We start from the raw sequence: 69,993 nt of genomic DNA on the forward strand, positions 1-69,993 counted from the left end.
AATCAAGGTGGTTTGAGTTTGATTCCGTAAAAACTGGTCACTGGGGTGTTGCCAAATCAGAAGCAGGGGTGGTTCTCATCTAGGAACCAACGTGCTTGGACCTGGCTTCGATTTCATCTGAACTGCCCTCCTACCTCCACCACACCCCCAAATTCAGTGGTGGGTTTTTGGGGTGGGGTTTTTTTTTTTTTTTGGTGTCTTGTCCCATCTCTACAATGGAGGCGTCTCCAACAACTGGTTGAAAATGTTTTGACTCAAGATTGTTGTTCTTGCTGTTCCGTGGGACCTGCTCGAGCCAGGGGCCGGGGCCCTGCCTCTGGTTGCGCGGGGGAGAGCGTGAGCGGCGGCTCGGTCGGGATAACAGGCCTGGCTGGCCGGTCACCCTACGAGGCAGCCCGGCTTGCTGCTATATCCGCCCTGCGGCTGCAAGGCGCCGCGTCAGCAGAACTGCCGCCCCCAGGCTGCGCTGCTGCAGGCGCGGGGCGGCCCGGCAGCTCCGGGGGAGGCGGAGGCCAGGCCCGGCCACCTTCCCCTTCCCCACGTGATGCCTCCGGGGCGGGTCCGGGACTGGCCCTAGTCCGCTCGCGCCGCCTGCCCCAGACCGTCCCGGCAGCGCGTTGTTGAGCGAGCCGGGCCGGGGGAGAGAGACGGGATCCTGCTGCCCCTGCTGGGTCTCCGCGCCGCCTGGTCCAGCGACCCTCTCGGCTCCCTCCCCCCGCCAGCATGGGGCGCCTGCCGTGGTGCCTTTTCCCCGTCCTCCTGCTCTCCCAGCTGCGGGAGTCGCTGGCCGACACCCCGGCCAACTGCACCTTTGAGGACCTGGAGGGCACCTGGGTCTTCCAGGTGGGGAAGGGGGGCCAGAACCGGCACATTAACTGCTCGGAGATGGGTAAGTGCTGGGGGTGGGGGGCATTGCTCCCTCCTGCCCTTTATTCCCCCCCCCCCACCGTTTATTGTCTTTCTCCATCTGGTTTTCTCTTTCTTATTCCTTTGCCCCCCGTCTGGCCGGCACGATAAAGTGAGACTCTTTCAGACAAACAAGCTTTGGTTAAAATCCTTTTTCCAACAAACAAAGAAAAGCCCTTTGGCCCCTGAAGAGTGTTGGTAAAATATGTTCTGTGCCACTGCCTTTTTTTTAAAATCCAGGGGTAGTCTGATCCACTCCTGTTTGAACAGCTTTCTTTCTCCTGTTCCCCCAACCACTTAGTGGGAAACTAGATACCCACGGGGTATTTGTGTAAGGGAGGTTGTCGGGAAACATGGCCCCTTGTCCCTATAAGAACTCAGTGGAAACGTGTACATTTTGTTTCTTCTCTTGAAATAACTTCGTTCTGGTTCATGTTCAGCTGTTCTTAGGAAATTCCCACTGTGATGTTACCCAACTCTAGAGATGTATCAGTTCAGAGATCAAAAGAGGAAGTAGAAGGAGAACTTTGTGTGAGCCTGGGCAGTTCTGTAGGGAACTGAATCTGAGCTCCAAAAACTGCTCCAGAACTTTTCTTTTATAAATATTGACATTTTCATTCTCTTACTAAGCAGCAATGTGTTATGACAAATTCAGGAGATTAGAATGGAAGATAGTGACCAACAGTGGAATTTCCCTCCAAGTCTCATCATGTGTGGCTAAAGGGCACATTCGTTGCAAATTAATCAAGTCTACAGATCTGAGTAATTTGTGTTTTTAAGGCTTGTAACTTTAAATAGGAAAGCTGCATCTGATTTCTTCATTTCCTTGTCTTTTTTGACCTTGCTCATGCCAGGAACAAAGACTCTTTGTTACTTTTGTGTTTAAAAAGTGGTTGTAGTTAGTCTTGGATGCCTTTTCTAATGGGGGCAAGCATCTGGATCCTCAAAGGTACTTGAACCCCTAACCCCCAGACTTAGGCATCTAAGCCCCATTTTTAGAAGTGTCTGTGGTCCTCCTCCTGACTGCCATGTAACCTGGAGGTGCCTAAACTCACTCAGCATCGACATTTTTTGCAGCAAAGTGTGCCTAACTTCTTGCCTCTGGGCATGCCCCCTGCTGCCTCACCTTAGGGGTATTTTACACTTTGAGCTGAAGGTGCAATTCCCAGCTCCAGGAAACACAGTCATGCTAGCTCTCATTAATCTAGTGCCTTAAAAATGGAGTGTAAGGAGCTAACCACCCCAGCTATGGGCAAGGGCCCATCACAGATCTAGTTACTTGGGCTGCTATCCCCTCCCACCTCTTGTGCTGCCACAGCTATGCTCTGTTGTTAGTATATCTCCTCAGGCAAGGAATCACCTCAGCTCAAAGTGTAAACATACCCTGTCTCCTACCTAAGCCCCAGAGTAATCCACAGACAAGGGAACTAACTGCCTTAGAATCATAAAAACATTGGGCTAGAAAGGATCGCAGGTCACCTCCTCTAACCCCCTGCCAAAATGCAGGATTTGTTGGGTCTAAATCCATCCAGGACAGAACGCTATCCAGCCTCCTTTTGAAAACCTCCAGTGAAGGAGCTTCCACAACCTCCCAAGGCAATCTGTTCCATTGTCCTACTGTCCTTACAGTGAGGAATTTTTTCCCGAGATTTAATCTAAATCAGCTATGCTGTAATTTGAACCCATTGCCTCTGGTCCTGCCCTCTGTGGCAGTAGAGAACAACTTTTATCCATCTTTTTTATGGCAGCCTTTCAAGTGTTTGAAGGCCAGTTATCATGTCCCCACTTAATCTCCTCTTTTCCAAACTAAACATAGCTGTTCTTTCAGTCTTTGCTCATATGGCTTGCATTCCATCCCTTTGGTTTTCTTTGTCGCTTGGCTCTGGATCCTTTCCAGTTTCTCTCCATCCTTTCTATATATTGATGACTAAAACTGGACGTAGTACTCTAGCTGAGGCCTAACCAGTGCTGAGTAGAGCAATACTATCACTTCCCATGACTTGCATGCTATGCCTCTAAAATTGCATTTGCTTTTTTTGCAACAGCATATCATGACTGACTCACACGGAGGTTGTGATCACAACTCCCAGATACTTCTCAACAGTGCTGCTGTCAAGCCAATTTCTCCCCATTCTGTGTTTGCACATTGGCTTTCCTTTCCTAAGAATATGTGAAGACACACTCCAATCCAGAAGTCGATCTAATAAAACCACCTCCAAAAAAACGTAGCGCTGCGTCGACGGGTACTCATTTCCTGTCAGCGCAACGTAGTGGAGATGGACATGCAAAACGGACGTTACAAAGTCGATGGGAGTTACGCAAGTTACTCTATGTAACTTGCGTAACTCCCGTTGACTGCCACCGAATTTGCCAATCAGTGTAGACCAGGCCTAAGTGTAGCATCTCTACATTTGTCTTTGCTGAATTTCATTTTCTTGTCTTTAGCCCAGTTCTCCAATTTATCAAGATCCCTCTGAATTTTCCAAAGGGTTGGCAATCCCTCCCATCTCCTCCATTCTTCAAAGGGTTGGCAATCCCTCCCATCTCCTCCATTCTTCAAAGGTTTGGCAACTCTCCCCCCCCCCCCAGCTTTGTGTCATCTGCAAATTTGATCAGTGTGCTCTCTATTCCTACATCCAGGTAATTAATAAAGATGTTAAACAACACCGGATCCAGAACAGATCCCTGTGGAACCCCACTTGAGACCTCCTTCCAATCTGACATCTTTCCATTGATGGTTGCTCTTTGTTTGTAGTTGTTTAACTTCTTATGTATCCACTTAAGGGTAGTTCTGCCAAGCCCATATTTTTCCAGTTTACTTTAGCAGAATGCCATGCTGATGTGTAGGACCCAATCTGATAGGTGTGCTCAGAGGCAGCCTAACTCCACGCAAAAGAGTGGGGGCAAGGGACGACAACAACTTCCCTCATAATATATAGCCCAGTGGTTAGGGTTCCCACCTGGATGTGGGAGATCCTGCCGTTACAAGTCCCCTCTTCACCTGATGAGAGAGGATTTGAACAGGGGTCTGCAACCTTGCAGGAGAGTGCCCTAACCACTGGGCTAGAGAGCGTAATTCTCACTCTAGCCCAATTGATCCTTTAATTTAATCATTAAATATTGAGCCAGAGAGTGAGATGTGATAGCCCAATGGTTAGAGCATTCACCTGCGGGGTAGCAGATCTCTGTTCTCACCTGGCAGACGAGTGAATACCTTAGCCACTGGCCTAAAAGTTATGAGGGAGCTTCTCCCCCTCTCATTTAGTCTGTTTCCCACTGTTTTGTGTGGAGTTATACTACCTCTGACCACACCTACTGGATTGGTCCTACACACACACAAATTAGACGGAAGAATAACCATCTTCCCCTGGTTCCAGCTACCAGAGATAGGCACCTCCTGCTCCTGCAGCTGGGACTTAGAAAGGGTGGGTCTTAGACACACTCCTCTCATTGCCATCTCCCTGCCTAGCTTGCTAAGGTTTGTGGGTAACGTTCTAAGGCACCTGTCTCTCCCCATTCCTAGGCGCGTAACTCAGACTTCGAGGATCAAAGGGTTTTTCTGTGGCTTGGAGGCATCTCAAAGTTAGTCGTTGCAGTGGATCTGGGCTGGCGACCTTTTCTTTTAAAAAAATTAAAGTGGTTTGGACCCGGCTACGTGCAAATCTGATTGCAGCCCCTTTTTTAACAGTTGTTTAAAAAACATTTAAAATGTTCTGCGTCGATGTAAATTTAATTGAGCGACGTTGGTGAAATAGCTGCTTTCTTCCCTAGCCCAGGGTGGGGATTGCACATAAATCATCTAAAATCTGGCCTTTTTCTCATATTCCGCCTTTGTTTTAATTTAGGATATCCCAGCCCTAAATTCCCTTCTCTGCTTCCAGTCACTCCACCTTCACACATCTGCCTGGATCTTATTACAGACTTCTCCAACACCTCCTCATCTCTTACTCCTGGGTGTGGCTGGATGGTGTTATTTAGGTCTATTGTTCCACTTGGCACTTCATAGCCAAAAAGACAGGTTCTTTGCCTGAAGAGCTTTACAATCACAATTAGGCTGATAGTATCAAGAGGAATTGAAACAAACCCTAACAGGAGGGGAGGTGGGAGAGAACTCTCTGGAGAGCTTGTTTTCTCTTTCATATTCTTCTGGGTTGGCTGTCTTTGATTTTCAGTCTGGCTGTGCTCTGCTGCTTCTCTTGCCGAGAGTTGAGATTTTAGTTGTGGGAAGTGAGCCTGGAGGGATTCTGAAGAGATGAAGGGTGCTTCTGCTGGAAGTGCCTTCCAGTGTTTGTTCTAGGCCACATGGCACTGAATGGCAGAGCACTTACAATACCTAGCAACAGGTGTGTGTTAAGAAACCACTTCTTGCTTTGCAGTGATAGGGCCAGTCATTTCACTGCTGATAATATCCAGAGTTAAGTAAGCTTGTATAATAGATTCCACTGAAGTAAAATAAATCTATGCCTGCAACAGATACTCAGTACTTCTCATGTGCCAAACCCAAATATATAAATCCTATAAAGCACTGAAAAAGTCTAGTGCACCAACAGAAAAAATATATCAAGCAAAAAATTGAGCCTGATAAACTTGTATCTGCCAATTTAGTGCTCTCTGTGTGTCCCATGAGACGTATTTTAAAGGTCTGATAGTGTAACTTTGTAAGCGCCACAGTCAACTTCAGCTTAACCGATCCATGTAAAAATTGTCTCATCTCTTCAGGAGCTGTGGAAAAAAAAGTAGTTGTGACTCTTCAGAAGTTGGATGTAGCTCAAGATGATCTGGGCAATTATGGCTTCTTCACCATAATTTACAATCAAGGCTTTGAAGTTGTAATAAATGATTACAAATGGTTTGCATTTTTTAAGGTAAGTTTAATTTTTATTCCATTTTTCATGTTTTTTTCCCCTCAAAATCTATCTGTACTCTTTCTCTTCATAGTGGTGTTGCCTAGTGGCTAGCATATGCCACTGGGACTCAAAGAGAACTGAGTTCCATTCTTGATTCTGCCACTGGACTGCTGGGTGATCTTGGGCAATATACTTCACCTAACTGTGCATCCTTTTCTCTATCTGTAAAAGGTGTAATAACGATAATGACCTTCGAGATCTGCTGCTGAAAAAGCAAGATATAAGGACTAAGTATTTTTATTTAAAAAAACAAAAACAAAAAACTATTCACCAGTGTAGGCTATGGATTGTTGATCCAGACATTCTTGCTTATCCAGCTATATTATTGATACTCTTTTTGTCCTGGCTTTGTTCTGATTAAAGAAGTTGACAGAAGTTGATAGGGAAAATACTTTCCTGATGGACTGGATTGATCTTTTCAGAATGATTAATTTGGGTGTGATTACTATCTTAACTGAATGGGGGAAACCGGCATCAACTGGGCTGATGTCATTGGATTGGTACTGATTAGCCCATTACTCCAAGACCCTGTAATGAAGTATTAGTATAGACAGTATTTGTTCATCTCCACCTTGATTTGCATAACCAAGAGGCCATTTTGTTGTATTTAGACCAACATACTATAAATCTGCTAAAAGTAAATGGGATACCAGAAGCAGACCTTTGTTTCTTTATAATGAATAAAAATATCCTTAAATCTTTTTTTTTTTTTTTTTAAATTAATCATAGTAGATTGAGGTTGGAAGGATCCTCAGGAGGTCATCCAGTTAAACCCCTTGTCAAAGCAGAACCAACCCCAACTAAATCATCCCAGCCAGGCCTTTGTCAAACTGCACTTTAAAAACCTCTAAGGATGGAGATTCCACCACCTCCCTAGGTAACCCATTCCAGTGCTTCACCACTCTCCTAGTGAAAAAGTTTTCCCTAATATCCAACCTAGACCTCCCCCACTGCAACTTGAGACCGTTGCTCCTAGTTCTGCCATTTACTACCATTGAGAACAGCCTAGCTCCATCCTCCTTGAAACCCCCTTTCAGGTAGTTAAAGGCTGCTATCAAAACCCCCTGCCCCCCATTCTTCTCTTCTGCAGAGTAAACAAGCCTAGTTCCCTCAGTCTCTCCTCATAAGTCATGTGCTCCAGCCCCCTAATCATTTTTGTTGCCTTCTGCTGGACTCCAGTTTGTTCACATCCTTTGTGTTGGGCAAGAGGGTCCAAAACTGGACAAAATACTCTAAATGTGGCCTCATTAGTGTCGAATAGAGGTGAATAATCACTTCCCTCGGTGTGCTGGCAATGCTCGTTTCTTGGCAATAAGGGCACACTGTTGACTCGTATCCAGCTTCTTGCCCACTGTAACCCCAGGTCCTTTTCTGCAGAACTGCTGCCTAGGCCGTCGGTTTCCCAGCCTGTGGGTGTGCATGGGATTCTTCTGTCCTAAGTGCAGGACTCTGCACTTGTCCTTGTTGAACCTCATCAGATTTCTTTTGGCCCAATCCTCCAATTTGTCTAGATCACTCTGTACCCTATCCCAACCTGCAGGGTATCTACCACTCTCCCCATCTTAGTGTCATCTGTAAACTTGCTGAGGGTGCAGTCCATTCCATCCTCCAAATCATTAATGAAGATGTTGAACAAAACCGGCCACAGCACCAACCCCTGGTGCACTCTGCTTGTTACCAGCTGCTAACTAGACATTGAGCCGTTGATCACTACCTGTTGAACCTAATGGTCTAGCCAGCTTTCTCTCCATCTTATAGTTCATTCATCCAACCCATACTAACTTGCTGATGATAGTACTATGGGAGACACAGTAGACAGCCTTTACACATTGAAAATAGCCCTCCTTTTGATAGAGAGCCTTGGTAGGAGCTTTAGGGCTTGTCTGCATGGGGAAATTATTCCAGAATAAAGGCAGGGTGTGAATTTAAACTGCAGTAGCTATTTTGGAATAGCCCCCCTCATTGATACTCTTATTCCAGAATAAAAGAGTGCCTTTTTCTGATTTCGCTTAATCCTCTTCCAAAGTGGGGTAAGCGAAATCAGAAAAAGAAATTCCAGAATAGCTATTCTGGTTAATTTCTTGATCTGGACAAGTCATTATTAGACGTGAATGAGGTCACATGAGGCAGTAAACTGAGCTGCAGCTTCTCCCACCCCAACCCCAGCAGGGTAGACGGGCCACAGTTGGGGTGAAGGGAGAAGGGCAGCATGGGTCACAGCCTCCTGCTGCTTCATGATGCAGCACTAGCAGTGAAGGAAATAAGACTCTAATGAGCTAATCTGGATTCTCCATCACTTGACCTCTTTAAATCAGGACTACATATCTTTTTTTAAATATGCTACAGTTTACCAGGAATTATTGGGTGAGGTTCCCTGGCCTGTAGTATGCAGGTTGTCAGGTTAGACTATCATAATGATCATGTCTGGCCTTTAAAATTTTAAAAGATTATATTATAAAGTAGTAAAGAATGAGATCTAGTTATTTTTTGCTTTGCTTTGCAGTTCACCTTGGACAACGTAATGGTAAATCCCTAAAAGAACTTTAATGACCCCTAGCAGGAGGCACTGCACATCCCACCATGAATTGTTGCCTTTACTAGGGCATATACTGGCTTGTTTTCTCTCACACATCTAGGACTGAACTATTAATTCCACCTGCCTGAGTTGAACATAATAGTGTTACTTCCCTTGACAGACACGCTTAGGGGAAATATTAGACTGACACAGACAGTGGGATCCTTAGGCTGACGTCTTTCACATTAAATGTGAAGAGTTGCTTCAAGAGCCAATACAGTGAGCAGTTGTGACAAATGTCAGTTATCAGGTTACATCTTGGTAAACTGTAGAAACAGCCCGTGGCTTCTGAAGAAATGTAAACAAGCTATGTTTCGACAGATGATGCAATAGTTGCCAGGGAACGATGTGGGCTCCAGTAGCATCCACAAGAGATTAAACTTGGCTCTTGTGAAATCAAAGTCCATTTGGAGAGCACTAACTGAGTCAAAGGACCATGGAGATCAGACTGGTAAACACATCGATCTGACCTATTCTTACATGTTTGCGAAAGCTGCTCAGTGACTGGAAATGTGGTAGTAACTGCTACCTAATGAGTGTGCTTGAATATGATATGCCTCAGATACTCAGGAATGAGTATTGAAGGCATGAACAAGGAAGAATAAAGCTGTTTCAGATCCAGAGGAAAAAATCTGAGACTCCTTGCCTACTGCATGGCAGTTTGATGCATTCCTGGTTTTGCAGATGCTATTAGTAGTTGGAGACATAAGATGTGCTTATTGAATTGCTGGGCTAGTCACTGTTGACTACCAATGTTTCAATCTCCTTCAGCAGGACACACCTGGGTTAAAGTCTTCATTCTTCCACACATTAGGTGGGATTATTTAAGTTGATATCATTAAGCAAATTGTAACTAACTTGCCGGACTGAATAAGTCCCATTCTCCTTTGGATGCTGTAAAGCAGGGGCAGTCAGTTGTCAAGGTCCAGATTTCTTGGTCAGCGTCTGGACCCCAGAGAAACATTTTTCACATTGCTAGTGCCCCTGTTCAACAAACACATGCAATGCTGTGTAATACACCCAGGACCTATTGTAAGGTAGTCAATAGGTGGACCGTGGGCCAAATCCAGGGGCTTTTGACCAGACCACAAAACTCTGGGGGGGGCCAGGCATCATTAGTGTGGTGGGGGAGGGGAGGGCTAGTGCTGGTGGGTTTGGGGGAGCAGGTGCCTGGGGCTGACAGTAACTCAAGTGGCAGGTGTCCCCCGCCCTCCTTAAATGGATTGACACGGGATTGGCAGCAGCAGATCTGGCAGGCACCTGGGGCCGACTCGTAACTTTGGGGTCCCCGTCCTCCCTAAATGGAGTCCTTCCAGGTGGGCTGTGGCTGAAGCCCCAAGCCTTGGCGGCAGCCCCAGTCCTGACACGCCCTGTGGTCCAGTGAAAAGCCTCTGGCAGTCCAGATATGGACCTCGGGCCACCTATTGAGTACCCCTGCTGTATAGGCAATTCCTGAGACAGATTATAAAAGGAAGGCAAAGATCATTTTGGAAACCATGAGTAAATAGAACAGAAGCTTAGTGTTCACAGTTCTCAGTGCAACTTTTTCTGAGGTTTAGACAAGAGTTTGCAGTTTCTGCAATGGCTGAACAAGGAAGGAGGCTGGTTGTTTCTATTTTATGGCTGCAAGTGGGAATGTTAAGATGCTGAGGGACATAGCTTGTGGCATGCTTCAGAGGAAGTCCAGTCTCTCCTGTAAATTTGCAGATCAGTGAATCATAGCTTTGGTCTGTGTCAGGTCGAAAACTACCTGGGCCAGATTCTCATCTGATGTAAATTGGTATAGCTTTCTTGAAATCAGTGGAGGTACGTTAGCTAGCACCAGCTGATCTGGTCCATTTATCTTCTACTGTAAAATCTTTAGGGAAAGGGCCATCTGACTCTTAACTTCGCAGTGCCAGGCATGCTATTTACCTAGAAATACCTATTATAAAATGTTCAGAACATTCAAAGCTGAAATGCAAAATATTATTTTAAGATTGATCTTTAGGAGTACTTAGACATAACTGAAAATAAAAGTTGATCCAGAAAGCAAAAACTGTTCGTGCCATTTTTAGCTTTATGATGTGTAAAGAAGGCCTAAAAGTTGAGCCCATTTTGTTTGTTGGTTTTTTTTTTTGTTTGTTTTTTTTTTTTTTTTTTTTTTTTTTTTTAACCCTGAAAATGCCAGGAGTCTCTTGTCTTCTCTGTCTTCCTGGGGGATTCAGAGATGTGTATTCAGCTCTTAATTGAACAGGGAATGAGTGCTGAGTGTTTAGCAAGAGCTTTCCTTCCCTCTGATAGTTGCATTAGCTCAATATTCATACAACCCACCAGTTAGTGTTACAGCTCCCCATCTCTTCCTCCTCCCAGAGAGGATGAATTGTTACAGCCCCTAACTGCAGAGAGTTGGCTATTTGGCTCAAAGTGTAGCAGATCATACTTTTAGTTCTGGAGGTGCCAAATTCAATCCTGGTGTGTTGTCCAAGAGGTGGCTGTCACATGACTAAAATAAACTCTTCTTAAATAGTGTGAATGAAAAAATCACTTCCTCTGTTGGCTGGCTTTAGTTGCTTGGTGTCAGTAGTGACAAGTAGAATGATATCCAGCAGTACACAGTTCTTCAGGCAAAACAGGTTAAACAAAACCTGAATTTCTAATGAAAAAGAAACACCGCTTTACTCATCATAAAGAAGCAAGAAGAGGCAGACAGGATTTTTTTTCTTTGGCAGATTACCTTTTAGCCTTCCTTGTTTAGAATGCAGGGCTATAACAAGGGCAATGAAAGTGTTGCTGGGATTATAACCAAGAGCACTCTCAGTGGAAGAAACCGATTTTCATGGCAAAAACTTATTTCTGAATATCTCTCCACTCCTTTGAAAACCTTTTACTTTGGTTAATACAGGTGAATGATTGGCAGATTAGGGTGGTACTAACAAAATGCACTTCACCCTAACTTTGGAACCTCGCAGCTCATTGGCAAGGAAGAAATTATTCCCTAATTTACAAGATCATTCTTCCTCCCAGTTCTTCCCTCTCATTTCTCTTGTTCTCTACAGGATTATTAGTGCTTTACATGTGGAAGGGCTGCGGAGGGAAACTTGAATAGAAGAGTTGACTAAACTAGAAGCAGAAGTTCAAATAAAACATGCATTGAGCCTTGTCTGCTAACGGCCCATGATAAAGGGCTGGGATTAGAAATTAAATGTCCTACAACGCTAGCTTTGAAACCAGAGTTTGTTTAATTGTCTCTTGTTCCTAGTCATGTTGTAAAATTTTCTATAGCCGCAGATACAATTATAGCTGTCCCATGATATTGCTAAAACAGTTTGATCTTGAAATTGTAGATGGTATGAAGCAGAATCTTAACTATCTTTTTACAATGCTACCATCATATCTATAAATAGGTATTTGGACACCCTTATTTTACAGTGTGTACAGGTTGTTAAATTTTGTTAGTTGACCCAAATAGAAAGTTTATTTTATTCTAAGCATTGATACACTCAGTACTAGGTGGCTAATTGGGCACAAACTTCTATATATTTTAAAAAGGTTACTATTTCATGTATCATGCCAGCAGAAACTACAGTTCTAAAGTGTGAAGTTGGTCACTTTTCTTCATCCCCGAAGTTAAGCTGACCGCTGTTCATCTTGAAGAAGTTGTGGAGTTGCATATTAGAAGTACACCCACATGAAAGCTGCCTTGCTTTCATGACCCTCTCTTTGTTAGCTGGCTTAAGACTTTGGCAACAAAGTCAGATGTTTGTTTTTAGTGTTTCTCTGGCCAGTTGAACTGTAACCTTGATAGAAATACATGATTGAGCCTAGTACTAGTCCCAGTACTAAGGCCTTTTCTACACTGCAGATTTACCCTGGTCTCAGCCATCATTGGCTAAGTTCTCTGGAAAGCTGCACTGGCACAAACATGTCAGACTGATGGGGGAGCAGATTATCACATATTTGCCTACGGCAGGGTTCTTAAACTGTCCTCTGAAGCGTCTAGTACTTGCCACCGTCAAGGACAGGATACTGGACTAGGTGGACCAGGATCTGATCTAGAATGACAATTGCTACATTCCCCGCAGTGTATACAGGGTAAACTGCTACTAACTTCAGTTTGTACTGGGGTAAGTTACTAAATCACTAGCTTTCTCTTTTTCTGTAAAAGGGGCATATAATTTGTATAACTGATTATTAATAGAGTGTTGTGGGCTTGTGTACAATGGTTATAACAGAGTATTATGCCTTAAGGATACAAATATGAGACGTTTGACCTTAATACATGTCTACTATTGGGTTTTTTTAATATATAATTTTCCTTTGTTCTTGCAACCTACTTACCAGTCATCCACTGTAAAATTTTTGTAGGATCTCACTGATTTTACAAGTCATTTGTTCTTACGCCTGGGCACTGTGGGGAAATGACTTGCCACACCAAAGGAATGGACTGGGTGAGCTTATCCATATATTTTTGTAGCTTTCAGTTGTTTGTATAAATATTGCCTAGCAAAGAAGAACTTGTTTGTCTGTAGCTTTTTGTGTAGGACTCCTACTTTTTTCTCTCTCTTTAGCCTTTCATCAATTAAAAATGTAGTTGTACTGCATTCCAGCATAGCTGCCATTTGTTACAAGTCATAGTTTTTATGTTGAATGTTTGATGCAGCACATGACAAGGGGAGAATCTTGTAGTAGTGGTCTCTTATGACATACAGTGAACTTGTAGTGTGCTATAGCAACTATAGTCCCTACTGTAGTCCCAAAGAAGGAGGAGCAGAGTAGCATTTAACTTTTGGCTTTCACACCTATTACATGATAGGAGTTAATCCTGCCCAGCAACCAGTGTACAGATAAGGCTGGTAGCTATGTTCTTTCTTTTAAAGGTGATAAATAAGATTAACCCCTTTAAAATTGAACAGCACACACTTCTAATGAATTTTCTAGGTACCCATTATTAAGAGGGTCATGTAGCTTTTTAAGAATGTACCTTGTTTCTTCTACAGGTCCTGAAATCTAGGCCCACATAAGATTGCTGTTTGCTGCATGTTGAAATCCAACATACACTGTATCAAACCTACCACAGATCCACTGGAACTGGCTTCTATAACATAGGGTTTCTTCTAAAGTTTATCCATTATCTTGTGTAATAAACAATTTTAAACTTTGCAATATTAAAACAGTAGGTTGAGATTTGGGGGATAAATAAGTGTTATTCTCCCAAGCTTCAGCTCTCTCATGATGCCAAAATAGGTGTCACTTGCAGATCTTAATATGATCGTGCATCTCCATTCTCAGCTGCTTTGACCACCAGTGAAATAGTTACATCAAAGTTGATGTTAAAATCATGACATCATTCAACACCCCATTGATATGAATGTGAGCAACTCACATTTCTTAGAGCTCTTTGTCAGTTTGTAGATTGACAGGTGTCAATATCACTGACGCTTTACATTTAGAAAGTTGATGTTTGCAGCCATAAAGAACAGGCTCTGAAAGGTGAGTTATGAAGGGAAACAATTGAGTTTGTGTCCCTCCCCCCCTTTTTTAAACTAAGACTTGAAAGGCTTTTACAAAGTGAATTTTCAGTGCCTGTTTTTCGCATTAGAAATTCATATCTTTAGAGCCTAGCACAGGATGCCTGGAGAATTAGTAAAACAGTGACATCACAAGAGTTTAGAGTGTGAAAGTTGAGCAAGAAGGGAAGAATTTAGTCACTGTTTAAAACTCTTTTTTATGTTAGTTTTTGGTAATTCCTATTTAATCTCAATAACTAATATACATTTTGGAGGCAGGAAGTCTTTGTTAAAGACTCAACATCTTTACCTCCTTAATTAAAGTGTGAGGAAATATACATCCTCTGAGACTCCACCACAACAAAACTAGGTGTGATGGGGTGTACCAGCCCTGCACTGGACAAGAAGAGGTTAATCCCATTCTTTGGGCAGAGGAGGCCATGCTCCCTGGCACTGCTGGGCATACTCCAACTGGAGCCTCGGTATACAAGGGAACAGCCCAGCTCAAACAGGGCTGACTGCTGAGGAGAGAAGATGCATGTTGCAGGCTCCTTCTCAGGAGCTGCTGGAGCCCCAGACCACAGAGGCCAGGCGTGCTGAGACCAAGGCAGATGCCCAGCTACATGTGGAAGCCCAAGAGGGGACAGAGTCGTTGGGAGCTTTGCCAGCTGATGATCCCAGAGACCCAGGGGACCTGTGGACTGCAGCACTGGAAGACAGGGTAGGAAGCAGCCCAGGGGTTCTAGACATTGATTCGGTTGTAGAACTGGGAGTTAAGTCAGCATGTTTCAGTCGGATCCCCACTGACCCAGTGGCAAATAGTCTTGCTGCTGATGGGGCCCTCAGCTGGGACCCGGTGGAGTAGGGAGGGCCTGGCTCCCCCTACCCTGGCCACCACCCACCCCTGGGTGGCAGCCCACCCCCCTCTGGCCATTAAGCCACACCACCCTACTGACAATGGTAGCGGTAATGACTCTGGCCCTTAGGCCATACAGCCCATCTGAGGAAGGCAGCCATATTGACTTTGGTCATTGGGCCGTACTGCCCTGGTGACGAGGGCAGCCACATTGACTCTGGGCCTTAGACTACAGGGCCCCGCTGGAGAGGGCAGCCATGTTAATTCAGGCCATTAGGTTACGCCACCCTGCTGAAAAAGGACAGCCACTCTGACTCTGGCCATTAGGCCATGCAACATCGTGGAAGGGGGGACAGCCATAGTGATTCTGGCCCTGAGGCCATCCAGCCTCACTAAAGAAGGTAGCCGTATTGACTCTGGTTCTGGGGCCACACAGCCCTGCTGACGAGAGCAGCCATATTGACTTTGGCCACTAGGCCATTCAGCTGTGCAGTCATTAGACGGCACTGCCCTGAGGCTAAGGGTGGTCATTTGAACTCAGTCGCAGGGCTATAACATCCTTCTCCCCTGCCCCTGACGTGATGGGGTGTACCATCCCTGCAACACCAGGGATGACTAAAGTTTGACACTCATGATATTTATGATTTTTTAATTTTAAAAGGACACCTGTATATATCTGAGGTGTTTTTAAAAAGCTTACAAGCCCAATTTGTTTGGTTTTTTTTTTTTTTAAATCCCAGTAACCTTTAACTTATTTAAAAGAGAGCTTAGATTCTGGAGCAAAAATGATAGCTAAAGTGCCTAGTTGCTAATGGCTGCAAACTGGCCTCACCTGACCCCAACAAAACAGGACCTTGCTGGAACCTGTGTAAGGATAAAGCAGGGGTCAGTGGTGTACGACATTACGAACATGCTGTGTATTTGCAGTAACTAATAGCTAGTTGTGGGCCTAGACTTTAGGATCTCCCGAAGAAATAAAGTATTTCTTTGTAGGTTTGAGATTTGAATGCATTTTATCCCTAAATTTGGGCCATTAGATTTGTGGATTACCTTTTAATCCTGCTAGTCAATTGAAATTAATAATTTGTCATGATTTGACTTGAGTGTGATTTAATAATATGCACTTGCTGTTTGCTTAGCCTTATTGTATGAAATAGAAATATATTAAGGCGTAAACTACCTTCTATTGTGGAAGAGTTGTCTGATCTATTCAAGTACTCCCCTGATGCCAGTACAAAAATGCATTTCCTGTCCAGTGATTTACATTTATTTAGATAGTGAATCTAATATTAGGCAGCAAGACACAATGGTATGCTTCTCTGGGTGACATTTTGTTCTGTCAGCATTTAGGTGTGCATTGTCCATTAGCATACCCTGGAGTCCTATTGCAATTATAAAATAGGTCTTTCTTAGTAAAACTCATTAGCATCTCACTATATATTTCACAGGAGAAAAGGAATAAATAGGGAATAAATTGTTTCAAGTATTTTTTAAAGACATTTGGCTTTACATAACTATTCCATGCTGTTTAAGTGATTGAGGCAAAAGAACTAACACGGTCCTTGGATATTTAAATAAGGGTATATGGAAGACAGTATTACCTTCTATAGTACTGGTGTACTCACTGCTGGAATACTGTGTCCAGTTCTGGGTTCTGCACTTTAAAAAGGATATTGAAAACTTAGGGAAGATTTCAGAGAAGATTTATAAGAATGAAAAACATGTTCATAATGGGAAATATAAGAAGCTCAACAAGATAAACTACAATTATAAAATATAGAACAGAGTTTTCAACAACCAGTCCATGGACCGGCACTGGTCCTTGAGATCTCCATGACATCGTATAGGAAGCCTGAGATCTCCCTGTGTAGCCGGGAGGTGTGGCCTCCCTCAGAGATTGACGGTGAGGAAAAGCCAAACCCCCTCCAGGGGGGCGGAGCCCGGGAGCGCAGCACCACCTGACCAGAAGCAGGTAGGCGGGACAGGAAGTATAAAAGGCAGGCCTTCCTGCTCAGTCAGGGGAAGACGGCCGAGGGAGAAAGACGCCTCTCCTTTGGTGCCGGGGCCTGAACCTGCACCCGACTGTTACCCGGAGGAGAGGCTGCCCACTGCCTGTGACCCTGAGGACCTGGAGGAGCTACTTGAGCCTGGTGGGCCGGAGGAGACCCCTAGGCCTTGCTACCTGGAGGAGCTACCCAGGCTGCCAGCCCCTTGCGAGCCCGAAGAGACCCCAGGACCTGTGACCTAGAGGAGCTGTCCTCCGCAGATGATTCCGAAGAGTTCCCGGACCTGCTGTAAAGCGAGGAGGCTGTGGGATTCTGGAACTTCCCCTGGGCAGAGTACCCCGAGGAGATGGGGAGCAACTCAAGGGACCAGGTACGCTAGGGAGAGGAAGTAGGAGGAAGTACCCCAGGGACAACTGACTACAGTCCAGCTGAGCTTGCGTTTGCATCAAGTCAGCGCGTTTCGACTGGAGCCCCGCTGACCCAGTGACAGGACACCCCATCACTGACAGGTCCCTGGGCTGGAATGCAGTGGAGACGCACTTCCTACCCTGACCTAGGGGTGATCGCCCGCTAAGGGCTTTGGGACTGTTTGATCGCCTTTCTGAGGGCTAGAGACTGTCTTCCCACTGCCTGCCCCAGCCTGCCTGAGGGCCGGGCTTTGGACTATCGCCTCGCCCTGCTGAGGGCTAGAGACTGCATCCTTTCGGTCTGCTCCACCTACCTAAGGGCCGGGGCCTTGAACTGCTTGCTCGCCCTACAGAGGGCCAGAGACTACATCCCCGTTTGCTTGGCGCGTCCAGCCTAAGGGCCGGGCCCGGAACCAGGGCTCACCCTACTAAGGGCAGGAGACTGTCTCCCTTTTGTTAGGATGCAGGTAGCCGGGAGTTGTGGCCTCCCTCGATGATTGACGGTGTGGGAGGGCCACTGGCTCCGCCCACAACAAGGGACCCTTTTACACCCTGACACAGTATAGGAAGCCGGTCCCTGGTATCAAAAAGGTTGAGAAACACTGATCTAGAATTACCTGCACAGGGAGAAAATTTGATATTAAAGGGGTACTTTAATCTAGCAAAGGTATAACAATGTCCAGTGGCTAGAAACCTTTAAATTAGGATGTTTTCTAACTGAACCTAATGTTATAGGCTCAGTGCCGGAATCATCTGGTGAAATTCTGTGACCTGCATTGGAGGTCAAACTAGATCATAATGGTTCCTTCTGGCATTAAGAAAATCTATGAAATTAGAAGAATTCAAATAGAAAATAAGCTTCAAGTTCTTAACAGATAGGATAATTAACCACTTGACCACAGAACCATGGGATGCAGTAAATTCTCCATCACTTGGGGTCTTTTTAAATTAAGACTGGATGCCTTTTCAAAGGAGGCTGTAGTTCAGCCATTGGTTATTTGTCTCATTGGTGTACATTTACATAATAGGGAAGAACATTTCCTCCATGGCAGGAGCTACTGGTTAAAATTTTATTTGTGTTGTTCAGGAGGGCAGACTAGATGTTCAGGTGGTTCCTTTCTGGGATTGAAATTGGTGAATTTGTGCTCTTAAATCAGGTTAGGTAGCAAGATGTCTCATTGTGAAAAGTTCCAGAGGGGTAGCCGTGTTAGTCTGTATACAGCAAAAACAACGAGAGCACTTTAAAGTAGCACTTTAAAGACATGGGATTCTAATGCTGCGTTATCTGTTTGGTGCTATGCCCTCTGCTGGACAGTGCTCTGCATTCTCTTCTCACCTTAATTCACTGTTCTCTAGCAGCAGTTCTAAAGAAATCCAGGGCTGAGCAATATGTTCTTGGGGATTTAGTTTTTCTTTTGGAAAAACAGGTCTTAAAAATAAATATTAAGTAGTTGACCACCCAATTATGTATCAGTGGTATTAATTAACAGCAGTATTCTCTGTAAATTTCACTTCCAGTTTGCTAAAGCTCATTCTGGCTTTAGTTATCTCAGTAAAATGCCAGACCATTATCTCACACAACTTGTTGGCAAGGCTATCTGCCTCTTAAAGGTGACATGAGGGTTTTAATAACTTGGTCTCTTGAACTCCTGTAGTATGTATAAAGTGCCTGAAAGAGATCTTTAAAAAATATTTTTTATTTCTTTGTATCTCAGATATGAGGACTGTAAACTTACCAACCAATCCAACAAAACAAAGGAAGATATCTCTGAGGGAATATATCTCTTGCCTTAATTGAAGGGGCAGAGATGCTGAATCTTAAACAAAAACTTCCTTTCTCCAAAATGTAAATTGGACATTGGAGGTTATGTAACAAATAGCCTGATTAAAAATCTCTTTACTTCTTAGGCTGCATCTGCACTTTATGAAAAAAGTAGGTTTGCACATTATCCAACATAAGATCCTAGTATAGAAAAGGCAACCTGTGGTTTTAACATGTTCTAGAGTTTACCTTTACCAACTAATGTGTTAAAATTACAACTTGCCTCGTCTACACGAAGTTTAACATGCTAATTTACAAGTATGAAAAACACACCTAATGAAGATAAGGCCCATGCTACCCCTGCTCATTATTTAATCATGTGACCTAACAGTATATTCCTAGGCCCAACAAGACCTGCATTTTAATAGTCTAAAACTTCCTCCCTTTCTTCTTTCGGTGAAAAAACTTCAGACTTTCTTTATAAATCATGAAGCAACGTAAGAGGTCACCAGCCCAATTTTATTCCGTTGCTGGAGGTCCGTCCGTCTTCATTTCTATTGGAACTGACTAGTTTCTATGTGGATCTGTTTAGGGGGTTACAGGCAAATTAAAAGCAAGTCTTTAAACATGAAAATCATTGACATTTTTTATTCGGCTGAATAGAACACCTTGGTGTATAACAGTACCATAAATAGGACGTTACAGTAGGAGGATGTGAAATGACCAGGTAACTCATATCTTTCTAATAAGCAACCTTAGGCATTTTGTCCTCTTCCCTTGCCTCGAACATTTTCAGTAAATTTGGACACTCCACACTGACATTTGATGAATTTAAGCAAAAACTACAGATTAGGGTTTTTAAAAAAATTCCCAGGTCTTAAACCCATAGGAACTAGGGCTTTAAAACCTTCCCTTTTCAATGAGTATTGTATGCCAATGCAGCATTGGAATACACTCTCAAGCAGGCCTATTCTGAGCTTATGCAGTCCCAAACCTGAACAGCAGAGCTGTTCACAGCTGAACGTGTATCTTCAGTTCCGTTTGACATGGCTGTTGTCAATGTTGCCACCAACCTATTTTGACCGCAAGACAAATGCTGTGGACGTGTGTCTGGCTTGTTAGAAGAGGAGGGGCGAGCAGGTGGAATATGGATTAAGATTCAAGGTCAATACTACTCATGAACAGGACTGCTTGGTTTTGTTTATTCGGTGGTGGTTTTTAGAGAGCACAGGTAGGCACCCCTACTAGGATTGTTATGGAGAGCCAAGTATAGTGCAGTCAGTGTCTGTTTATCAGTGTAAAGTTCATAACTTTCCGTTTGTGATACAGACCCGTCTGGGCTCTACCAATGCTGTTGTGGAGAATCTCTCTAGACTATTCTGTTCCACTGTAGAATAAATCCTTTGACTGTCTCCTCTCCCGCAAGTAATCAGCAGAGTGCATTTCTTTCCCCTCAGGCACAGTCTGTTTATTTGCACAATAAGATGGGATGAACAGAGCAAACTAACAACATTGTCTTTTGGTGCCCCCAGCCTGCTCCTGTTGGGAGGGGATGTGCTTGTCTTCTGAATGTAGAAGTGATACCCTTGCAGCTCTTAAATTGGTCACAGGAGTGAACTTTCCAACATTATAAAACCTCTGGAGGATTAAAACTCTCAGAACTTCTCTTAGATTGTGGTAGACTTCATTATTTTTACCATGTGTTCCCTTGTTTCTGGTTCCCGCATAGCCCTGACAAACACCCCTACCTCCTACTCTCTTTATTAGCTGCATGTCCTTATCCCCGAGGTGCTGCTTCTCTGGCCTGCAGCAGTTACCTTTCTGGGTTAGTGGGACTGTAGACAGCAGTGTCTAAAGACGTGGCTATGACACAATGTACTTTAGCATGTTGACAGTGTTGTTCCATCTTTGATATCACTGGGACTTGACCGTGTTCTGAGTGTGTCCTTGGACTGAACAGGGCCATTGAATGACCCAGAGGCGCCGTTAACAGTTTTTTCTACACTACAAGGAGCTACAAGTCGGGTGACAATGTGGTTACAGTGGTTCCCCAGAAACACTTCAGTGAAATTGGTCCTAAATAGAATCTCATCACCAGTACTCATTTGACATTCCCTCTTGCTAAGGCTGAGGGCAGGGCTGCACTACCGCTTAAGTCAATCTAACGTGCATCACTCAGGGATGTGAAAAAGACCTGGCCTGAGCGGCGCAGGTTGCAGTGACCTAAGCACTGTCCATACTATCACTATGTTGATGGCAGACGTTCTCCTGCCAACATAGCTTCTGCCTCTCACGGAGGTGGAGTAGTTATGCCGAAGGGGGCGCGCTGTCCCATCAGCATACAGCGTCTTCAGCAGACGCAATACAGCTGTGCCAATGGAGCACTTCTAGTGTAGACATGTCCGGAGTATTCTGCTTTCCAAACCTTGTTAATCCAGAAAGTAAGATATCAAAGCTTTGCTATGTGGCGGGACAGAGTACAAATGCTAGGTCGATAGGTAGACTGATCTCATTAGGTAACTTAATCTTTATTCCACTTTTAACTGGTGAAAAACGAGAGTGTAACATTGAATTCTTAGCTATTCGGTGAGCAACAGGAAGCACTGAGGTCTTGATGGACTGGAAATAGTATTTTGTATTTAGCAAATCAATACAGCATTTATATGCAAATGGGATTTCAGTAACACACCACCCTGTTCTTTGAAGCTGCCTTCATTGAATCAACATTAACTGCGCCTAGAATAATTTTTTTTTAAACTGTCATGGTGAACCTGTTTTCTTGCATATTCTTGGCACCACTCATCAACTAGAAGAAAACTTGCCTTCTGGTCCAGCTCTCTGAAATGGAAAAACTAAGTGGTGTAACAGAAGGACGGTAACAAGAGATACTGGCTGTCCTCCTTGCATGCTCGCCTCAGACTTTGAAAGAGCAGTATCTCAATAGGGCAGTGCATCACCCCAAGGGTGTGTTTGTCTGGATTCTTTCATTGACTTTATTGCCACAGTACCCGAGGACCATCAGTGTAGAGGGTTCTAATGCCCTGGCCAGATTACTGATTTTAACTGAGTTTGTACCAGATTAGCCAGAAGCCAAACTACAGCCAGATTGTCTTTCTATAACAAGTTCGTAATTTTAACTTCATTGTGTGGACAGGACTCTGCGTAGCCCACTTGCTGGCTGGCCTTCCTCCTAGTTCTGTGTGGTAGGATGTCCAGAATGCATTGCCCCACATTTGCTGATACTATCGTGTGCATGTCCTCCAGAGACACTATTAAATGCTGAAGCGGGATATATAGCTGGCAAGATTTTTCTGATACGTAGCTGTACTTGTTCTGTGGTGAGGCTATTAGACTGGTGGCTTAGTAGCAAATTACAGGTGTCACTTCTTCAACTCAGGACTTTTGACGTGGCGGTACTGCTGTCTAACATTTTGTTTGGTTTACAGTATAAAAAGGAAGGCCAAAACGTAACCAGTTACTGCCATGAGACCTTGCCAGGATGGGTGCATGATGTGCTAGGCCATAACTGGGCATGTTTCATCGGACAGAAAGTTTCACCCTCTTCCTCCAGCATTCGTGTGAACCAGCTCCCTATTCAGAAACCAAGGGGCAGGTGAGTGCCAACAGTGAATAGAGGACGGCTTTTTATTTTGAGATATGGTGAAAGGAGCAGTTCTATTTTAAGTACCAGACTAAAATGTGTGGACTGGCTACAGGGCAAGATATAAAGCTATAGTATCACAGCAAGTCTGTGGTCCAAAAGAAACTAAATTTCTTAGGCCTTGGGGAAGCAAGTAATAGTGATGGGGCAGCTTAGTGGATAGGTTATCCATTTTCTTCATCTATGGCATGCTGGCATATTTAAACTCAGCTGAAATTACAGGCAAAATGGAAAGCTACATTTAATCTGTTTAAAAAAAGATCCAGAGATGTTTATAAACTTTCTGTACTAAAAGTGCAGAATCTGTAGCAATAAGGATAGCTACAATTATACCAGATTAAGTGCTGGTCGCTCATTTCCAGCTCCTAAAAGTTGAATGTTGAATATCCTTACTTTTCAACATAAGGAATTACTGTAATCGCTGGATATTATTCAGTCACAAATCCAAATAGGACGAGAAGTGGCCTTAATCAAGCTTTGTATTGAGATTTGATCCACAACATGAAAAAGTTGAAGAACCTCTGTCTGAATAACCTGCTCCGCTTGTCCTGTTGGCTGTTTGGGGTGTACTCAAACTTTGAACTTTAATCTAGCATCAAACCAGTTCTAATAAAATAGAAGGATTTAGACTGAAAATCTAAAGCACTGGAGTTAGGAAGTGGTCATCCCTGCTCTCTGAAAATCCAGGCAGTAGAGAAAAAGTTCGGAACTTAAATATTAAATCCAAATAATCCCTTTCCGGCAAATGGTCCCATGTAATGTCCTCTTTAAACCACTGGGACTAAAGGTAAAAGAGGAGAAATGACTGGCTTGATATTTTTCTCTCCCCCATTCCACGTAGTTCTTCTGATTGGAAATAAAGTCCATAAGAGTTAATGCTGCTTTTTCAGGTTAACCCTCTTAAGATTGCCTGTCTGGTACTTGTGTGTCCTTATAGTTGAGCACCTAGAACATTACTGAGAACTGCCTGCTTGCCTTGTAAACTTTCCTCCTGAACGTGGAGCGAGACAGCGGGCATGTGCACAGATCTTCCTCCATCCGCAGTCTCCTTTGGGCTGCTAAAGTACAGCAGCCTATTGGAAGGCACGCCAAACTACCTCCTGGTGCCTTGGAATCAAAAGCAAGATCACTAAGGATCACATGGAGACCTGGTCAAAAGTTAACTTTATACCTGACTCAGGGAATGGGTCCTTTTTCAGTAACCTCTAGTGTATCTCTAGGCTACCTGGCATGTCGGCTTTTCAGCTCAACCCAGTTGTGGGAGCAATGGATTCTTTCAGGGCAAGTCTGCACTTAAAATGCTGCAGCTGCGCTGCTGTAGTTCTTTAATGAAAATGCTCCAAGCCAACAAGAGAGAACTATCCCATCAGAAGTCAATCACTTTCCCCAAGAGTTTCTCCTGCCAATATAGCACTGTCTACACTGGGGGTTAGGTCAGTATATCTATATTGCTCAGGGGGGGTTGATTTTTTTCACATACCTGAACAATGTAACTATACCAATATAGGTCTGTAGTGTAGACCAGACCTCAGTATTATAGCTGGCTTATAAAAGCCTGCTCCTAACCGAGTGGTAAGGTGTTAAATTGTCTAATCACAGCAGTTGTGTGAATAGCCTTCAGGCCAAACCTTTTTCTTATGGAACTGTTTCTAATTTGTCCACAGGTTTTCAAGGACACCTTATGCACACAACTTTGACTTTGTGAAAGCTATCAACAGTGTTCAGAAATCCTGGAAAGCAACAACATATAAGGAATATGAAACTTTCTCCTTGGAAGAACTAACTAGAAGGGCTGGAGGTCTCAAGTCCAGAGCTCCAAGGTATTAAAGTTTTCCTTTTTATATCATTCAAGATGCCTGCTGGTGAGGCTTATTCACTGAGTTCTTTGGAGCCGTGCTGATTGTTATCAACTGTGGATTTGGTTCCTAATTCAGATTATCTATAATATACTATAGAATCCAGATGCATTCAAAGTCCTTACTTTATGATTGAGTGCCGGCATATTTGCCTGTTTGAGTCCTGGCATATTTGGCAGTCTCTCAAGCACTTCTGATGAATGGGAGTCTTCGCTATTTGATCTGATCCTGTAATTGCTTCAGTATAGATAGATAAAGAAAGATGTGATGACATGGGTGTGGAATGGGAATTTTAGAATTAGACTCCTAACCATCCATCACTCAGGTGCGCGCACACAGTTCTGGCAGGCAGGTAGGTTTTTTTATCCTTTATATACAATTAATGAGGGAGTTCATAAACTTCAGTCCAAAACCAGCCATAGGCAATCATGACTGAAATACAGACAATACAGATTTTAAAAGGAGTGTTCTCTCATTCTATCAAATTGCCTATCACAGTTTCTCCTTCTATTGATAACTTGGGGAGAATGTTGTCCTATATTTTCTATGTAAAGTAAGGCACACACACAGGTCTCTGACCTTCCATAGCAGGCAGCAGGGGTGTGTGTAGGCACACAGTAACCTCTAATTTCAGTACTGTCTGACCAAACTTGTAACTGGTGGTAGAAATTGTTTTTTCCTTTGAAATGTCTCATTTTGTAGCTGTTCCCTTCAGTGCATTAGCAAGGAAGAGAATAAAGCTATTGTCGCATCCCCTCTGGCTAATGTTGCTTTGCAGTGTTGCAGCTTTGCAGATGTTTTATTTTTCCACTCTCAAATGATTGGCTGTCATGCTGTTGACCCATGTCCTGCAATAGGAAGGGACTGTAGGGAAGAAAATGCTGTTCATACTTTTTTCCCCACATTTCACTGTATTGTAGCAGTCAAGTGTGCAGGTAGAACAGAAGTTGAAATGTCTCTATTGCTACTCGGATTGTGGAGAACACCAGATATTTGCTCTGTGCATGAAAATAATGTTGGGGCTTCTCGGTTCATTGATAAGATTACTGGTTGGCCCTGTGGAGACAGTCATGTGCCCTCACAATCACAGGAAAATAGCACTAGGCACAGACATACCAACATTCGACCCTCCATTGTCCGAGAGTAATGTTAGATCTCTGTAGTGCACTTGGTGCAGCACTCGGGCTGGTCTCTTCAGTCTGCTGTGAGCAGGAGTCAGCTTGTGACTTGTCACAAGAACTTGACTGTTAAAGTGAGTTGAATACTTAATTGCAGTCTTTTTTGGCTTGCCTGCACTATGAATGTCCACCAGCAATGCAGGTGAAGACAGTTTAGCAGCAAGCATAGACAGGGACAGACAGCATTCAGTACCACTTCAGTAGCTGCTGAGAAAGTCTGCTTCAAGTGGCTGACTCCGAGCATGTTTTTAACCATGGTCATTGGAAATGTGGCTGAACATTTTATCCTTGTCAGCGCTTGCAGTTGAACTGTGTTTCCCTTGTGACTGATGCACAGTGACCATAATTGGTGATTTGTGTGTACTTTAAAGAAACCCTGTATATTTTTAATGAAATGTTGTTGATAGCACAGATATTCAGTAGCTGTTCAAAGTCTGTTCTAGGGCTGCCATCCTTGGTGACATTGTGGTGTTAGTTCAGCACTTCAAAACAAAAACATACTTTTGGGCTGATTTAATTGGCCTAACAAGCAGATTGTTATGGGTAAGATTAAGATTCTGTCACGGTTATTTTTAGTAATAGGCAGGGACAGGTCATAGGCAATGAACAAAAATTCACAGAGGCCTGCAACTGTTTTCTCCTTTTTTCTCCTTGCTATATTCCATCCCATTGAAGCCAAGCAATAAAGAATCACATATGAGACATGACGCCCATTCAGTGTGCATGGAGGAGGATGTTCGCTCTAGAGATATTGTTAGGAAACAGTCTATGGAAGCAAAGTTGTTAGAGCTGTCAGTTCCTCATGCAGTCGCTTTTCTTCTGGCTAGGAAGTGGTATTTTAATGTCAAATGTATGTTCTTGTATTTTAGACCAAAACCTGCACCGTTAACGCCTGAATTAATCAAACAAGTTTCAAGTTTCCCAGAATCCTGGGACTGGAGGAACATTAATGGTGTCAACTATATCAGTCCTGTACGAAACCAAGGTACCAGGTTTTTCATAATCTCCATAATGAAACTGTCTGCAAAAAGCACCTCTCACCTAATCTATCCCATGTCAATATCATGAAAGATCTGAATTTCCTTTGACACTTGCTGTATGGTCCCTGCAACAGGCTGTAGAACTCACCTGAACACACTCCTAGGGTTTGGAAAAGTTTTGGGTCTTAAAATTTCCTGCCAAAGTAGAAGATTGTACTAGCTGTCAGACCATCCAATTGAGTATAGGAGTGAAAACCAACTACCATGGCTCTTTGTATGGAGATCACTATCAAATTCTCTTTGTCCAAACTGTCATCATGATGAATTGCTGCCTACTTCAATCTCAGAATTGATACAGTGCAAGTTCAGTTATTAATTTTTCCACTAATTTGTGCTGACAGCATATTATCATACAATTTTAACCAATAATCCCTTGAAGGATTGTTTATACCACCCTCAAGTCTCATTATTTAAATCATTTTTAGGAATAATTGGTTACATGACTGATCTGTTACAGAAATAGGTCTCTGTTTATGCTTTGAAAACTGCAGGCACTGGTAAATGTCTGATACCCCCATAAACAAAATGCAACCACGGTAAAGCTTTCTCCTCACTCCTACACTAGTATAAATAGACCTTTCTTCTTAGCTAGATTTAAAGGTTCACTCTGACTATTATTTATTTGCATTAGTTCAAAATCGCCTCTTGAGGCAAATGGAATGGGGTGCTGCTATCTAATGAAATTGTTTGTTTAAACAGTTGCTTCCTTGCCAGTGCATGAGAGATGATTGTGTGTTTGTTTTTTGTTTTTTACTGAAGAATTCCTAACAGGATTTTTTGAGGGGGAGGGAGGATGATGAGGGGAGTTAATGGAATGTGGGGAAGCTGATTCACAATCTGATTTTCGCTGAATGATAATAGGAAATCTTGACATGCTTACACAGGGATTATCAACAGCTAACCAGTGTGAAGACCTATGCTTCCTTCAGTTCACTCAGGAAATGTGGTATCATCCTTCTTCATTCAGTAGGCAACAAGATCTAAGGCTTCCTCTTCCTGAAGCAGCATTGTAAACGCGTTGTTGGTATGGGGAATCTTGCTTTGCTGTTTTCAGGAATGGGAGTTGCCTAAACCCCCTTGTGGTGTTGAGAAAGCACCTCAAACAGTGTAAAGGAATTCAGGTGGAGTGTGTTTGCATGTCATTCTCATCAGGAAATGAGCATCTTTAGTGTATCCTACAGAGCCAAAAGACAACATTATTAATATGCGTAGTGCTGACATACCAAATAACCATCTTCCTTACAATAATGAGGTATTGTAGATTTGCAGAGGCATCAGACATCTGGCTGTAAATAGTAATTAGTAAAACAATGGCACAATATTAAGATTTAGAGGCTGAAAGTTTGAAAATGCCCTGGAGAATAAGAGAGCCATGAGCAAAAAGAAGCACGTGTTTCCAAACAGCCAATCATGCTAGAGAAACTTGCACATGCTAAGCTGTTGAGATACTGCTGCATTCACTGCAAGATTATGCATTTACCCCATATGTTCACTCTTAGAACCACGTGATCACTACCAGTGTCCCAAATGGACAAAAAATGTCATAAGGAAAAAAAAGTATAGTCTTTGAAGATAACCCTTCAAAATTGCCAGCCACAGTTTTCTTGGTTTGAAATATTCCTTTATATCTTTTATAGCACCTCAGCATTCCCCAATATAATCAGCTACCTTTTTTGAGGTAACTTCCTTTGCTTGCTATTCAGTATAGTAACTGAATTACTGTAAACTTTAATGCCAGCTAGCACTTTAAGAGACAAATCTCAGTTTAAAACTGGAAGCAAACAGAACAAACAAGATCTCTGATGCAAATTAGGCTTTGATAAAATCACTGTCCCAGATACACCCCCACCACCACTTTACATATCTTGGGCAGAAGAGATTAGTTTGAGAGGATACACTGTTGTCAACTGTTAATTGCCCTCAGTTTCTACAATGGGGAAATATTATTGGGCAATTACATCACAGTAACAAATTTTAGCCAGTTTTAGTGCTAGGATTCTCAATAAGTCTCTGCTTTGGTTCCTGTAATCTTCCTCTCAAACTAGAGTAGGTGGGAAAAGATAGGTGACCTACTCATTCCTCCCCTTCTAAAGGTGTTTTATGCCCTCTAATCATTTTTCATCATTTAATGATCCTTTTTCCATAGACTGAGTGGGATCTAATGCCATTGAGCCTGTGATTGATTTGGAATTGAATTTGTGAGGAGCATCAAACAGTTCTCGCAATTATCTCTGATCTCCAATGATATTCTGTTTCTGTGTGGGTGTGATATTAGGAGCTTCCCAGAGTGTGCTGCTGCAGTTAATAGTGGGGAATGTTTTTTTTTTTGTTTTTTTTTTAAATTGCTTCCAGGACAAAATGGTTACATTATAGCCCATTAATGTATCTTTGCAAATGAGACCTGGTCTGCTAGGATTTTGCCAATCAGCCAAGGATGCTGTGCTTGTGTAAGAGTGGGTGTCACCTTTCACCACTTTGAACATGTGCTCTGTTTGCCCAGCAGAGCTGATCAGAGAGCAGCTTCCACCCCCTCCTCTCCAGAGATGCATCCAACGTCTTAATGTTGAATAATAATACAATTTCATAAAGTCCTACTTCTATAATAGCCCTGCTTGATGCCCTCCTACACACGGTTTGAGCCGGGAGGGGTTTGCTTTTGTGTTCCCAAAGCCTCATTCCTTTTTTAAGCCTTGCGATATTTTCCTTTGTTTCATGGCAGCGGGTAAGTCAATTGGGGCCCTTGGTGAGGGGCGATAGTCAGTCAGAAAAAGACCTCAGCTAAGCAACTCCCTCTCTGCAGTGAGGCTACTTCATTTTCAAAGGTTCTTCTACATCACAGGAAACGTCAAGGTGGGAGGTGAAGGAGCTAAAATGAAAAGGCAACACTAAATTTTGGTGTAAAATATGAAGTTAGGTGACTTGTCTTGTTACCTGTCAGCAGAGCACAACTATTCTGAAAAGCTAAAGTATGACTGCACGCTGCTTGAGAGAATCACAAAATCCACAATATGAAATCTCACACTTACATTACCAGACTCCAAAACAAGCCATTATTTTAGAAGCCTCAGTATAAGCAGAGTATATTGGTGCAGTGGGAAACTATGACTCTAAATACACCAACGTACTGAAGATATCTAGAATAGTATGTCCAGAGTTCAGTTGACACAGGTTATAGCACATCTCTTAAGAGGGCTTCATAAAGGGCAGTCTCAGAGAAATGGTTATGAGCATCCTTTGCACCATACTAACAAACATTCTTTATATGACCATTTGGAGGCAATAGCTTAGCAATTGCGCAGCTTTTAAACCTAGACAATTAAAAAGTTATTCTTAAAATTTTTAATAAGAGAAACTATATTTAAAAACTTCTGTGTCTTGCTCCTTCCTCCTAGGAGACATCAGTCCTTAAAGTGATTTCTAAATACTGACTTCAGTGGGACTAATTTTGTGCTTACAGTTAAGCATATTTAAATAGCTTGCTTGAATTGGAGCCTAACTTTCACAATGTAGACAATGTCAAAGGAGGGTTGTCCTGATTCAGTAGCCTGTGCAATGCAGGATCACCTCCCTGACAGCCACCTTGTCTTGTTTAGTTTACTGATGTATTGTGTTTCCTGTTTTCCTCAGCATCCTGTGGCAGCTGCTATGCATTTGCTTCCATGGGCATGTTGGAGGCAAGAATTCGTATCCGAACGAACAATTCCCAGAAACCAATCTTCAGTCCTCAGCAGGTTGTGTCTTGCAGCCAGTATTCTCAAGGTAAGTGCATCAGAGACGTTCCCCTGGTATTAGGGAGATGGGGGAGGAACACCACCCCAAGGACTTTGAAACTATAGCAGAGCAAGGGTTGACAGTCTCTTCTAATTGATTGGCAACAATTTTTGTAAGCCACTTTGTGGTCTTGGGGTGGAAAGATGATTTGCTGTGAAATAGCAACTTCAGGGGATTGGAGCAAATTTCCTTTATGACTGAAAGAGATGGCTAATTCTTGAGTGTCACGTGCTTAGGACATTTTATAGTAGCTGACTTCTGTGACTCCATCATAATGATGCAGGTTTCATTCCAGGGTCATTAGAATCCATTTTGCTGTATGCCTGGGAATTGTATTGGAGTTGAACCACTAGTGGTTTGCTTAACACTAGCTAGTGGTCTGCAGAGACTGGCTGCTCATTTGGTGTCTGCTCTCCTGCTTCTCCAGCTGCTTGTACAGGCATCCAGGCTCTTCACTGTAAACAGCTTTGAATGGCTGCAAAAAGCAGCTGGAAACAAGGCAAAGGAACCTATCTAGGGGAATGTGCTGTATTGGAGGAAGATCTTGGAGTTGTAATCCACCTGCAGGGGGGAGAGAGTGTCTAGGCCAGGGGGAGCAGAGGAGAGTGGAACCTGACAGGGTGTCCAGGGGAGTTAGGAGAAGGCCAGCAGGCTGGATAGCACATCTAGGGAGAAGGGAACAAAGTGTCCCTGAAGGAGGAAGAACAGATGGGTTACTGATATTGTTTCCATATAAGGAATTGCTGTGGTTACTATGTGGTCACAAATGGGTGAGGGTTCTAAGGAAGAAGGGGGATGGTCCACCCGCAGGAATAACCAGATGTTTTCTGACTATTTCAGGTTGTGATGGTGGATTCCCATACCTCATTTCTGGGAAATACGTCCAAGATTTTGGTGTAGTGGAGGAAGAGTGTTTTCCTTACACAGCCACTGATTCTCCATGTACTCTTAAGCGGAACTGTTACCACCACTATGCCTCTGAGTACCACTACGTTGGAGGGTTTTATGGAGGCTGCAACGAAGCCCTGATGAAGCTTGAACTTGTTCTATATGGGCCAATGGCTGTTGCTTTCGAAGTTTATAGTGATTTCATGCTCTATAGAGAAGGAATCTACCATCACACCGGGCTGCAGGATGAGTTCAACCCCTTTGAGTTGACCAATCATGCAGTGTTGCTTGTGGGCTATGGCAAAGATCCAGCTACTGGTGAGAAGTTCTGGATAGTGAAAAACAGCTGGGGAAGCTCATGGGGAGAAAATGGTTACTTCAGAATCCTCCGGGGCACCGATGAATGTGCAATTGAAAGTATAGCAGTGGCCGCAACTCCTATTCCAAAAATGTAAAACAAAACTCTTTCTTTTCCCCAGTGCCTCATTTCTTAGAAGCAAATTCCCCCGCCATAAAAATGTATTGATTATATTATGCACTTGGAAAATTTTCATTGCAGTATTTTAAAGCTTAAGAATGAGCTTTAATGAGATTTTTCAGAATAAAGTGCTCTACCACTAACGACACGTCAGAATTCTGCTCTTTGTTTATGATACACACAGATATACTTCCTGTGTATAGAGCCTGTCAGTAAATTCTCCAAGAATACAATTGCCATTAGATTAAGAAGAGTGATTATTCATCATTATATAAAGCCCAATCTTTTTTTTTTTTTTTTTTTTTTTTTTTTTTTGGTCCTTGGACAATCTTAAAACTAGATCTCAGAAGGAAATGATTGTTACAATAATCTGTAATTACTTAACGGGACACTTTTTAAAGTATTGTGCCTTACTCCTGGGAAATCAGGGAATCATTGCATTTTAAAATTGGACATCTTAAATGTGCATCAGAGTATGATTACACTGTGACTAAAGGGAAACTTTAAAGCTTTAAGTGTTTTGGCAAACGTGCAAGCAAAATGTCAGATGTCAAATTTTCTGAACTTCAAAGTTTGTTTTACATATTGGCCTTTTACTGCATTTATTGGGGGGGCGGGATTAAGTTCCTGTTTTTTATGAATGTCATTTGAATTCAGTTCCAAGCTGATCTCCAATAAAAATCTGACTATTGCTGTGAGAGTTGTTCCTTACTGAAGCTGATGCCTTTTTATTGCTATGACCTACATCAACAGCTTCAAAATTGAGATGGGATGTTCAGGTATTTTAGAGTAAGGAAGATTTTTGGTGGATGGATTATAAATCATCTGGCCTTGAGCCACTTCTATTCTGTGTCAGTTCTTATGCTGTGTGGTGTTGCCCTCCAGTGTAAGTGCAAGTGGAGTCTGTACAGCACCTAGCACAGTGCAGTCCCAGTCTATGGTTAGAGCTTCTTGGTAACATGACAGTATTAATAATAATCTGTGCATGGATGTAAATAAGGCTATGTCAGCTGTAATCCTCTACACCAAGATATCATACTTCAAGCCCCCTCTGCATCTGCTCCCATACTTCCATGTATGCAAGGTGAAAAAGGAAAACAGGCATTACTGAAAAGATGTGAGCATAGACAATCCTTCTCTACAGGGGGGAGATGTCACATAGCTTCCTCCTGCATCTAGATAGGAGTAATATGGCAGGAATGAGTTACTAATGCAGGAATGGCCTCTACTCTGCGTCCTTAACTTGCTCATACTTTTACCAGGTATACAACAGTAAATCTGTGCTGTGCAGAATCACACTCCTTATAGCTAAAAAGACGCTTGGTTCACAGTGCCACTCTGTTTATTTCTATTACAATAGTGGCTAGAGGCCCCAACAGCGATTGGGGGTCCCAATGCACTTCACAAACTCGTGGTAAAATGTCCCTGCCCCAAAGCTTACAGTCTAAATGGACAGACAGAGGGTGGAAGAAAGGAACTATGAGCCTTCTTTACAGATGGGGAGCTGAGGCCCAGGGACTAAGTGCATCCCTCTGTACAGTCCCTCAGGGCACAGGAATTATCAGACTGGATTAGACCCAAAGTCTGTCTAGTCTCCACCAGTGACCAACACCAGATGCTTCAGGGGAAGGTGTGAGAAGCCCCAAAAGAAGACAGACAAGGGATAATCTGCTCCCATTAAAGTCTCATCCTAATCCCTAAAATCAGCTGTAGCATCAGAGCTGTCTCCCGCAGAACCAAACTAGGCCAGGGGTCTTCCTTGATACCCCTGAGTTATCTGAGGCTGTGTTTCTACTTCATTTCCTCTTTCCCCTATTCCTGTTCTCTTCCCTTCCATCTTTGAGTCAACTTAATACAAGCAGACAAGCTATTTGTAGATACTAGATACCAGCCTCAGTCATCCATAACCTGTTACTCTTCTATCATATTACAAAAGCTCTAGGTAGCTACATGAGATCTAGTGTAACTGAGTAGCATTTTTCTGCTGTGGTAAAATCAGTAATGCTTGCAGCACTTTTTCTCTTGTGCTTTTATAAGGAACTATTTCAATGTCCATTTTGTTTATATCCTAGCATATACAAATACCGTAACAGCTGGTATAGTACAGCAGTGCTGCTGACTGCTACATGGTGGCATGTTACAATTCGTTTCAGTTGTGCTGGCTGCGAGTCAAACTGCTTTAACTTTAGGATACTCAGCAATCTTCTTCCTGGCTTGTTCTTGTCCATTAAAGAGCTGCAATTTACAAGCTGACTAACTTTGCAATGGTGGTGTGTTGCCCACATGAGCCACTGGGACTAGTTGTAAGCATGTTGGTTTCCTTTTTCCAAAACAACTCTCAAGCCGTTGCAGTCAAACTTTTTCATTCTAATCTTTTTTGATGGAAAAATAGTTTTCTCATCAAAATGGAAATTTCCCTGAGACATGCCCAGTTCTGAAACTTCCATGTTTTTGTTGCAAAAAACAATTTTGTTTTTTGGTTTTTTTTTTTTACCAAGCTTTTTATTCCCCAAAAACTTTAGGTTTTTAGATTAAAAACTAATTTTTCATAATGAAAAAGTTTCACTAAAAATATTTCATGATCAGCTCAGTTGCAGTACCTGTGCCTTATGGGTGTATAAAGTAATCTGTTTAACAAGAAAAGCCTCATGGATGCATGTGATGAAACTAAACACATGCATTGAATTAGAAACTGAAGTAACTCCAAAGTAAGAAATACAGAAAACAGTCCCATCACTCAGACCAGTTGTGGGGTATTAGGCTCCTCTTTTGTGAGGACCAACTGACTGGTGTAGTGGCAACATCAGTGCGCTCACTCTACGTTAGTACTGCCCCTGTGCACAGTTGACCCAATTCAGGATACAACTTGCTCCAAGCAAATGCACTTGCTGTGTCGTGGGCAATGTGAATGTGAGCTGTATATTTCAAGTGGAAACGGGCCTTCTGCTTTCAGCCTCCAATGTTCTGAGCCTGAATGGATGGGTGCGGCTTCATCTTTAGTAATACACTTTAATGTCTTGTATGTTCAAGGATTCCTGTGTCTTGGCTTTCACTGTGTTGCCAGCTCAATGATAACTGGTGTTATTTCTTAAAGCCCTGAAGTCACGTGAATGCTGCAGCATCTCAGCTTTCCTTTAAAAAGGCTTGTAGCCCTTATGGTTGTGTAGATAAGCTTGAAAACAAGAATTGAAAACAAGCTTGTTGCTAAAGATTCAGAAGGCAAATAATTCCAAAGGTATTTAAAAAAAAATATATTTTTTTTAAAGCTTGGGCATCGTACTGCTATCGTCACTTTTTTTTGGGGGGAGGAGGGAGAACCCCCCTCCATTACATTCCTTCTGGCACTAGTGACGGTGCTGCTGTAGAAAGGATATTGGTGCTCACTATTACTTGTTGTCTACATGTGCTCTAAGCCAGTAAAAATCCTCTGTATACTAGCATTCCACAGGGGCAGCTGAATTACACTGGTGCTAGTTTAATAATGGTAGTCGTCCCATAACCTAGTGTGCTTACAGACTCTCACTCAGAACCAGATCTATTTGTTTTCCATTGGCTTGCAAGCACTGCAGTGTACTGTATTTCATTATCACATTTCAGAAATGTCAAACACCCAGCCCATTTCGGCTGTTTACATGGCCAGCACGACTCACTGGGATTCTGTGGATTCTAAGATTTTGTTAGTTTTCATCAGGGATTATATTGATAAGAAACACTGAAAGAATGGTTTGCAAGGATGGAGACAACAGAACAATGTGCTGTCTTCCTGGAACCAGGATGTCAGTGCAAGATTGGAGAGTGAATAAATTCAGGAGTCGGCAGGCAAGGCTTCACTAGTGAAGGTGAATATCAGCACGGACACTGCTTCACACCATACCTTTACAGATTATAGACTACTCTAGCAAACTCCTTCAGTGGCCTGCCAAGTGATCTCTTCTGAGATCCTTGCTATCTCACAAACAAAGGAAGACAGAAGATTCTGGAAGTGAACTACTGGCTACATAAGTGGCATGAGATTGAAGGCTCTGGTTTTGTGGAACATTGGTCTGCCTTTACTGGGGAGAAGGAGTCTGTTTGGATGATCTCCATCTCAACAGAAGGGCAACCAATCTTCAGGGAGACGGGTTAGTCATGAGACTAGTGAGGAGGGCGTTAAATCAACAAAAGGAGAGAAAGAAGAAGAACTGAACCCTCATTTAGCACAAAACCAAGGTGTCAAGAACAAAATTAATCAAGGCACCAAGGGATGTGAAGAGAAGAAACTCTTTCATTGCCTATACATCAATGTTAGGAGCCTGGGTAATAAACAAGAGGAATTGGAATTGCTCACTTATGAGCATAAATTCAACATAGCTGGTATTACTGAAACCCATTGGGAAGACTTGTGTCACTGGAATGTTTATCGCTGGTTATAACTAGAGCTGGTCAAAAATTCTGTTATGGAACATTTTTCTGTCCGAGAACGTTGATTCATCAAAATCAAACTATTCCACTAAGACAGTTGAATTTCAATGAATGTCTGATGGAAAGCAGGCAGGGCTCCTTGGACACCTGTCTGATTTCCTGCCAGCTTGCCCATCATCTCCTTAGCAACCTACCGGGCAGGCTGCAGGGAAATCTGGGCTTCCAAGCCCCTGGCTTTTTGGCAACCCACAAGGCCTCTTAGTTACAGACCTCAGGCCTTTGCAGTTCCCAGAGTATTTTGAAATTTTTAGTGTTTGTTCCAAATCGTAACAAAACCAAATTTCAGAATATTGAAATGCTCCATGAAACAGAATTACCTTTCTCCACAGGGCTTTAGTTGTAACCCATTTGCAAAAGATCAAAATAGCCAAAGAGGAGTAGGAGTGGCACTCCGTCAGAAATGACATTGTCAGCGACCAGGAAACAGGTAATTTGGAAGCAAATGTTCTTGAATGCTTAATGATCAGTGTTCCAACAGATAAAGCAAGAGAGGTGGTACTAATTGGTGTCTGCTATAGACCACCAAATCACACGAAAGAACAGGATGAAGGGCTCCTTACATACCTATCTACAATGTGTAGGAAGCTTGCATTATCATGAGGACATCTGTATGAGTGACATATACTAGAGATCACATGCTGCAATACTAAAACATCCTTGAAACGTTTAAAAATTATAGGCGACAATCTCTTAACTCAAAAAGTGTTTCCTCTGACCTAATATAATTCTACATTAGACTCCACCTTGACATATAAAGAGGAATTGATTACAGAACTAAAAATTAGTGGTTGCTTAATTACAAGTGATAATGACTTGATTACATTTATGTGCAAAACAGAATAAAATCCCAATCGGTAATTATACATACGCTTGGTACTACGGGAGTGGTGGTGTTTTGTTCTGTTCTGGTTTTTTCATTTGTCCCTTTTGGGGAGGGGGAGGAGACACCGAAAATATTTTATGCTGTGGCTACAAAACACCTAGGACCTCGTTGATTGGTCCATTACTAGGGGAAAATGGTAGAAATGTCAGCACTAATGCAGAAAAGGAAGAAGTGTTCAATAAATATTTCTGTTCTCTGGGGCAAAAGCCACACGATGTATTCATATCATATGATGATGTTGATGAAATACAATCAATAGGTACCTACATGAGAAACAAAAATTAAATAAGAGGGATCTTTAGTCTAGCAGTCTAAGGTATAACAACATCTAATGGCTCAAAGTTGAAGCTATACAAATTCAGGCTGGAAATAATACACACATTTTTAACAGTGAGGTTAATTAACCATTGGAACAACTTACCAAGGGCTATGTAGTAGATTCTCAATTACAGGAAATTTTAGCTGCATCTGAGCAAGCCTGCAGTGTAGACCAGGAAAGCCACAATTTGCACCAATGGAGTTTATCAACGTAGCAAGATTTGGAAGGTGTTATACAAACCAGTGACATGCTAGGATTAAGTATTTGTTTATTATGAACTGAAGACCTCATCCATCACGCCCCCATCCAGTGCTGCAGCTTTAAATGCAAGTCCCTAAAGATGATGAATGCTTAAATTACAGCTGCATTTTATCAGTTTTCCGCCTCTGAATTACTGCTCTGCGTACATGCTGCTAGAAACCACATATACAATGCTGACGTGAAGTGGTATTTTAGCTGAGGCAGAAAATGACTTGCAGGTATTTCCAAGTTCAGTTTAAGGTGCTTGTTTAGGTCTGTGAGACTGAATGGTCTGGGAGCCAGTTTTTTGAGCAAATTCCTCTCCGTATATGTCCCACTGAAGTTAAGATCATTGGGACTTAAGGTTTCTACTCTTCCTAGAACAGGACTCTCTAGCAACGAGTCATTAGCAGTAGTCGGTCCTTAATCCTTGTTTCTCAGTAACTTGACCTTCATGATGCAATTAATGGAAACATAGCTCGAGCTGGCTGGACAATGGCAAATGTCTTTTCACAGGCAATTTTAAAAAATGTGGTTTTTGAGGGGTTTTTTGTCAAAATTTTCTGTTAATTTTATTACGTTCTCAGGAAAAAATAACTAACAACCATTTTCACTAAAAATAACATAGATAGATAGATAGATAGATAGATATGGAGATTGTAAACATTTTCCCTTTAGAAAACTAGAAACCACAGTTTTTTTACTGAAAATTTCTTAGTTTTCACTTTCTGATTTTTGGTGAGCTCCCACCTCCCATCTCAGAAAAGGTCATTAAAATAATATTTTTCATGAACATGTTCATTTTTTTTATCAAGATTACTTTTCAATTAATTATTTTTTTCAGCCAGCTTCACTGCTCTGTGTTATAGTTGCTACAGGCATGCATGGGTGTCTGTAACAATGAACTCTCAGCGTAGTGGTGATACAACCATCCTATCCAGACGGGACTGCTTAACTGTGAGTTGAAATAATGTGACGAGACTCAACAGTGTCAGGTCAGAGCCACCTGATCTCCGTAATGTGGTGCAGAATAATAAGATTTGAGCAACGTAAAATGTTACGGTCCTGTATGTTTAAATATCAAACTTGCGAATATGGCTATAGCTATGTAATTCTCTGCTGTCCCTACAGTGATCATTTCTGATTTATCATCTTTTCCCTCTGATAAGCTTCTCTGCTGAGCTTAGGCAAATTATGCTAGTAAATTCATGTGGGCTTGAGAAAAGTGTTGTCTAGTGGTTAGAGCAGGGGACTGGAAGTCAGGATTCTTGGGTTCTATACCCAACTCTGCCAATGACTAACTCTGTCCGAAGTCATTGAACCTTTGTTGTTGTTGCAGTAGCACCTACAGGCCACAGCCAGGTTGTTTTCTTTTATGCTAGTGTAACCCACTTGTGTGTGTGTGTGTGTTACACTAGGCACTTTACAAACATGATAAATGACAATCCCTGCCTCAAAGACAGTCTAAAAGACAAGATGTAGTAGGAGGATGGGACAAGCAAGCAGGCTGACACAGGCTAACAAGGGCTTGTCTACACTTACCTCGGAGATTTGGCGGCAGTCGACTGGAGTTACGCAAACTACGCAAAAAACTTGCGTAACTCCCATCGACTTCTGTACTTCTCTTCTGCGCGCCATCTTCACTGCACTGCACCGACAGGACCGCGTTCCTGTCGATGCAGCACTACGCCACCTGAGAAGGTGGTCTTAATACGTCGATTTCTGGATCGACTGAGCGGGTCTTCACAGTCAATCCAGATAAGTCGATCTGACAGTGGCGAATTTGCCGCCATCAGTGAAGACATAGCCAAATATAATACAGTATGCACAAACCTCTCTGTAAATATGGGGCTTGCTACCTCACAAGGCTCCTGTGCCTGATTCCCCACAGTGTTATTCCAGTTTACACTGTGTAATCACACAGAAATTGAGTGTAATGAGGCTCAGTGTTTGCAGAGTGCTCTGACAGTCTTTGATACAGTCCATTCCCGCCCCCTTCCTCCATGGCAGTTGTCAGGCCCCTGTTTTCCTCCCTGTAGGACTTTCTCTCTCTCTCATGTGCACACCCCCCCGTTGGATAGCTTTGTAATTTTAAGGCTGTTTTCATTGTATTTTTGTTTAGTTACCCTGAGCTGCTGGGGAAAAGTACTTCAAAGGCAAAGTCTTTTTAGAATAGCTACATAGGGGTAATTTTCCACTCTGCTCCTGAATGCCACTCTGAAGCGTATACAGCACTTATCTGATAGAGGGGAACTGCAGAGCAGAACGTGTGAACTGGAGCCATGGGCCGAAGAAGAAGGTTAATGACCATTTAAGAAAGGTTCCAAATGTCTTTTGAGTCATTTCTGTGTGTGAATGCAGGGATTTTTTTATTTTATTTTTATTTTTTTTTGGCAGGAATGGAATGAGGGACATGTTAGTGTAAAATGAATAAGGTAGTAAATCTGATACAGGCTAAGGAAAAAAAAAGTCACTGTATGTCCAGTTTAAGTATCATGGTGATCCCCACTTGCATGTGCACGTTTAAGGTGATGGTCAGCTTTACAGTTGTGAAGAACTGCCTCTTCCATCCCCACTCCCAGAGCACACTAGCAGATGTTGGCTTTCCTCTGGCGGGCTACTCCCCATTACTGACAGTTACATTGCCTTACAAGAAGCCAAAATGCAATACTATCCTTGTATTCATTTCTCATGTAAAGAATTGCTATAGCTGCCACATGGATCTTGCATGTGGAGAGGAGGTCCTTGCAACTGCCAATGGGTTGGAAGGTTGTCCTCATCTATCATTCCTCCATTAAGATACGGTGTGAACTACAAACAAGTTTGAAGACACCCTACCCCCACTCCCTGTCACTATAAATACTCTGCAACTGCAGGGATGCAGATACTGGTGAATCTCTGTCTTTCCTCCTCTATTCTCTAAATTCCATCCACGGAGGAGCTCTCTGCCATGTAGTTTGGCATTTTTTATTCCTTTAGAAGAAATTGAATTTAGTGCTTGGGCCGGGGGGGATTGACAGCCTGGCAGATTGAAGTCTTGTGCTTGTCTGCATGAGAAATACAGCGTGGGCAACAGCAACAGCTTCCATTTACTGCCCTGCCAGTGTGTCCTTAAGTCGACCTGAAGGGACAATCATAGCTCAGACTTAATTTAATAGATTTCGTAGAGTTTAAGGCCAGAAGGGACTAATTAGATCATCTAGGCTGACAACCTGTATAACACAGGTCCTTAAATACTCCTATATAAGCCCAGATACTCCTATATTGAGCCCAATGACGTTAGTTAAGCTAAAGCATTTCAGTTCTAAGGAAACCAAACCTCGTTTAGTCCTGGACCTTGTTGCTGCTACTTAGTGACACTTGCAGTGGTGGCTGTTCTTTATAATGGGGATACTAGTTCCATTATTATTATTATTTGTTTATTTATTTATTGTATTATTTATTTGTATTTGAAACACTCCTAGGAAAAACATGCCCTGATTGTTTTGGAGCAACCAGCTGTAGGCTATCTCCTTTGCCTGCACCAAGAAGCCAAGGACTGAACGAGCAGGAGGGCAGTCACCTTTCTCCCTACATCTATGCTACAAGCTAGTGGTGCGATTCCCCTGCTTGTGTATTCAGACTCACACTAGCTCTCATGAAGTGTCACGATAAATAGCAGTGAAGCCACAGTAATGGCTGAGCTGGGCCATGTAGAAACCTGTCTAAACCAGTAGGTATGTACTTGGCACAACTTAGATGGGCCTCCGCTGCCATTGCCATGCTGCGGTTTCACTGCTATTTATACTCATACTAGCTTGATGAGAACTATACAAGCAGGGGAAATCAACCCCCTCAGTCTGTAACTGTTCACCTTCTCATCCAGTCCTTGGCTTCTTTGTGCAGGCAAAGGTGATGATGTGTTTTGTGTGTGGATAGGGCTCCACAAAGAACTGGAGTGAGACCATCACATTTTGTTGTAAATTGCTCAAAGACCCAGTTATGATTAGGGCCCCATTGTGCTAGGTGCTGTGCAAACTCAGACACTGGGAACTGTGGGGAGACCACAAAATTCTCTTCTCACAGGACAGCGAGTGGACAGCAGATACTTACTTACAGGTGTCACTAATTTAGCAAGTAGGTAAAATTTTCAAAGTCTTCTAAGTGGCATAGGAGCCTAAGGTCCAACTTGAAAATGACCTATGCACTTCAGAGCCTAAATCTCACTGAAAGACAAAGGGACTTAAACTGCGAAGTCATTTAGATGCTTTTGAAAATTTTATCCTGGATTTGTACTAGTGACAGAAGTGAGAGCTCACATGTATTTGTTTTCTTTAAACTGCTTTTGATGTCCTGAATTACAGTAAGCCATTGAGCATAATGATGAAAAAAGAGTTGGAGGCTTTGTGCAATAATAACAGTAATAATAATAAATAATCTCTATTTCACTGGCTGGTCTGAGTAGCAGAGTTTTAGCTAAAAAGACTCACGCCTCTTCTGAGTGCATCCCACAAAATCTTGGGTTATCAGGAGAAAACACCAGGGAATTCAATTCCAGCAGGCTTAGCTTTCATTGCTGGCTGCCATGGTTTCTATAGATGACTGTGGGCTGGGAAAAGAAAATCATCATAGCATGATATGGCAGCTGAGAAGTTATTACTGATGTGAGGAATTAGGTTGGGGTTTTTTCCTCCCTCAAACGGGCAAATCCAGCATATTGACAGAGCAATACCTTATTCCAAGTCTGTTCTGAATTACCATCTGGGCAGAAAGAATGTGGGCCAAGAGCTTTCCGGATAGGTCAGGCTGAAATGGGTACATGCATGTGTACCGTACACAGAAACCTTCCCTATCTCTAATAGAAAAGATATTCACATCAACATCTACCAGTTCTTCTTTCCTAATCACTTCATTCAGGTCACTTGGTTTGAACTTGCAGATGCAGTTTAGCATGAGGGACACATCCTAAATTAATCTCTGTCTTGTGCTAACATCTTAGTAGCCGGATAACTTAGCCCGTTGCTAGCCATCACAGATGTCATGTTGGAGATGTGATGAGTAATAAATTCAAGCAATATCATTAGTGAAAAAGTGAGGGAGTAGTCCTTGCACCTGTGAAAATGTCCTAACTAGATATTTTTTTAACCCATTGTGGATTCTTGCAAATTCCCAACCGTACTGATTCTCTGCATGTAATAAGGGAAAGTCTTCCAAAGGTTCTAATTATCCCGATTGAACTGTGAGAGATAATTAATAAAAAAAGGATGGATAGTTCCTGTCACCAAAGGAATTGCACAAGGATTTCCTTCTCCTAAATCTTCTACAATAATATGGCTGCTGAGGCTGTGAATTTTGTAAATCAATTACAGTTCCTCCTCCTTTCATTGAGCCCTGTATTAAGCTTGAGATTATATGCACATGTTTAAATTTCAAGCAGGATAATAACTGCAGGAAACTGCATCCAGTAGTGAAAAAACAATTACAACAAATTGGCTAGAAAGCTAAATCAGAGATATTAAACTCAACAGAGGGAGAATAAAAATACAAGAAATATGACACTTGTTTTCATAGAACATATTTATTATTTGGTGTGTATTCACCTGGGGGAAAGAAGCAGGAAAAGGATGATTAACTACTGTAGGCTGACTTTTCAGGCTTATCATTAGGAGTGTGATTATTTTATTTAATAAGGAAACGGACTGAACATATACAAAATCTACAGTGGAATCAGTTCAAAAGATGACATTTAATAGGCAACCTTCTCACTTAAGAGGCTATCTTCAAACTATCTCCAAATGTGCTGAGTACAAACCTGCACTGTCTGCATTAAGAACCAATTATAATTTTGGTCCCTTCAGAGGTTACTTAAAACAGGTTTCACATTCTCTTTCCATTTATTTTATCACCCCACCTATTCCCCATCCCATGAAAAGGAAAAATCATGGAACTAACATGACATTTGCCGGTCATCATATATAAGTGTGTTATATCTAGAGCTGGATGGAAAAACTTTGAGGGAACCAATTTCCATCTGGGACTGTAGTTCTCTCCTAATTGAAATGCTTTGCAAAGTCACATTAAGTTAATTAAAATTACATGCTGGAGAAAATATGGGAAAATAAGTTCTGATAGTGTTGAAACATTTCAATTTTTTGTCTTAAAATGATTTCCATTTAGAATGTTTTCTTTTTTTTGTATGACATAGTATATACTGTCACTCAGAATCAAATCAAAATATTTTCAATTTTGTCTCAACAAAAAGTTTCAGCTGATCCACATTTCTTATTCTGTTTTTGTTTGAAATTTTCCTTTGCGGAGCATTTTGAAATTGTCAGGTTTCTCTCCGACGTGGAATGAAGTCACAGTTCAAAATCTTAAAAAGTCTAGGCGCACCTGAATTTCCATTCTCCACACGGCTCCAGGTATGTCCAAGCCCCCACACCATGTCTGTCTCATTGTGACACTCTCCTCAGGGAGTCCAGAACCATAAGGCACTGAGCAAGAGAGAGCTTTGCTGGCGCTTAAACTGTGTGACAGCTGTCTGCCACATCAGTCTACTGACAAACACCTCAAGACTTGGCCAATCCAAACCTTGCCAGACAGGTAACATTCAGTGAGCCCCAGTCAGTGCTTAATTTGTAATGAAAGAGGTGCTAGGGCTCAAGCAATTAGGTGCTGGGGCTCAAGCAATTTTTTTACATTCATAACCAGCAAACCCAGAGGTGCTGGGGCTATGACCTTCCAAGCCTAGAGGTGCTGGAGCTCAGCAATGGCAAACTCTGGCACAAATTAAGCACCGGCCCCGTTTCCCGAGTTCCTCAGAGACATCTCTCTATAGTGACAGGTCCCTCTCTCTGAACACTGATAGAAATTATTAAGTCTACTGTCTTCAGAGAGACAGCACACACACATACCAGCCTGTTAGCCCAGCTGAGGACATACTCTGTACCTTAATACACAGCACTGAGATGGTTTATAGTAAAACTAAGAATATGTTTATTAACAAAGAAGAGAGATTTAAGCGACACTAAGCAAAAAAAGAAAAAAAAAGAGACAGTTATGGTTACAAACAAAACATAAATAACATGCTTTCTAGTGCCTAAAAATTAGCTTTAGCAAGCTACAACCTTTGCCTAAGCAGCTTTCTCACTTAGACCAAGCCCCTGATGCCAGAGGATCTACCGATCACAGAATCAGAGGGTCCTGACCCCTTTGTCCTCTAAGAGTGGTTAACCAAGGGTTCTCTCCCCTTCTTTTTATAGTCCAGAAAATCTTTGAAAGGTATTCCTTTGTAATGTATCGCCAGATAAAGTAGTTCTTCCCTGCTGTTTGTCCCTTCCTGTGGACTTCCGATCCCGCTGTTGACTTGTATGTAAATGGGGCTTTCATTGTTTGAGTCCCACAATGCTTAATTTACATTAAAAACAGGGAGACAGTTGCCTTCCCTCCTGGCTGGGAGAAAACCAATTTCTCCCTGTGTTTGGTCGGTCACAGACTTTAAAGCGTAATAGCAATGAGTATCCATAATTCCTCCTATAGTGTTAATACATACACGTCACAAAGATATTAACCACCAGTGTGAGACCAGCTTTCATAAAGACCTTACCTCACTCACTTTTATGGTACAATATTATTGTATACAATCAGTTGATTCACTTGCTTATTCTTTGGGGCTCCGACCCCCTCTTTTCCCATTGGGGTGATTGTCACACTTGTCTATTTAGATTGTAAAATCTTCAAGGCAAGGACTGTCTGTACCTCTATGTCTGAACACTGCCTAGCAGAACGAAACTCCATTCTTGGGTGCGCCCTGAGGCACTGTTGTAATAAACACGATGAATGATGATAATATGAAGGAAACTCAGGTCTCGCATAGAGACTCCCGGCTTGTCAGTGATGACCATCACCTTATAACGCCTGCCTTCTTGCTGGCTCTTAAATTATCAGGGTCATAAAATAAAAACCTACCCCTAAAAGCAATTTAAACAATTTCAGACGTGCTAACAAGCTGTGCATGCCCCGAAAGCACAACTTCTGTTCTCTTACTCTTGTATCTCTCATTCCTCCCACACTGCTGCCTTTCTTCATTCTTCCTTGCTATGGTATAACTAGCTTCGTGCCAAAGTGCTGCATCTCAGTACACAACACCCACAAATCGCGTTACGATCATTGGTACCTAAATATCTGAGAGCTGAACTTGCCCCTTAGATTGTAAATTTCTAGGGACAGGGACTTTGGGAAGCTCGATTCTCAGGTGTTGTAAATTGAGCCCCACTGACTTCAATTAAGCTTTGTTGAGTTACACCAGCTGGAGCGCTCTTTCTCTTTGATTTGCCCGTAGAGTGCCGTGAATACCTATGGCGCTGTGGAGATCATAGTAAATTGGGGACTAAAAGGCCACTTGGGTCATTTTACCAACCTGCTGAAAAATGTTATACTTCATATACTTCTGGGTTTCTGATGTGTAAAATGCTGCCGGACTCCATACTACTTTGGCTAGAATTTGTAAGCAGCCTTGTGATACAAAAGTCCTTCAGATTCCAGATATAGTCTGTCAAGTAGGCAAAACTGTTTGTTTTAAAAAGGAAAGGCTTAAATAAGAAGCTGGAGAAATGGGGAGATGGACAGATAAGGTAAAGTCACAGAATTAATGAGTTCCATTCAGGCAAACTAAAGACTCTAATGGGAGCTGTGAGATACAAAGCTTATACATTCTTTGTCATGCCTCTGCTGCCTCTCTGAGGAAACAGTATGAAGGGGCCCCTGTGATAATCCTTTACCTGGGCAAAAATCCCATTGATTTTAATAGGAATGTTTGCCCATGTCAAGAATGTAGGATTTGGCCTTATAGAGGTAAGATGAGTATTCTCTTGAGACCATGTTCTGTGATGAAGTTGCATAAGATGTGTACATCAGGGCAGAATCTGGACCATGGTAGCAGTGTGCTCTACCACTCAGATTCATGACCTGTTCCAATGCCCACTGAAGTCAATGCGGGTCTTCAATCAGAATAATATAGAACCCTTGTTCTCTAGATTAGACTGGGACATCATCAGGGCTGGGACCACCTCGGCTTATATATTTACAGTGCCTTACACAATGGGGTCCTGAACCTGAAAGGGGCCTTGGGGCTCTACTGTAATATGAATAAAACCCATAGTAATTTGGTTACAGTATGCAGCACGTTACACTTTTTATAATACACCAAACTGGAGTTACCAGCAAGGTATCCTGTTCATATCTTCCTTGCAAGTAGAATGTCATGAGAATTTAGTTTTAATGTACCATGGGGATGGATTATTTTTTTTAACAATAGGCACTTACAATGTTTCTAAATTAAGTTGTATTGAATCACTGCACTTTCCACAGAGGAAAAAAATATAAAAGCCCTCATCTCTGCAGGTATAAAGCAATCCCTTTCTTTCTTGACCTTTATCTTGCAAGAAGCAATAACAATCTTTTCAATAACTCCTATAAATGGTAATCTAATGCACTATGTTCCCATAAAGGTAATAGGTATGCAGTTCAATATGTCTCTGCTGCTTTGTAAGTAGTGGCAAAGGAGAAGTTGCCACCTATTTAGAAAGTGTCTAGATTGGGTCATCACTCATGCTGTGGATCTCATGCATATTCTGATTTTACACCTAAATATTAGCACTCGGTTTCTTATCAGAAGAGAATGAAGGCATAGGAACCACTTGGAGCGAGTGATTGGTGATGGATCCATCTAGGCCTTTGGAAAATGAGTAATGCTGGAAAGCTTCTGCTGTACTCTGGGCTGCAACTGGGTGAAATTTTCCAAATTTTGAATTTTCATTAAAAATAAAACAAAGTTTGTTTTTTAGGAAAATTTTCCATTTTTTGTCCAGCATCTGGGTCAGATTACCATTACTCACAACGTGTAGTATAATACCCCCTGAGTAATGCCATTGACTTCGGTGGGGACTACTTGGATAGTAACACTGATTCTAGTGAGTAAAAGTGGCTGAATCTGGCTTTCTGGCACTTAATTTACTTGGAAATTGCCAGTGATGTTTGTTTTTGCACAGCCTCTGTTGATATTTTTATGTGGTTATTGTCACAGTTAAGCCTGTTGTTAAAATAATCAAGAAGAAAACATCTTTTTAAAACATGAAGCTTTTATGCTGGGTGTGAGCCAGTGAGTGTTAAGCAACCAGCAGACTGCGAGATGTGAAAACAACCCGTATGGACATATTAGCAGAATATTGAAATGGAAAATAGGGCCATTCCCTATAGATAGCAAAGCCATGTTAAATAGACTAGAGTTCCTGATATGTAGGCTTGTATTGTTAGAGAATCAGAAGGAGATATTAATTGTATTTATCTGAGTACCTATATCTTGTTAGAAGTTTATCAATGTGATCTAATTAGCTTGTAGATGCTAAACTTCTGTTCCTGTCTATAATATTTCATTACTATATTCTATTGATTCAGAGATTAAAAAGGGAGATTAAAATGTAGATGGAACTTGTGGTTAATAATATCATTGTCTTTATTTTTCTTTGAAGTCTGTAGTAAACTACCTATGAACTATCTGAAGGGTTAGTTGCCTTATGCTAATGAATGCAACTAGTTATAACCTAGGAAAGAAAGATTTACTTCAAAGCAATAATGTACATCACCTATTCTTCATCCGAGGAATGCCAGTGATGAGTTGCTGACAAGAATCTTATCAGCTGGACTTCAGCTATAAAGGATCTTTCAGGCCTGTTTGTTACTGTATCAGATCTGCTTAAATGTTGTCAGGGAAAGTCTAAGTTGCAAGAGTTCTTCAGGTCTACTCTGAATTATCCCTGCAAATTCTCATGGAAGAATTTGAACAAACTCTCTCTCTATAAGAACATATAAGAATGACCAATGATCCATCTAGTCCAGTATCCTATCTTCCGACAGTAGCCAATTCCAGGTGCTTCAGAAGGAATGAATAGAACAGGTAAATATCATGTGATCCATCCCATCGCTCATTGCCAGCTTCTGGCAAACAGCAATTCCTGCCTATGCTGGCTAATAGACATTGGTGAACCTATCATCCATGAATTTACCTAGTTCTTTCTGAACCCTGTTATACTCTTGGCCTTCACAACATCTTCTGGCAAGGAGTTCCACAGGTTGACTATGCATTGTGTGAAGAAATACTTCCATTTGTTTGTTTTAAACCTGCTGCCTATTAATTTCATTTGGTGACCTCTAGTTCTTGTGTTATGAGAAGGAGTAAATAACACTTCCTTATTTATTTTCTCCACACTAGTCATGATTTTCTAGATCTCTGTCATATCCCCCTTACTCATCTCTTTTCCAAGATGAAAAGTCCCAGTGCTATTAATCTCTCCTCATACGGAAGCTTTTCCATACCCCTAATAATTTTAGTTGCCCTTTTCTGTACTTTTCCAATTCCAATATATCTTTTTTGAAATGGGGAGACCTGATCTGCATTTGGTATTCAAGATGTGGGTTTACCATGCATTTATAAAGAGGCAATACGATATTTTCTGTCTTATTATTATCCCTTTCCTAATAATTCCCAACATTCATTTAGCTTTTTTTACTGCTGCTGCACATTGAGTGGATCTTTTCAGATAACTATTCACAATGACTCCAAGATCTCTTTCTTGAGTGGTAACAGCTAATTTAGACCCTATCAAATCCCCCCTCACTCTTCTCTTCTGCTGACTAAATAAGTCCAGTCCCCTCATCTTCTTCTCATTAGTCATGTGCCCCCCCCTAATAATTTTTGTTGCCCTGTACTGGACTCTCCAATTTGTCCATATCCTCCCTTTACTCAATCCCTTTTTTGCCTCTGTCTTCACAGACAAGGTCAGCTCCCAGATTACTGCACTGGGTGGCACAGAATGGGAAGGAGGTGAACATCCCACAATGCTGAAGGAACAGGTGCAAGACTATTTACAAAGACTGGACATACACAAGTCCATGGGGCCAGATGCAATGCACCCGAGGGTGCTGAGGGAGTTGGCTGATGTGATTTCACACCCATTGGCTATTATCTTTGAAAGCTCGTGGCAATTGGGGGAGGTCCCTGATTACTGGAAAAAAGCAAATATAGTGCCCATCTTCAAGAAAGGGAGGAAAGAGGATCCAGGGAACTACAGATCGGTCAGCCTCACCTCAATCCCTGGAAAAATCATGGAGCAGGTCCTCAAGGAATCCATTTTAAGGCACTTGGAAGAGAGGAAGGTGATCAGGAACAGTCAACATGGATTCACCAAGGGAAAGTCATACCTGACCAACCTGATTGCTTTCTATGAAGAGGTGACTGGCTTTGTGGATGTGGGGAAAGCGGTGGACGTGATATACCTTGACTTTAGCAAAGCTTTTGGTACTGTCTCTCACAGTATTCTTATCAGCAAGTTAAAGAAGTACGGGTTGGATGAATGGACTATAAAATGGATAGAGAACTGGCTAGAGCATAGGGCTCAACGAGTAGTGATCAGTAGTCTAGCTGGCAACCGGTCACAAGCGGAGTACCCCAGGGGTCGGTGCTGGGTCTGGTTTTGTTCAACATCTTCATTAATGATCTAGAGGATGGGGTAGATTGCACCCTCAGCAAGTTTGCAGATGACACTAAGCTAGTGGGAGTGGTAGATACCCTGGAAGAATCCCATACATAGCTGCAGATGAGCTAGGCAGCAGTTCTGCAGAAAAGGACCTGGGGGTTACAATGGATAAGAAGCTGGATATGAGTCAGCAGTGTGCCCTGGTTGCCAAGAAGGCTAATAGCATATTGGGCTGCATTAGTAGGAGCATTGCCAGCAGATCGCAGGAAGTGATTATTCCCCTCTATTTGGCATTGGTGAGGCCACATTTAGAGTATTGTGTCCAGTTTTGGGCCCCCCACTACAAAAAGGATATGGACAAGTTGGAGAGAGTCCAGCGGAGGGCAACAAAAATGTTTAGGTGGCTGGAGCACAAGACTTATGAGGAGAGGCTGAGGGAACTAGGCTTGTTTAGTCTTCAAAAGAGAAGAATGAGGGGGAATTTGATAGCAGCCTTTAACTACCTGAAAGGGGGTTCCAGGGAGGATGGGGCTAGGCTGTTCTCAGTGGTGGCAGATGACAGAACAAGGAGCAATGGTCTCAAATTGCAGTGGGGGAGATCTAGGTTGGACATTAGGAAAAAGTTTTTCACTAGGAGGATGGTGAAGTGCTGGAATGGGTTACCTAGAGAGGTGGTGGAATCTCTATCTTTAGAGGTTTTTAAGATGCAGCTTGACAAAACCCTGGCTGGGATGATATAGCTGAGGTTAGTCCTGCTTTGAGCAGGGGGTTAGACTAGATGACCTCCTGAGGTCCCTTCCAACTCTATGATTCTATGATTCTATGATTTAGTGGAGGGCCCAAAACTGGACACAATTGTCCAAATGTGGCTTCACCAGTGTTGAATAGAGGGAAATAATCACTTCCCTCAGCCTGCTGTCAATGCTCTTATTAATGCAGCCCAATATTCTGTTAGCCTTCTTGGCAACAAGGGCACACGGTTGACTCATATCCATCTTCTTATCCACTGTAACCCCCAGGTTCTTTTCCGCAGAACTGCTGTTTAGCAGTTGGTCGCCAGTCTGTAGCAGTGCATATGATTTGTCCATCCTAAGTGCAGGACTCTGCACTTGTCCTTGTTGATCCTCATCAGATTTCTTTTGGTCCAATCCTCCAATTTGTCTAGTGCACTCTGCATCCTATTGTTGCCCTCCAGTGTATCTACCATTCCCCGCAGATTAGTATCAAATGCAAACTTGCAGAAGGTGCAGTCCACTCCAGGGTGTTTCTAATCATCTAGTAAGAAATGCAATGCTGATGTCATTTTGTTTAAAAATGTCATAATACTTCTAGGAAACAATACACTGTTCGGTGTACCTATATGAGTCAAAAAACTCTCCGCAGTTATGCTCTGTTAGGTAGAAGGCGAGCCAGTGTTCACCCGGTTGGTTGTGTGAATGCGTGTTGACCACCAAACCTATGGATCTCCAAGATAGCCTGCCACCAGAGACCCAATCGCAAAAGAATATATCTAAGAAATTCTCTTTCATGTAAGAATCCTCCAATAAGACACGAGAGCTGCACGGTGTCCATATTCACATGTAATCAAACATAACGTTTCTCCTCTGATTTATCTCTATGACATGTCAAAAACTCCATACACGGTCATATTGATGGTGACCACAAAGCCTTCCGAAAATATATTTCCACTCTCAGGTTCCCGGTTTTAATCAGGGAATAGTGATCGGCACATTCCTGGTTGGGAGACAGGTCAAAGGCAAACAAGGTGTAACCCTGTGCAAACTCCACACGGTCGAGTAACAGAGAACAATCCTTCATGTTTTTACCAGCTGTAGGTACCAGATTAATGTACTCTCTCAAGCAGTGCCTGGCCTCAAAGTCTGGTTGAAGAGGTTGGTTGGTATCTGTTCACCATCCACATACAAGGCCACAAAATTAATAATGTAATGTTTAAAGTGAAAGGGGTTTTTAGCGTAACTTCTGCTGAACCCTAGGATGAGCATTTTGGGTAAGTGTCCCAAGAATAGGCTCTCCTGGTTACTGATCCTGCTTCCTGTGGGGATGCTAAACACTTTCATTCCCACATGGTCTATGGGGTATTTAGCATTTAACAGGGCCTCCGTGTGTGAAAGACAGTCACCCGGGGCCGCCGGCACTTTCTTCACAAAAAGGGACACTAATACACTGTGCAGTTTAAAGCCTTCAGTTGCATCATCCATTAAGAAGAAGACGTCATTACTGTGTGTCAGTTTAATTATCACATCCATGCTGGTCAACAAAAGTTTCTCTTGAAAAACAAGTCACTGTGTAGATGATCCAACAGCTCTATTGTCCTGCTCAGGGCCCTCAGGTTTGCCTGACTCACAAACCCCAGATTCCCACCATCCAGCTCCATTGCTTCGTGCTGTCTGGGAGTGACTTTGTAAAACAGGCCAGAGGAAAATTGTGTGGTGAGGGTGTCATCGCTGTAATTGAGCACCGATTCTATAAAGGCCCTGTAAGAATAACACAGTTATTGCTTTGGCTTACAAGGTGGTCTCCCAGCGTGATATCAAACTGTCTGAAAATAGACACCATAGGGTAATTCACTGATGAGCCCTGACCTCGGCTTCCCTGATGAGTTTGGTTTCATCTCCTTTTACAAACCTGCAACAAAGGTACAGCGGCATGTTGTTTAAATCCATATAATCTTGCCATTCCCTGCTATAAAAAAGTCAATGGGGGCAGTCTCAGTAATGGCCGATAGAAGAGGCACTGCTATGTAGATGCCTTTCCCAACGCTGATCTGTGCAGGGACTACATGGAACAAGTCTAGTTCAGATTTGGTGCACTCAGACCAGCAGTGAAAAAAAGTCATGTTGATTAAAATATATCTTTTTTACCAGGTGGAGAGTATCTCCTCTTTCTCCCACACTTCCTCTTGGTCTTTCACTTATAGCTGACCCTGTGCATCAAAGTCCTTCTTTTAAAGGGTTTTGAGGGACCCATGCATCATGAGTCTGATGCATTTCTCTTTCTTTTCCTACTTTTAATGTACATCAGCCCCAGTCCTTCTTGTGCAGATGGATTCCCCACCTTCTCCAGAATATTGCGGGATAATTTAAAGCAGCGGTTTTTATGTGGGGTTCAGTAATCTCTAGCCCCCTCCTCAAAAACAGTATGGCTTTTTGAAAGAGGCTACAGAATATTCCACCCACGCCAGCCCCAACATCACAGGGGCACCATGATATCCAGGAAGGGTCTATCCAGCCTGGGCTTTGTAATAGTTACTGTAGACAGTGGGGTCGCCATAATTTTTTAGGGTCACCATAGCGTTTTGCTTTTTAGAAACCTTGCTCTCTCTGGGAATGCAGGAGCAGCTTGACGATCACCTTGCCAAAGCAAAATGTGACATATCTGTTCTGGACTGTCTTTATTTCAATGGTTATGGCTTTGATGTGGTGTTTACTGACAGAGACATAATGCAGTTTATCATAGGTGATGGTGACAAACTCATTGTTCCTTCCTTGGACAGGAACACAGCGTAATAGGGGAACAGAAAAGTCCCCCACAAACTGATGTTCCACAATGTCCAAGTACAGATACAAGGAGTTGAAACCCCCTGTGATTTCTGCCAAGAAAGGGATTTTTTGGATGCTGCTCTTGGGGCCCAATCCCAGAATATTAGCTAGCTTCCCACCGGTAGAAAACATATAAACAACATCCATAGATTTAAGTCTAACTTTTCTACTCACAGGTTCATAGTCCATGACCACCTCAGGCAGCCCAGGATGATGAACCCTGGTACAGTTCATATGATCCAGTAATTCGGGTATGGATGAGTAATAACCTCATCGTAGGATGAAACCCCATTTCTTATCTCCAAAGGTGATTTAGAAATGGATGTCTTCATTGATACTGTTCCAGCTGTGCGGGTATTGTATTTCCACTAACCCCACCTCCCAGGTACCCAGGAGATCCAATGGCTTAATTAATAGTATGGTAAAGTTCGAGCTGATGTTTTGGGGAAAGACCCCAGAGCTGGCGTTGCTGGGCAAAGTGTTGTAAAAGCCACCATCGCTCATTTTTTCCCTTCTCTTTTCAGGAGTAATTGTTTTCTTTCGCATCTAAAAGTCAGAGTTGAGAAGCTTCCACCCAGCCGTTAAACTTATTGGACCACCCTAATCATTTCACCAGGAGTTGCTTTTTCTCCCTTTGCCTTTCTCCGATAGAACTTTTTTCAATCCTGTAAATCCTATCCCATTTGGGATAAACTTTTTGTAATTCTTCAGGGTAAAAGGATCCAGTATCTATCTCGCCTTCATGATCTTTAATTGGTATACAGGTGTCTGGCCCTTGGTTAAGGCTTCATCCACTATGAATATCTCATCAGTAAACATATGTTCATAACCTTTTTCAAAAGCTCCTTTGGTTTTACATAGTCACACATTGTTGCCTTTTCTAACAGGAACAACAGCCAGTTTTATTTTAAAACCATCTCTGTAAACCATTTTCCACATTTTCAGAGATTTTGAGAGGTTAACATCAACAGGTCTGGTACATATAGTTCTGTGAAAGCTCCAGCTGTAACTCTATAAACTCGGGTAATATGTTGATGTATCGAAAGGTGTTGTGGGGTGTAAAATATCTCCACATCCTAGATTTTAAAGTTCTTTTAAATCACTCCACAAGCCCCACTTTGACTTCATTATTAGGTGAACATCATGTCGCTTTAACAATCTGCTTAAAGGTTTGTTTAAAAATTCTTTTCCCCAATCAGTTTGTAATATTTGAGCACGTGACCTTTGCTGAAAATAGCTTTGAAGGCCTTGGATACTTCACCACCCGTCTTGTTTTTTAGACCTAAGGCCCAGGCATATTTGGATAGAATGTCTATCACTGTTAAGATGTACTTAAAACCACTGTTGCGTTTGGAGAACCATTGCATATCCACCAGATCTGCCTGCCACTGCGCATCCACATCTGAAAAATCTGTTTCTTTTTAAATGTATTCGAACCAGTTTGTGTATAGTATAAGCATCCTGGTCTGAAAGCCAAGCTTTTAAGCTGTCTTCTGTTCAAAGTTTTATTATGCTTTTTGACTGCTTGAAAAAGAGGGTTCACCAAAACTCCCAACTTCCCCGGGGCTGTACTATATTTTCTCTAGCAGAGCCGTCTGTGTAGACATGACTGTTACTTGTAACATCTTTTACTAACATGGGTATGGAGGGGACACGTTCACATTGACAAATTTAAACAAGTTTTATTAATCACCTGGTTTAACACACTCTTTTACACCACCTGTGAAAAAGGATGCCATGACCCCTACCATTAGGGAGTTCATTCTTTCATTTTGTTCTTTTCCAGATTTTCCTCTTGAGATCTGTGTCTCAGAAACAAGCAAAGACAGCTGATACACAAGGCTACCGATGGGTAGATTTTCAAAGGCGTCTAGAAAGGCATCATCAAGCTGTCAAGAGATTTTCAGAAAAGACACAGCTGTAAGCCCTGACAACTTGTTTTTTATTTTAGATTTATGCAATCCTGGGTCTCTTCTTAACCCCATTACGTCCCATCCTCAACCATCACTTCTTATTGTTCATTTACCTGTGCAGTATCTTCTCCGTTCACCTCCTCCGCTGATGACTCCCTTGAGCTGCCATTGCCTCCCTCCATGGGGACGGACAACAGGTGGCCATTGCGCTCAGGCTGTCTCATGAGCGCTCAAGTTCCAGGGTCAGGTTCTGGCATATCCATCAACATCTGGGCTAAAGGGCCCTCCTCGACCACTCTCTGCCCCTTGGAATTATCGCTGATATAGTACTTTCTCCACAGGTGGTTGAAGGCTCTCAGAGCTAAAACAAATTCCAAAGTTCTCACAAGGGTGGTGAAGGAGTCCATGTTTCCTCTCAGCATTTCCACAATTTCTGAAACATGCATTCTTGAAATGAGATACGCTCTAGTGTGTGGTGCTGCCAGCCAGTCAACCATTGAGCTCCAGAGATTAAGTGGGGTTCTGGCCTAAACGCCTGCACTACACCTATTTCGATTGGTATATGTTTCCCTTCTGGGAAAGTTCCCCTTCTGGGATGACCTAAAGGGGCTGAAACCCATTCCAATTTGTAGAAGGCAGTAGGGGGATTTCTTAGAGGGATCACTCAGCCCTCTTCCATGCGGGTCACTTCATCCCAACAAATGCCTTTTGATTAAATCCCCTCTTGGAGCAGTCCTACGGGTCTGATACCCACTCCAATTGGCAGAAGGTGGTGGGAGGGGTCACACAACCCACTTCCAGATGAGTCACCCCATCCCAGAACCTACCCCAGATTTGTCAAATCTGCTCTCGGGGCAGTCCTACAGGGATGAAACCCACCCGTATGGGTGAAGGGTGGTGGGAGGAGTTCTTAGAGGGGTCACATGCCACTCCCTTGCTTTCAGTTAAGTGTCCGTCTTGACCCCAGAAGTAATACCCTAGGGGTTGGGGGCTTAAGGTGACAGGTGAGCGGGGCATGACCACTCAGGAGACGGGGACAATGTTTAATTGATGGTAGGCCCCTTGAACTATTTAGAATAAACCACCAGTTTGGGAAATCATCTGCCATATTCTTTGCAGTTTGCCTTGATTGAGCATTCTCAGTATAGCACCTCCAGTGACCACGGGCGCATTGGGGATGTATGTTTTCTAACTTCTGGTAGGATTTGTCTGGAGAAGTACTGGCAATGATTCATGAATACTTCACAAGGACTTTGAAGAGGAATGCAGTGATGTACACACCGGTATTATCTTTATTTTATTATTGTTTTCTTTGCTTTCCTTTAAATTTTAACATCTCATAGCCATAGGCTGCATCACTCAATCCTGCTGGAAAACCACAGAGGAGGCTCAAGACAAGAAAACCTCCACCAGGACCTCATTTGCAGAGATCTTCCCTGTCTAGTCTGTCACCAATGTGGTAGGGCTTGCACTCCCTGTTCTACCCAAAATAGATTATGGAGCTATAAGGAACTTCATGGAAGCCATGGGATCCATGTAGATCACCTGGGATCTGCCGGCTTTCCACACTTTATCACTGCAGCCAGTTCTACTCATGGAAAAAAAATTCTTTAACAAGCAAGAGGACATTGTTGCCATCCTCAGGAGTTTACCAGTGCTGCTTGCTGGGATTGCTGTTTTTCTAATTCATTTTCATTTACATTCTCAAGTTTCCTCTATCCCTTCAGATAACGTGTGACATTTCCAAAAGCACCTAAGTGACTTAGGAGCAAAACAGAAGCTTCTAAATCACTTGGGTGTTTTTGAAAATTTTACCAAATGTGTCTGGGCTCCATGGAGAGAAAATTGTGATTCCTTAAGCTGTGGTTATCTCTGGTTTTACAGTTAGTGTTAGTTAATGGCATGGTTTTTGGCAGGTATGATATGAATTATTCCGCTTTTGTCTTCTCCTGTGTTCCATGATTCCAGAGAGGCTCTAGGAATGGACATCAAGAATTATAGAACAGAGAACCTCCAGCACTTACTGAAAAGGTTATATGTGTGTTCTTTCACTGCCATGTACAAGTAGGGAATTAGATTTGCCCAAGAATTTATAAATGTCTCTCACCCTCTGATGTGAATACTTGTGCCTCCAGGAATTTTGTATACCAGTAACTTCAAACACAGGAGTTTAGTAGACATTTGACTTGCCCTAAGTTCAACCTACCATTTGGGAACTGGAAAGGGACAGAGAATAGAGGCACTTCTGTGGTAGCCCACTGGTAAAACAACAAGGGACAGCAGAATTCAACTGTACCTAAATATATGGCCCTATGCTGTCCCATATCGTCAAGCCACTCCAGATTCCACTGTGGAACCGATTCTGGAAAGTAATTACTAAATTCCTTAGGTAAATGGCAAAGGCTACAAGAGCCAAGTGATAGGTTTTCACCAACTTTGGCCAGTAATGATGTTCAAGAGTTAGATACCATTAAGAATTTAATTGCTTTAATTGTGTCTATGTGGAGGGTCTGGGGACTTGTCCACTAATTGTGAGCTTTGAGGACATTTGACCCTTTGTCCTATTGGTGGAGAGCTTGCCTTTTTAATGTCCAATGAATATTCCATCACTTCTACTTGAAATCCATAATACTGAGTTAAATCCAGAGCTCGCAACCTGCCTTAGAAAATTGATCTATGTCCACTTTTCTGTTGGCCACAGATTCATTCCCTCAGTGTATGCTGGGCAGGAATTTTTTAAATTTTTCCTTTGAGGGATCATCTCTTATGCCTCGGGTTAGATGCACTGCACTGTCATGCAGATGCATTGTCATGGTTTACATTGGCGAGGCACGTCTACACTAGGTTCCCCCCCCCTCCGCCCAGTGCAGCTACATCAGTTTTTGACCAGAGACAAGGCCTAAGAAGCTATTTTCCCCATCCCACCTCCCCCTGCCTCTGCTCCTATGCTGATTCCCAAGCATGTGCCTTCTCTTCTCTGGGGGACGTAGAGGCACAAAGCCTTGATATACGAGTTGCTCATGATTTGTCACATTGACAATTACAGGTCTTACTGATGGCCTGATATGGAGAAGTGTTAGAACAAGAATCACAGATTCTGAAACAGCAGAGGGACAGATGAGACTCCTGCACAGACAACTACAGATGGTTCCATCCTTATCATCTCTGCATGTGGTATTTGTCAAAGAAGATGGCCCACACAGATATACTGCCTGGTGTGTGCTGGTTTACAGAGCCCACTCATTGCCACCCACAGAGCAGACAAGGTGGGCGAAGTAATAACTTTTATTGGACCAATCTCTGTTGGTGAAAGAGACAAACTAGTAAGCTTAAACAGAGCTCTTCTTCAGGTCTGGGAAACATACTCAGAGTGTCACAGCTAAATACAGTGTGGAACAAATCGTTTAGCATACGCATACCCACAGAGCAGTCAGTCATATGGATTATGCCCCACATCCTGCTAACAAACAGTTGCAAGCTACAAAGGAAGGCCAAGAAATTCCAATATGCAGTGGAGAAAAATTCTTCCTCTCCCCCACCCCCAGGTTTGGTACTCATCTCACCCCTGTACCCATGAGCAAGAGTACCACAATTAAGCATCTGTGATGTTCCCTTCTGCTATTTGGACTGGTGTATAGCTGTGTAACCTCAATCCCTTACTCCTGCAGCCCATCTTGCTCTGCCTCACAGTCTGAATCCCCACTTCTGGGTCAGCCCACGCAAAGCCTTCTGCAACCAAGTGGCTCTCAACTCATTGCTGTATAAATAAATTGCACAATTTCCTGTAGATGTGGACAATCACTTTAACGCCTAATGCATAATGACCCAAATCATTTTGCTGGATGTTCCTTAAATTGAGCCTATTGTTGCACATCTTTTCTTGTAGGGGAGAAGAATAGCCCTAGGTTTTTTAAACCATATCTGAAGAATGGAGCATATGTACTCCCTTTTAATATCTATTTGGTAAAGTGATGAGGGAGGAGTTTCATTTGTTACTAGTTTCTTCACTTTGGGGGCCAAATTCTCAGCTTGTGAACATTGGTGTAGTTCCATTGAAGTCCATGAAGCTATGCCAGTGTACACTAGCTGAGGATCTGCCCCTTTACATTTAAATTTCTTTGCCAGTGCTGGTAGTGCAGGATTGACAGCCTTGGAGACTGATGTTCTCCACATAACAGGCTGTGCAATCTTCACCAATGAGCCTCAACCGTCTTCTAGAGGGGCCCATCTCTAGAGATGAGAGGGTTCTTCAATACACATGCCCATTCTGGCTGTGGACCTTCTGATGTGACAAGTGTGCTAATTGTGGTGGTGGCTCATGGTGTGGGCACTGATCCATGAGGAGCTTTGTCAGCAAATTTCAGACATCTGGAGGGCAGTTGCAGCTTAAATCAGGGTCTAACAGTAACTCTCAAGCCTTAGAGTAGGCTAAAAGTAACACTCTGTTGTTAGATGTCTGATCCAAATTTTTGCTTGTAGCTTTATATTAGTGAGGCTGAAACTAGCTTGATTGGTCCACTAGACTCACTTCAGCAATTACACTTGCATCCTGATAATTGAATCTGCCTTCATCTGAGTCTGTACATTTCAGAATAACTGTGTACTATGTGATAGTTTTACTGCGGTACAAGCCCCAGGGATAAGACATTTCTGTTTCCTCACAGCAATATTGCATCCTTGTTACTAGATTTATCCATGACAGATGTCCTTTCCTTTATTACTTTTCAGCTGAGCCACATTCATGCTTTGCTAGGTGTGTGTTAAAATGCACTAGAACTAAATTACAGTGCAGCTCATCCACAACTTTTCTTTCCATTTGCAAGAGGATCAGATCTGGGATTTATACTGGTCCAAATCCTGGTAGGGGGATCCAGGGGGGGAAGAGAAAAAGAACTCATTGCAATCTCTTTCTTGGGAGACATTTATACTACAGTGATGCTTAATGATATAGGAACTTCCACAGATAGGTGTGATGCATGGTGCTCAGTGCATCTGGAGAATCTGGCCCATTTTAACCATGTTTGACAATTCACATCTAATTACTTTTCTAATAGGTTGTACATTCTCAATTCTTTGCCATTTGTAGTGAGTCTCTTAGATAGATTACCCTTGTGACCCACTGCACCCCTAGGTACACCCTTATGGTGTGATTGTGCATCATTCATGTTCACTCTTATAGTGTAATTGTGTATAGTTTAATGCAAAATGTGTCATGTAAGATGTTTTTGAAATGCTCATTACATACTGAACCTTATTGTTATAATAATATGTTGGTTGCAATGTCATATGTATTGCTATGAGTCTTCGCTATGTAATGTTCCCAAAGGTGTATTTCTTAGCTTGAAGCAGATTCAGGCAAAACTCTACAGAGCTAAGGAGAAGTTCATGCCTCACTAAGGCATGCATAAAACAAACCAGCTTTTCCAAGAACAATGGACTATCCTAAGCATGGATAAGGAGATACTCACTGACTCGAATATTGAGGAAGCCGTACAAGGACACTGTTTGTCACCTGACCCTGAAATGGGGTGGCCAGGTCCCAATGGGGTGTGAAGGAACATGTTAAAAGGGAGAGATAGTTTGCAATCTCTCTCTCTTCCACCTCCATCTGCAAACGCCACCAAGCAACTGAAATGCTGACCTTTGAAATTGGCTTTGAAAAAAATAAGAGATTGGGATGCCAAATTGTCCTTTGATATTCATGGCTCTGAGAGTAACAGAAGCAGCCCCTGGGTTTTCCCCCTTTGAAGTTATGACAGGATGTAAAATGAGATCCTTGGAAAACTGGTGGACAAATGGTCCTCTGGATGAGCTCCAACCCAAATTGTTAGCTGTTAATATGTCGCAGTTGCTACAAAATATTACGTGCATATATCAGCAAGTGGCCAATGCACTTGGTATAAATATTAGGAAAATGGATCAGCAATTTGGTCCCACATAAAAACCCCAAAAATGGCAAACTGGAGATCGAGTGCTGTACAGAGTTACAAAGAAGTTTGCACATGCTTTGAGCCTACAATGGATGGGACCTGTGTTTATAGTGGATAAAGACAGCCCCACTGTATATCAGGTAGAGATTAAAAATAAAAAGGAAAAAACATTATATTGGTTTCATTCTTCACAGCTCAAGGCATGGAAAGGCATACCTAAATTATGGGAGAAGACTATGAAGCCTGTGGCCCGTGATGCATCTTTTAAAGCGCCTGTTACTGATATTTTTGAATCACATTGTTGATTATGCCATAGTTAATCACCCTGAATTGGAGAATCCGTTATTATAATATACCAAGCCTTCTGCCGCAGCCCATTTTGATTTATTTACTTGCAAAGTGACTGCTGCCTATCCGAATGGCAAATTGAGTGTGATGACGGCCAACTCATGTGATTCTCAGCAGGACCAATAGAGTTTATAGGCGAGGGGAATTATAGAATACCACAGTACAATTCCTCTATTATGCCATATGATTTGGTAGGCTGCTGGATAACAGCAGATATGGAAATTAAATATATGTTTTAAATAATTGATACTAGCTGGGGTCTCTAGATACCACTTTTATTTTGTGTTTTGTTTGTAGATAGACATCACACAGATCCACAACAGCACATGGAAGCACAAGTCAAGGTATGCAATCTGAAGGAGAGTTGTATGGTGTTCTTGCTATTGTTTTGCTGTGTGTTTGCTGTGCTATGTTGGTGTGAACGGGAAAGATGGTGCAATCTCAGACAGATATTGTGGGATGGTACCCCTGCCCACTACCGTGTGGCTGGGGGAAGATGCTTTGGAGTTTAAGATAATGACTTTTTGTAATTTTGAGGGGCAACTCACAATTAATGTCACCAAAATGAGTACCCCCTGAGAAGAAGCTGGCCTAGATGATTTGGTTTATTTACACAGAGTGAATTGGACCAGAGAGGAACAGAGCAACACACTGTTCTGGTGTCAAAAATCGGTCTGAAGTAATTTACAACAAAGCCGATTTTAGCTATTACTACATGGGAATATTCCACCTAATGAAGGGAAAGACACCTGTTACTGAACTGAAGGTATACTATCCACAATGGGTTTTAGTGAATCCCTCTGCAAGTGTAGTGATGTACATAAACACCTATCTGAGGGTAGTTGTACACTGTGCTCCCAAGCCCAGAGAATACAATGTTGGGGACTTGGTGTTAAAAGAAAATTATAAGAACCAAGTACTGGAGACCCCAAAGGTACACCTTGTGAAAATACATGTAGGCATACAAAATATTAACATATCCTGCCTACATCCCCATTACGTACCGTTTGTAACACATCTAGTACAAGAATGGCTGCACTGGATGGACACCTGGATAACACACAACACTAACACAAATGCACGTCCCAAGCGAGAGATTGGAGGAGATATTTTGGGAGGTATAGGAGCATCAGCAGGAGTGCTGAAAGCAATTAATGAAGACGTTTTGACAAACAAGTTAAATGTCCTAGGCAGAAGCCTTGGAGCCCTATCAGATCCCATAGTACATATACATTCAGCCTTGGGATATGGCGAAAAGTTACTTGGAGATATATTAGTACGCTGGGAAATGAACAATGAAAAAGCACACGTGAGCCTATTAAAGCACACGTGAGCCTATTAAACCTCACAAAAATTATGATAAATGCTATCTCTAAAGCTTTAGGTTGCATGCAAGCACAGCTTTGGGCTCAAGGAATAGACCAAGGTATCATCTGACACGGACTTAGTGGAGTCCTGCCTAATGAAATAAAGAAATTGATTTGGGAAGATGCCACCACCCAAGAAAGGGCCTTAAGTCATTGGTGGAAAATGTTGAATTTCACAGTAGATGCCCAGGCTCAAGTGATTACAGCATATGTAATGACAATATCTGCTGCTCGCATCATAGACATACACAGAGTAGTGCCCCTAGGCCTCAATTTAAAAACTGGAGTGTTATGGCCTAATGAACACCTGACATGGGGATTGAAAAAAGGAAATGAAACTCGATTAGTTAGTTTACAAAGCTGCACACGTGAAGCCATGTTGGGATCAGAATTGGGATATATTTGTGAAGAACCACTGACACAATTTACATATCCTTGTAAAAAAGATGAATTGGATGTATGAAATTGTTTATATGCTTTGTTACCCAATAATAGCATTAATTCTACCACTGTGTACATTGGACAAGGTTGTGTTTGTGTATGCACGCAAGGTACCCAAGTTGTGATTAATGGAATTTATAAAAAAAGATGTTAATCCTGCCCAAAACATATGTTATTGCAATGTTGCTATATTGGAATTGTGAGATGTAGTTTATGAAGTATCAAAGAATATATTTCAGTTATTAATAGTAGATATTAATATTGTAGAATATGTTCAACCTGTGCTATTGGGAGTCAATACTGATTTGGTACAATGCATGATAACATTCAAACATGATAACCTTGTTTACACACATTCAGGAACAATTGAAGACTGTAAATTTGATAGTCAAACATGATGGGACTACAGTAATCCAAGTCCTAGATGCTGCTAAAGCTGCCACAAAGCACAGTTGGTGGGAAACCCTTCAGCTCTGGGAGAATCTGCTCCCTTTTGCAGCCTGCCCTGACCTTGGCATTCTCAGGTGGCTGCCCTAGGCACGGAAGGGTTACAGGTGGGAGAGTGTCTCCCATCGACATAATGTGGCTATACAAGTGCTTATGCTGGCAAAATTTATGTCACTCAGGGGGGTGTTTTTTTCACACCCTGAGCGACAAAAATTTTGCTGGCATAAGTGCTCGTGTAGACAGGGCCTTACTTAAGAAAGAAAGCTGAGGCTTGGTCTACACTGCCGCTGTCTGTTGACAAGCTACATTATGTGGACTTACTTACGTTCCCTTACCGCGGTGTCTCCCGTGCATTGCGTTGCCAGGAGATGCCCTCTGGTTGATGCAGCCTTACTCATTTCAAGGGGTGGATTTAATGCATCAGCTGGAAAGTGCTTCTGGGATTGATGGAGCAGGTCTTCACAGCCCACTCAATCGATCCTGCTGCATCGAACCGTACCGCCCCATCAGTGAAGACATACCCTGAGATTCTGGAGAAAAAGACAGTCCCTTCAGAGATGTTCTAGTAGGACATATTGGTGCATACCAGTGGTTTCCAATCCTTTTAGTTACACCCATTTACTGGCATGTAACTTGTTGACCTACTATCTCGATTGATTAGTTGATTGGTTTTTCTATGGCAATCATCACCGTATTATATAACCAATGCCTAAACTCAAGCATCTTAATTCTACTCATTTCATTTCAGAAAAGCCAAATGCATGATATTCTTTCAAGAGCAATTGAGTGCTTTAATTAAAAAAAAAAAAAAAAAAAAAGTACCATGCCCTTCAGACATGGAACAACCTATTAATTTGATAAATAATTCAGCATTAGGAAAAGAGAAGAAGATGGTTAATTCTGATATAATCTTGTACTTAGAAGATGCATGATTTTAACTTAATTGTAGTGTCTTGCTGATGTACTGCTCTAACTCATGTAGAAAGTACAATGGATCATGGCCTTTAATCGAAATGCTTGCTTTATGGCCTGATTTGAGTAGCTAAGTGAGGTCATCCCATCAAAATGGGTGTTTGTGTCAGAGAGCTCTTAATTCTCATTTTAAAAATAGGATAATTAATGAACTAATGGATTTTCAGTTTTGGAATCTATTTCCATCTGATTTTTGGCTCTGTGTGGGCAGATCCCCTGCACATAGCCCCACTGATGTCAATTAGTTCCATGCAGGTGCAGGATTCCACCAACCATTGTGGGTAGAGGTGTTTCTGAGGTTAAATAAACCTTGCTATAGACTACCCCTGAAAAACAGTCAATAGCCTGTTTTAATAATGCAGTCAGAACATAATTCAGGGGAGAGAACCCATGCAAGCCATACCTCTAATAATATCATTTCAACCTTCTTATGGCCTGGGCTTTAAATGTCTTAGTGTCAATGCATGTTGAAATTATAACGTACTTCAGAATAATAGCCTTTGACACTCGACCACAGGAACAAGTTAATAGCTACCTCTGTGGATTGCACAAGAGATTGTTTGCATATTAATGCAAATACCTTTTCTGATAAACATTTGTCTGTAGGTTAATTATAACTTAAACACATAATAATTTAAGCTATGGAGCACTATAGCTGTGTTTGATAAGTCAACAGCCATTCCATTACAGGTATGTTTGATGAGTCAACAGTCAGTTCACCCCAAGGAATGTCTTCTTCAGAAGAACTTTAGGAATAGAGAGAAATCCAAACTGAAGAAATCTTTTTTGTCTCGAGGAAAAAATTGGAAGGAAATGTACTGCTTTCCCTAAAACAGAATATTTCTTGGTAAAAGGATATTTTTGCTATGAGTTACCACCCCCATAAGAGTCGGTGAATGTGCCATGACAAATGAAGGAGATAATCTGTAATGAAAGGTGAACTGTCTCTCTCTTATTTAGCAAGTTACCGATATCAAGACACAGCATAAGAAATAATTTATGATCTCAGGCTCTGGCAGAAATCTAGTCTTAAAATTTCTTTTCTACAATTCATATTACTTTTCAAGAGAAAAATCTGGAGTACAAAATAGTCCAGTGTCATTAGAGTTTTGTGTAAATCTTTTTTATTTTACTTCCTTTTCTGCTTTTTGCAATACAAATTCTGTTGTATACTGTTTGATTGAGAGCACAGTCCATTGCATCTAAGACATGTAAGGCAATGAAATATGGCACTGATGAATGTGGTATAAAAACCTAGATAATTAAGTGCATAAAGATAAATCCACAGCTGGCCTGTGCCAGCCAACTCAGGCTTGTGGGGTTGTACCATTGCTGTGTAGACATCCGGGCTGGGAGTGCAGGCTGAGCTCTGGGATTCTCTCACCTCTCAAAGTCCTAAAGCCTGGGTGCCATACTGAAAGTCTACACAGCAATGAAACAGCCCCACAGCCCAAGTCCCATAAGCCCAAGTCAGCTGGCACGGGCCAGCTATGGGTTTTTCTTTGCTGTGTAGACATAAGTAGATGTTTGACTTTAAATATTCAAGTAGTCTCACTGAAGTCAATGGGGCTACTTGCATGCTTAAAATTCAGCACATGCTTATATAGCTTGTTGAAAGGGGCCTATATCTCTACTAGCATCATCAACTTTTTGGATGACCCTGGGGAAGTTTATATGGAACGAATTGCCACAAGAGGTCTATGAGGCCACGAGCTGAGCAAGATTCAAAGAGGGATTGGACGTTTTTATGAGTAACAGGAATATCCACTATTATCAAAGCCAATGATAACAAAAATTTTGGAAGGGATATAAAACCTCAAGCCTCAGGGTTTAAACTAATCTCTAACTATTAGGGATTGGGAAGAGACTTTAATTTGGGGCAAATTATCCTACATCTACCTATAGCAGAGTTTCTTGCACTTTTCTTTGAACATCTAGTATTGGCCACTCTCAGAGATAAGCTACTAGACTAGATGGACTTTGGATCTACTCCAGTATGTCAATTCCTATATTTCCTATGTTCCTTCCCACTCTGCCTCAGTTTCCTCATCTGTGAAATCGGGTCACTAATACATCCTTCCTCACAGGTGTGTTGTGAGCACTTGGAAAGGTATAACTAGTAAATGCTGTAGAAGTGCAATGTATTTGTGTTCTAGGGATACACAGGAATACGAGTCATGTGTTGTATATCCAAAGGTCACAATGCAAACTCAGTGTGTGTTTCGACAACACAGGATCAGGCCAAACGTTAACAACTGATTGGATGGAGTAAGTTAATTGGCTTCACTACTATTTTTAGCGAGCTAGCTCAATTAAAGATAGCCATGCCACACGGGCTCCAGCCACGTGTGCCAAATGCAGTATAGTACTCTGTGCGTGTCATGTTTCCAAACAGAAGGGCTGCAAAGAAGAGCTGATTGAATTTTTTTTAAATAAAGGTGGGGTGGAGGGTTGTCTTTAAAAACAAAAGCATTTCAAGAAGAACTGTTGACTGTTTTGAAATTTTCCATTTTCACAAAATTCAATTTTTATAGACTTTTTATGAAAAACCTTAGCGAAGTGGTTATTGGAATGTTTTCTTCACTGAAAACCTGTATTTTAATAACTGAAACATTTCATTAATCACTTCAATAAACATCTGGATAAAAACTTCTATGAAAAAAAGTTGCCAAAAATTGAAAAAAAATCAGTGGATTAGTTTCATACTTGGCAAAATGAAAACAACTTCAACATTTTGGGGTTGGTTTTTTTTTGCCATTTAAAATTTTATAAATATTCTCAGCCAGCTCTATCAGGCCTGTTTTCTATTTACGTTCTCCAACCACATCTGTTAAGAGATTTAAAAATTGTCAGTGATGGAAAATCCACCACAACCCATGGTAAATTGTTCCAATCATTAATTACTCTCATAGTTAAAAATGTATGCCTTATTTCCAGTCTGAGTTTGTCTAGATTCAACTTTCAGCCTTTGGATTTTGTTATACCTTTCTCTGCTGGACTGAAAAGCCCATTATTAAATAGTTGCTCCCCTTATAGATACTTATAGACTGTAATCAAGTACCCCTTAACCTTCTTTTTCTTAAGCTAAATAGATTGAGATCCTTAAGTCTATCACTATAAAGTATGTTTTCTAATCCTTTAATCCTTCTTATGGCTCTTCTCTGAACACTCTTCATTTTATCAACAACCTTCTTGAATTGTGGGCACCAGAAAAGGACACAGTATTCCAGAAGCTGTCGCACCAGTACCAAATACAGAGGTAAAATAACTTCTCTGCTCCTACTAGAGATTCCTCATTTTATGCATCCCAGGATCACATTAGCTCTTTGGGCCACAGCATCATACTGGGAGCTCATGTTCTGCTGATATCCATCACCATCCCCAAATCTTTTTCAGAGTCACTGCTTCCCAGGATAATACCCTATATCCTGTAAGCATGGCCTACATTTTTCCCCTGATGCATACATTTACATTTAGCCATATTAAAATGCATATTGTTTGCTTGAGGCCAATTTACCAAGTGTTCCAGGTTGCTCTCAATCAGTGATCTGTCCTCTTCATTATTTACCACTCTCCCCATCTTTGGGTCATTTGCAAACTTTATGTTTTTTTCCAGGTTATTTATATAGAAATGTTAAATAGCATAGACCAAGAACTAATCCCTGCAGAACCCCTGCAAACAGTCCTGCTTGGTGATAATTCCCCATTTAGAGTTACATTTTGAGACCTCTCAGTTAGCCAGTTTTTAAATCCATTTAATGTGTGACAAGTAATTTTATATCATTCTAGTTTTTTAATCAAAATGTTATACAGTACTTATCAAAATGTTGTACAGTAAGTCAAATGCCTTACAAATGTCTAAGTAGATTACGTCAACGCTATTGCCTTTATCAACCAAACTTGTACTCTCATAAAAAAAAGATATCAAGTTAGTTTGACAGGATCTATTTTGCATAAAACCATGCTGATTTGCATGAATTACATTATCCCTTTAATTCTTTATTAATTGAGTTATGTATCACCTACTCCATTATCTTGCCTGGGATCTGTGTCAAGCTGACAGGCCTATCATTACCAGGTCATCCTGTTTAAATATTGACACAACACTAGCTTTCTTCTAGTCTTCTGGAACTGTCCCAGGGCACACAGACTTATTGAAAATCAATAGTAACAGTCCAGTGAGCTTCTCAGCAGCTCTTTTAAAACTCTTCAATGTAAATTATCTGGACCTGCTGATTTAAAAATGTCTGACTTTAGTAGTTTCTGTTTAACATCCTCTATAGATACAAGTGGAATTGAAAGAGTGTTATCATCACCATATAATAAGACTCTATCATCTGTTTTTTCCCCAAATACAGAACAGAAATATTTACTGAACACTTCTGCATTGTCTGCATTATTATTGATAATTCTACCCTTTTCATCTACTAATGGAACAGGATTCTTTTTGTTCAGAATATATTTTAAAAACTCTTTCTTATTGTTTTTAACACTACAGGCCATAGATTTCTCTTTGGCTTCCCTTATCAACTTTCTACAATTCCTAACTTCTGAATTACATTCATTACAATGATAGCTGTAAAAATGAAAGCCTAGGCTCCCTAGTCTAGCCAATGGGACTACTTGCCCTGTGTAAAGTTAAGCATGCACATATATTTTTGCAAGGTTGGGGCTTTTGACTTTGGCAAACAGAGTTTATTCTGCAACACTGTCTTGTTTTCCATGAGTGCAGTTTATCAGCATCCCAGGAAAAGGCTGCTGGACCTGATGTGCATCATGTTTCATTTTTAGATTCCAGTTCTATGAGCAGGAAGAGCAAC

The 69,993-nt window shown here is 42.0% G+C and overlaps 1 protein-coding gene across 2 annotated transcripts; it reads left to right on the forward strand.

Moving 5' to 3' along the window:
- The first annotated feature begins 392 nt into the window (after positions 1–392).
- Positions 393–32,478, forward strand: CTSC (cathepsin C). 2 transcript variants are annotated; one of them, XM_067568551.1, is made up of 8 exons: positions 5,636–5,771; positions 12,736–12,818; positions 13,368–14,598; positions 22,355–22,521; positions 24,234–24,389; positions 26,473–26,588; positions 30,271–30,402; positions 31,255–32,478. In XM_067568551.1, the coding sequence occupies exons 3-8, from the start codon at positions 14,416–14,418 to the stop codon at positions 31,755–31,757; spliced, it is 1,257 nt and encodes a 418-aa protein (XP_067424652.1). In that variant the 5' UTR covers positions 5,636–5,771; positions 12,736–12,818; positions 13,368–14,415; the 3' UTR covers positions 31,758–32,478. The 2 variants fall into 2 exon arrangements, with proteins under 2 accessions (XP_067424644.1, XP_067424652.1); XM_067568543.1 differs by lacking the exons at positions 12,736–12,818; positions 13,368–14,598 and adding an exon at positions 393–889 and having other exon boundaries at positions 5,626–5,771.
- Positions 32,479–69,993: the final 37,515 nt, after the last annotated feature.

This window comes from Emydura macquarii, unplaced genomic scaffold (genome assembly GCF_026122565.2).
Source record: "Emydura macquarii macquarii isolate MOO-44397 ecotype Brisbane River unplaced genomic scaffold, CSIRO-AGI_Emac_v2 contig_318, whole genome shotgun sequence".
Lineage (NCBI taxonomy): Eukaryota > Metazoa > Chordata > Testudines > Chelidae > Emydura > Emydura macquarii.

Bases quoted from the DNA above. Each gene is read 5' to 3' on its own strand.
- CTSC (XM_067568543.1), top strand. From the start codon at position 724: ATGGGGCGCCTGCCGTGGTGCCTTTTCCCCGTCCTCCTGCTCTCCCAG. The intron at 890-5,625 runs GTAAGTGCTGGG...TCATCTCTTCAG, and splicing joins CATTAACTGCTCGGAGATGG to GAGCTGTGGAAAAAAAAGTA. The intron at 5,772-22,354 runs GTAAGTTTAATT...TTTGGTTTACAG, and splicing joins AATGGTTTGCATTTTTTAAG to TATAAAAAGGAAGGCCAAAA.